The sequence below is a fragment of the Balaenoptera musculus genome, chromosome 6 (genome assembly GCF_009873245.2).
Source record: "Balaenoptera musculus isolate JJ_BM4_2016_0621 chromosome 6, mBalMus1.pri.v3, whole genome shotgun sequence".
Classification (NCBI taxonomy): Eukaryota; Metazoa; Chordata; class Mammalia; order Artiodactyla; family Balaenopteridae; genus Balaenoptera; species Balaenoptera musculus.
In genome coordinates this window covers 26,797,383-26,853,764 of record NC_045790.1, presented here as the reverse complement: position 1 = coordinate 26,853,764, position 56,382 = coordinate 26,797,383, and the positions used below count along the sequence as shown (strand labels likewise).

General features: G+C 52.5%; 2 protein-coding genes and 1 long non-coding RNA gene across 20 annotated transcripts; 2 read left to right on the top strand and 1 right to left on the bottom strand.

Annotated features, from left to right (window-relative positions):
• The first annotated feature begins 7,035 nt into the window (after positions 1-7,035).
• On the top strand, positions 7,036-9,657 carry LOC118897029. The gene is made up of 2 exons (XR_005020327.1): positions 7,036-8,309; positions 9,198-9,657. It is a non-coding gene; the product is annotated as an uncharacterized LOC118897029 (long non-coding RNA).
• Positions 9,658-16,578: 6,921 nt separating this feature from the next.
• Positions 16,579-49,133, top strand: NINJ1 (ninjurin 1). Of its 7 annotated transcripts, none has more exons than XM_036854489.1 (5): positions 16,581-16,759; positions 24,397-24,411; positions 24,627-24,852; positions 25,677-25,835; positions 27,000-27,591. In XM_036854489.1, exons 1-5 carry the CDS (start codon positions 16,685-16,687, stop codon positions 27,032-27,034), a joined length of 510 nt encoding a protein of 169 aa, XP_036710384.1. In that variant the 5' UTR covers positions 16,581-16,684; the 3' UTR covers positions 27,035-27,591. The 7 variants fall into 7 exon arrangements, with proteins under 7 accessions (XP_036710388.1, XP_036710384.1, XP_036710389.1 ...); XM_036854491.1 differs by having other exon boundaries at positions 16,582-16,759; positions 25,673-25,835; XM_036854493.1 differs by lacking the exons at positions 25,677-25,835; positions 27,000-27,591 and adding an exon at positions 46,234-49,133 and having other exon boundaries at positions 16,579-16,759.
• On the bottom strand, positions 35,468-50,157 carry CARD19 (caspase recruitment domain family member 19). 12 transcript variants are annotated; one of them, XM_036854482.1, is made up of 6 exons: positions 49,682-50,033; positions 39,234-39,376; positions 37,599-37,752; positions 36,343-36,402; positions 36,024-36,095; positions 35,468-35,733 (listed from the first exon to the last, which is right to left on the bottom strand). In XM_036854482.1, the coding sequence occupies exons 1-6, from the start codon at positions 49,686-49,688 to the stop codon at positions 35,618-35,620; spliced, it is 552 nt and encodes a 183-aa protein (XP_036710377.1). In that variant the 5' UTR covers positions 49,689-50,033; the 3' UTR covers positions 35,468-35,617. The 12 variants fall into 12 exon arrangements, 11 of the variants coding, with proteins under 11 accessions (XP_036710377.1, XP_036710375.1, XP_036710380.1 ...); XR_005020207.1 differs by lacking the exon at positions 36,343-36,402 and having other exon boundaries at positions 36,024-36,300; positions 37,595-37,752; positions 49,682-49,837; XM_036854480.1 differs by having other exon boundaries at positions 36,024-36,402; positions 49,682-50,054.
• Between the last annotated feature and the right edge of the window lie 6,225 nt (positions 50,158-56,382).

Sequence of the window (56,382 nt, the reverse complement as noted above, 5' to 3'; positions counted from 1 at the left end):
AGGAGAAGCCCGCGCACCACAACGAAGAGTAGCCCCTGCTCACCACAACTAGAGAAAGCCCGTGGGCAGCAACGACAACCCAACACAGCCAAAAATAAAATCAATAAATTTATCAAAAAAAAAAATAACATTCTAACTTAAAAAAAAAAAAGAATTAGGTGTGTGTAGCAGAGATGGCTAAGTGCACTCCACTATCCTTTCTCTTTCTCTATCATAGAAACTTTAGTTGGGAACATGGATGGATACCTGGAACAGGAAGTACATCTCCCTGATTCCCTTCCATCTAGGTATAGCCACGTGGCTAAGTTCTGACCATAGATGTGAGTGGAAGTATCCAGAAACTTCTAAGAAGTGTCTTAGAGAGTTCCCTGGTGGTCCAGTGGTTAGGCCTCGGCATTTTCACTGCCATGGCCCTGGGTTCAGTCCCTGGTCAGGGAACTAAGATCCTGCAAGACGCACAGCGTGGCCAAAAAAAAAAAAAAAGGAAGTGTCTTAGAGTGTAGGATGCACACTTCTTTCTCTCTTCCTCCTTCCTGCTGGATAGATGCAAGCATGATGGCTGGAATTCAAGCAGCTATTTGGGCCACAAGGTGGAGACTACGTATTGAGAACAGCAGAACAGGAAGTTAGGAGGAACCTGGGTTTCTGACAGCATGGAACTGCCACACCAGGCTCATCCTGCTTGCCTTGGGACATCCTTTACATAAGAAAGATCATCTTTCTTGCTTAAGCAGCTGGTATGTTGGGGTTTGTGTTACTCATAGTCACACTTGCCCCGAGTGACACAGCATATAAAGTAACTGGCACAGCATCTGGCCCATCACAAGAATCCCAGCTGAGGATCCTACCCAGTCACACATGTATGACGGGAGTGGAGTAGAAATGAACCCAGGCCTGTGAGCCTGGGAGGGAAGCTGACACAAAGACCGTGAAATTCCACTGCCCCACCCCAGCCCTGGCCCAGCTATTGGTCATTGGTCCTTGGTCTCTGAAGGCCAACACCTAACAAAATGACATGTGTTATGCCACACATTTTTCTGACTGTATGTTTTGCCAATTCAATTAGATTTTCCTCTGGTTGATATTGGAGTGAGTCTTCATTTCCTGACCATCTGCTGTTCGGGTGGCAGGAAAGTCCTCTGAGTGCTAGAGGAGAAGCCCAGATTGAACGTGCTCCATGGACGCCCCAGGAGCAGAGGGACTGATGGCGGTGTTCCCGGGGAGCTCCCGACAGCTGCGCCACACACAGGGAAGCTCAGGGGCTGCCAGCCCCCGGTCTGAGCCTGCGTCCAGAGTTCTTCCCGCTCCAGACGCTCGTAATATTATTCAGTTTAAAAAGGAAGGAAATTCTGATACATGATGCAGCATGGTTGAACCTTGAGGACATTATGCTAAGTGAAATAAGCCAGTCATAAAAAGGACAGATACTGTACAATTCCATGTGTATGAAGCATCTACAGTCATCAAATTATAAAATCAAAAAGTAGAATGTGGGGTGCCAGGGGCTGGGGGAAAGGGAATGGAGAGTTAGTGTTTAATGGGGAAAGTTTCTGTTTGGAATGATGAAAAAGCTCTAGAGATCTTTTGTACAGCAATGTGAATACACTTAACACTACTGAACTGCACACTTAGAAATGATTAAGTGGTAAAAAAAATATTACCTACCTATATCTATATTGATCTCTTGTATCTCATTGGTCACAGACCTTCTTGGAGAGTATCCCTGTGACTGTGTCAATCTGTGTCCAGTCAGAGGGTAGGGACCACACAGTGACCCGAACAGGATGTCTAATAGGCCCAGTTAGTAAGCACTGATGAGACATAAAAGAAAGCTCCAGAGAACCCAGGGCTGAGGGAGGGCACTCGCGGAGGTCAGCTTGGAAGGAGCTAGGCCTCAATGGAGAAGGCATGCCTGAGCCCACTAGATGTCAGGGAAATCTGCTGGTTTGTGTGGGCCAGGGTGGTCTTCAGCCACCATGGCGCAGGCACTGTGCCTGGTGGCCAGGTACCTAGCAAGCTCAGGGCATCAGGATGCAGGTGGGGGCTGAGAGCGGGAAAGCTGAATCTAGAGGCCTTGGAAAGGTAATCACCAGGGTGGGGCTGCAAGGTCACAAGGGAATGTCATTTGGGGTGCATGGCTGGGCACCAAATGTCCTGACCCCCACACCTCAGACCCCCAGGCATCAGAGCCTCCTCCCCCTTCCACCCCTCCAGTGCCCTGAACTGGAGGAGCCTGACATTTTGCTCACCAGGAAGGAGAAACGTCCAAGGGTATTTGGAGCTCAGAGGCAATGAACTGGTACACTGACCTTGGGAGAATAAGAGGCCTCCAGTACAGGATGCCAAAAAAAATAACTGGTAAAATAATATAAAATTATTATTTTATCTGAATTTATCTGCATAAAATCTAATAAACTGGACTACATAAAATTGAAAACTTCTGCTTATCGAGGAATGGGCTGCTGATACACAAATAGCACTGGTGAACCTCAGAAATATTTTGTGAGTGAAAGAAGCCAGACATATAATAAATGAATCCGTTTATTTGTGGTTCCAGAACAGGCAAAGTGAATTAGAACAGTGGTGGCTTCTGTAGTGGGGGGAGAGGGCTTGACTGCACAGGGGCCAGAGGAAACTTTCTTGGGGACAGCAATGTTCTAAGACTTGATATTCGTGATGGTCCATCTAAACAGTTCTCAAAACACATCAGTCTGGACCTCCAAGATGAGTGCTTTTTCGGTGTATGTGAGTTATAATTCACTGCTAACATCTAAAGCATATCTCACCCTGTCTAGCCCTGGCTGGAGAGGTAGCTCGAACACGGGCTCTCCCTGCAAAGTTCAGAGAAGTAAGACCAAGGCCTGAGGCTGCACGGCCAGAGGGCAGAGGCCAGCCTTGAGACGAGAGTGTCCCTCGGGTTCCCTCTGCCCTCACCAGTCCACACCCTGGTGACTAACTTCTGCATCCAGGAGCCACCCGCACACCTCTGGCCACCCCAGCTGACACAGGGCGTTCCCTAAGGAGTGTGTGATGGACAGTGCACTCAGTGGATGGTGGGCTGGGAGCAGAGGCCACCTTTGGTGGGGGGCAGGGGGGCGTCCCTTGGTATCACTGGGGGGCTATGGGCATCATGGAGGTCATGAACATCACAGGGGCCATGAGCATCACTGGGGACATGTACATCACAGGGAGTCACGGGCATAATGGGGACCATGGGCACCATGGGGCCTGTGGGGGTCATGGATATCATAGGAGCCATAGGCATTTGGGACAATGGGCATCATGTGGGCCATAGATATTATGGGAGCTATGGGCACCAAGGGGGCCAAGGACATCATGGGGTGTCATGGACATAATGGGAGGACATGGGCATCACAGGGGCTGTGGGCATCATGGAGGACACGGACATCATAGGGGAATATGAGCATCATGGGGGCCATCAGCCTCTGGGGCCAGTGAGGTGGGAGATGTCCCCAGCCTTAGGCTGGGCTCTCGCTTTGGCCTGAGTGGGTGGTGCCCAGGAGCCCAGGGTTATCCCCACCCCATCTCTGGGGATGCAGAACCAGGACCCTGGTACTCTCTGAAGCATCCCTGATCCTACCTGGCCTGTGCCTTCTCCTGCATCCACTCCTGGGGAAGCTTAGGGAATGCTGGGAAGCTGTCACCTGAGAGGGGACAGTGAAGCCAATAGACGTGCCTTTGACTAGGGATCAAAAAGACCAGCAATACTTTTTAAGTTGTTTCTTTTAACTCTTTTGTCTGGTTATAAAATAATGTAGGAAGTATACACACAGAACTGTAACTGACAGAGGCAAGTCCTCTAAAAAAAAAGGCATTTTTGTCATGCCATTTTTGTTATGGATGAAGAAAGAAGCCAGCGGGCTTACAAGGTGTCACATGCCCACTGGAGAAAGCTTGGTAAGTCAGCAAAGGTGATTAGGAGGAAGACCTCATCCCACCACCCAGGGAGAACCATGGTTAACATTTCAGTGGGTTTTTTCTAAGGAAGTGTGTTTGTATCATTGAAATCATTTAATTTGGCAACCTCTCCCCATAACAGTGTAGTGTCAGCCATAACAAGCTGCACTGTAAGCATCTCTTGTAATGGTCACATGATATTCTATCACGGAGGGGCCACAAATCATCCTTTCCCTGGCATGCATTTAAGTTGCCTACAATTTTTCATTTCTTCATATAATGCTATGGTGAATTATTCATAATGCTTTTATCATATTAAACAACGTCTCTTTAGAATAGATTCCCAGCAGCAAAATTATTTGGGTCAGAGGATATAAATATTCTAAAGGCCCTTGATATATATTGCCAAATTGTTGTGTGGAAGAGTCAGTCACTGTGTTTGCAGATGCTTCTCATGTAGCAACTGTGGAAATTTGTGTACGTTCAGGGTTTGTTGTTTATTGTGAATCATGGTTTCAACATATAGGTCTTTAGCTCTGAGGCTATTTTTTAAAATATGTGGTAGCCATTTATATTTCTTTTGATTCACTGGCAGAGACAATGCTCAGAGTTTGTCAAATTATTTTCTTGGTCCCATACATCTGGGTGTGATCACATGACTAATTCTCATGTGTGAGAGGAAGTGACCTGCTACTAGATTGAAATATGCTGGGTCCCTGGGCACCACTTGGTTGAAAAGCAGGAGAGCCCCCTTACCCACATCAGGTGTGTGAGAGTGAGAAATAAACCACTCTGTATTAGCCACCAAAATGCTGGGGTTTATCTGATACCACAGCAGAGTTTGGCCTCTCGACCAAAATACTCACACTATTAGTTATCTATCACTTTAAAACAAATAAGTGGCTTTAAAAAATAATCATTTAGTGTCTCTAATAGTTTCTGTGGGTCAAAAATTCAGAAGTGTCTCTGCACAGTGGCTCTGGCTCAGGGCCTCTTATGAGGCTGCAGTCAGATGTCAGCTGGGGCTATAGTCTCACCTGAAGATTTGAGTGGAGCTGGGGATGTACTTCCAAGGTGATTCACTCCCTCATGGCCAGCTGGTACCGGTGGCCATTGCTTGGAGGCTTCAGCTCCTCCCCACACTGGGCTCTCCTCAGTGCTGCTTGAGCATCCTCACAATATGGCAGCTGGCTCCCACAGAGAGAGTGATCCAGGAGAGGAAGACAGAAGCCACAGTGCCTTCTATGACCAAGCCATAGAAGTCACACACCATCACCTCTGCTGTAATTTACTGGCCATATACACTAGCTCTGATTTACTGTAAGAAGAGACTACAGAAGGGTGTGAAAATGAAAGCAAGGATTATTGTGGCCATCTTTTTTTTTTTTAATTTTTGGCTGCATTGGGTCTTCATTTTTGCACACTGGCTTTCTCTAGTTGCGGGGAGAGGGGGCTACTCTTCGTTGCGGTGCACGGGCTTCTCATTGTGGGGGCTTCTCTTATTTGTGGAGCACAGGCTCTAGGAGCGTGGGCTTCAGTAGTTGTGGCTCGTAAGCTCTAGAGTGCAGGCTCAGTAGTTGTGGCACACGGGCTTAGTTGCTCTGCAGCATGTGGGATCTTCCTGGACCAGGGCTCGAACACATGCCCCTTGCATTGGCAGGCAGATTCTTAACCACTGTGCTACCAGAGAAGTCCCTTGTGCGCATCTTGAGGCCAGCTATCTCACTCCCTAAATCTGCTTTAGAAATTTATTCTTTAAAAAAGTCATGGGTATGTGCAAAGATTTAGGTACCAGGAGAGGATGATCATTGCAGTATTGATTTTAGAAGCAGAAGAAAAAGGTGGGGGGGGACATAAATTCCATAAAGTTGAATAAGGCATAATATGACATTAAAATAGAATTGTATGCAGTCATATGTTGCAGAAGAATTTTTATGACACGGAAAGTTGTGTTTGTAACATAATTAAGCAACAAAATAACATAAGTAGAATGATTCTGTTGTGTAAAGAACATGTCTTTATAAAAAAGCATAGAAAAGGTATGAAAGGCTATACGTCTGGGGTAATTTGGGTTATAAATGGGCATGTATCCACACACCTCCCCTTCCAATGTGAGTGGAGGACACTTTCCCACCATGTTGATCTTGGGCTTGGCCAAATGGCTTGCTCTGGCAGCAGCATCAGTAGCCGATTCCAATCCTAAACCTTCAGAGGACTTCCATGCTCTTCTTGCCAATCTGGGAGCTCCGGACTCCCAACAGGAGAGGAGCATGCCGAGAAGCATGTCCCAGGAGAATGCGAGACATGCGGAGCACACCTGGACCACACCTGAAGCTGAGGCTGAGCCCCATCCAACCCACAGGTGCAAAAGCAAGACGTACACCCTCACCCTCCTGCACCTCCTAGTGTTCACGATGGCTGTGACTGATGATACAACATCAAACTAGGAAAAGCTGTTATTCCTGCATGATAGAATCATTTTCCTTTTTTTCTCTTACCTTCATTGTCTAAATTTTCTGAAATGAACATAATATTATATTATTATATTAACTAATTATATATTTTATTCAATATATTCATTATTTATATAATACATTATATTTTATTATTTAATTATATTATATTATTTATATAAATTTTTATTGTTTATTTAAATGTTTTTATTATTTTATATAAAGAATGTGTGCATGTGTGTGTATGTGTAAAACAAGGTTTTGGGAAGTTTAAAAAGAAAACCTTGCCCTTAAGGCCACCCTGTCTCTCTGTTCCCTGCCTCCTGCAAATGCACCGTAACTAGTGATAATCACAATGCACATTTTGATATCCTGTCTTTTCTCTGAAGTTACATTGTAAACACTCTTTTTGTTACTATATGTCCTTCATGAGTAACATTTACAGTGATGACAGAATATCCCACCAAGTGAATATAACAGCATTCTCATGTGTTTTACCTGCTGGAAATTTAAGTTACAGGCATAACTTGTTTTACAGTGCTTTGCTTTATTGCACTTTGTAGATACTGCATTTTTCACAAATTGAAGGTTTGTGGCAACCCCGCATCAGATGATAGTTAGCATTTTTTAGCAATAAAGTATTTTAAAATTAAGGTATGCACATTGTTTTTTTAGACATAATGCTATTGCACACTTAATAGACTACAGTATAGTATAAACATAGCTTTAATTTGCTCTGGGGAACCAAAAAATTTGTGTGACTCACTCATTGAATTGTTCATTTTATTGCAGTGGTCTGGAACCAAAGCTGCAATATCTCCAAGGAGGTCTGTATTTCGGAATTGTCGTTTAGTGAATGTGTGACCATGAATATATTCATGCATGTGCATTGTGTTTTTCCCTTTGCTTCCCAAAGATAAAATCACAGACTTGAGACACACAGGAGGGGATGAATATTTTACTCCCTCTTGATATGTATTTAAAAGTTTGCCTTCCAGAAGGAATCAGCCAATGTACCTCTCCACCAGCTGTACTTACATGTGTGCCGGCCTGTAGAAGACACCACAGATTACCCACTGCATGTCCCTCAGGAAATGAGACCTGATTTGATTCTGGAGTGTGGGGGGCAATTTGCCCATCCCACCCTGTATCTATGGGTAGCTAATGAGATGTAAGCAGAATTACTGAGTGAGTCATCTGGAAAGCTCCTTAAGAGGGGATAACTGGAAATGAGCCCTTTTTGCCCCCATGCCTGCTTTCTGTTGTGATGGTTGGATCTCCAGCAGCCATCTTGGGCCATGAGGCTATTTTGAGGATGGAAGCTCCACACTATGCAAGGCAGAAAAGAAAGATCCCCCCCACTCCCTCCTGCTGAGCTGACATTGCCCTGTTGCATATCCCAGCTGCTCTGTGGGTTTTGTGAAACTGTGTGTGAAGTCTCTATCTCATTGTATTATATGCAGGCAAGACTGAACTCTCCTACAGATGTCTGGAGTAAGCTATGGTGTAGTGTTTTTTTTGGCACATAATAAGCATGTTACAGCAGAAAAAATAATAATAATAATAATACTGTGGAGGAGCCATGCCAGCCTTAGATTTCCTGTCTCCAGGCTTGTTTCAATGTGAGAGTAAAATAAATCCAGTATTAGTTAAGTCTTTGAATTTTAGACCTCTATTACTAGTAACTGAGCTACTTCTTAACCTCTCCAGAACATTACTAGCATTGGCTTTAGCACATTACATTTTTTTTAATTATGTATAGGTGTCAAATAAGACTTAATTGTTGCTTAATTGTACATTTTTGGAGGAACATTACAGGCAGAAGGAGTACCACAAGCAAAGCTGTGCAAATTGGGAATGACAGCCATTTTCAAAAACACAACAGTCACTTCCTGGGGCATAACACCGTCTGATACCATCTTACTGAGAGGGTGTCAGGTAAGACATAAATGCACGTCACTCCCATCATGGAGAACCATTGAGGCAGAGCATCCCTATGGAAACTCAACCTGTGTTTTCATGTCTCTAGTCTCTCTCTCTCTCCTCTCTTGCTCCCTCTACCCCTTTTTCCCTCTCTCTCTAACAGTTTTAGCAGGAGAGGGATCAGCGAGTCCCCTGCCCAGGACAGGGTGAGTAACTCACATAAAAAGGGACAGGTTGCACAGCTTGGAGAAAGAGCTGGAAAACTGACACCCTCAGAGCAGGAGAGCCCAGCCCTGCTGGCACTCTGTGAAAGGCTACTTCTCTCCTCCCTGCATTCAGATGGAGACACACCATCCAGCCCAATAAATGCCCCTTTGTGCTGGATGGGTTTCCATCAACTTATGAGATGTCTTTAATGAGAGCTGGTTGTACTCTGCCCAGCCTCTGCCCAGCAACAGGCCTGCCAGCCTGGACACCATAAGAGCCAGCAACAGGAGATGGACGTTTTGGGGAGACTCCCCGGAGTTTTTAGCATCTGCATAGTGCAGACAACATCCACGGGCTGGACAGGCAGCTGGCCCCATGGAGAGGCCAGTGGGTCACATGCAGGGCCTGGCTCTTGGACCTGCCTTGAATATGCAGCTGGAGGCCCCAGTGGTCTGGTGGTTCGGCCCCCAAGCAGTTGTGGCCCCAGAACCAGGCCCTGGGGTCAGCCAGCTCCCATCCCACTCCATGTCAGACCAGGAGGACACACCTGCTTCCTACCTGCTCCTAAAGGGACAAGGGTCCTTTCCTTGGGCAGGCCAATTCACCCCTCAAACCTCCACACCCTCTCCCTTAGATGGGAGGTAGCAGTTGTGTAATTGAAATGGAATATCTCAGCTTCCAAATTCTTCTGATCAGCCTTAGCTGAAAGCAAGGAAAGAACCAGGGGTTAGCCAACCAAACAGGATTCAAGAGAAACTTGAAAGAAGAGGCTGTGGGGACCAACATTTTCAGACCGAGAAGCACAGCCCAGGCATTACAGCAGGCGAGCAGCGGCCAGAGGGTAAAAGGCAAGTTAAAGTAAAACCATCTTGCTCCCTCACCTCGTTGCCCTACAGTTGTTCTTAGCAAACAAGGTCCTCTGGGAACTCCTGCTTTTTGATGACATAGGCTTTACCAGGATGAAGGTAGCCTTGCTATCTGTTGGACCAAATCTGCTCATCAACTGTGAGAAATGACCGATGACAGGACATCACCTGGTCATCGGGAACCCAGCCAGCATGAAAACTGTGTCGGCTGACCCTGGAACCTATACAGGATCCCTCTTTAGGACTCTTTTCTTCACGGATTTATGCAAGTAAAATAACTAAAAATGGTGCCTTTGCAGTATAGTCATTTCTAACATGCTACACTGAGCAGTCAATTTTTCCACAGCAGAAGACACATGCCCTGTGCTGAGGGGCAATTAGTGAGTGCATCTGTGCAAAGGTGCCATGGCAGGTGCTGAGAAGTGGGGTCTCTTCCCCTCTGCACCCCTCAGTCAAATCCACTTGACTCAAATTCCCACCTTGGGGCTCAGAGTGGGGTCCCCAAAGCAGCCACACCAGCCTCCCTGGGACCTGGGTAGAAATGCAGGGGGTGAGCAGCAAGTAATGTCTCTCAGCAGTTCTGACGCTGGCCTAACCAGGATCAGAACAAGGACACCCCTTTGGATGGCACTGCATGACATCCGGCAGGCACAGGGGCCAACCACTGTCCCCTCCCCACCTCAGAGCATGAGAGATCTACGCCTGTGCTCAAACCCCCACCCTGTTGTGGCTCCTAGGGCATTTGCAGGGGTCTCCCTCAGGAAAGTGAAGCCATGGGTCAGCCTGAGATCTGAGGTGGGCCACGCTTCTCCAGGGTAGAGAGGAAAGGGCCTGAGATGGCTGAGTGCTCCTGCGGGACTCACCCCAGCCTCACGGTAGCTCCCAACACCCATCTGGGGTAGGTGGGGTGGACTCAGGGGACCTGGGTTAAAATCTCAGCTCTTAGAGCCTCAGTTTCCCCACATGCAGAATGGGTTCATAGTGAGATAGTGCACACCAAAGCCCCAGACCAGGGTCCCTTAGCAACGCCTGCTAGTTCTATCCTTGGCTTCTCAGTGGCAGTGTCTCCACTTGTCCACAACCTGTGGGAAGCTGCGGGTGCTAAAGGAGACAGCCCCCAGCCTGAGCCTCCAGAGCCTCAGTGGGGCTGGGGGTCGTGAAATGTGGTGGGAAAAACCTGGGGATGCAGAAAGCATGTCCTCAGGGGCATCTGGAGGTTTCCTGGAGGAGGCAGTCCCCAGACTTGGATAATGAGGAGACTGACCCTGGGCCAGGAAAGGCAGGAAGGCGGGGGGCTTCAGGCTGGGTATGTGCGGGCCCCACCAGCCCCTCAGCAACTTTTCTCTGAACACCTGTGTGGAGCTTTCAGACCCAGTTTACTATGGAGGAGCCATCGCCTGTCCACAGGACCTCCTCATGGCCTGAGTTTGGGCCTTCTGCCCAGCTGGCTCCCTGGACAGGCCAAGACTAGCAATCAACCTTCGGGAAAGGGAGGGGGGTACTTAGACTAGACCTGACCTGCCAGCAGACACCTCTTTGCCAAACCACAAGCCACCTACCCCAGCAGAGCTCCAGACACCTGTCCTCACTCCCATGTTCACCTGTGGCCCAGTGGTTTCGTGGTCTGAGTCAGCGGTCAATGTCAGAGCCAAGAACATGGCGCTCCATCATTAGTGGTTTGCAAAGCATGGGCTTGGCCGAGCCGGCTAGGCTGAGGAACTCCTGGAGACTGGACAAAGCCCACATGGCCAGGGCATGCCCCGGGCAGCCACCAGGTGTGGACTGAGGGTCAGCAGTACCCGGGGTTTTGCGTCTGTGGTTGCGAGGGAGGGGGCAGTCAACACACAAACAGCAAGCATGGTGCTTTCAGGAGCTGACCCAGTGCACGGGGTAAGGGAGGCCAGGGGCTACTGCAGACAGGTGGTCTACAATCAGAGGTTATGAAGAAGCAGGCCACATGGAGACCTGGGGGTAGGATCTTCAGGTAGGGAATATGGGGAGTGCAAAAGCCCTGAAGTAGAGATGAGTCCAAGGAACAAACAGAAGGGCAATGGGGAGGGTGAGGAGAGGGGAGGATGTAGGGGTTTCAGTTGTACAGGTTCCAGGAGTGAGGATTTTCATCAGAAGACTTCAGAGGGACTTAAGCTGGTCAGTGATATAATCTGATTTACTTTTTCAAAATAGGATCGTGGGGAGGGATGAGTGTTTTAATCTGTTATATGTCCTGTGTTTAAAGAAAAAAAAACCTATTTATCAATGAAAAATATAACATATAAAAACTAGGACTGAGATCAGATGTATCAGGAAAAAAACAAAATTACAGTACCCTAAAACAAGACAGTGGTTTTTTTTTTTTTCACATTTAAGAAGTATTGAGGTGGGCAGCCTAGGGAAGGCCTGTGATCCAAGCACTGGGGACACAGGCTCCTTCTGTCTTTGGTTCTGCTGTGTGAGACTCCCATGCCCAAAGTCTCATGTTCCAATATAGCTGCTGGAGCTCCAGCCATTACAGCCACATTCCAGCCAATGAGAAGGCAGAAGTAATAAAGAATGGCATACGTCCTCTGTTTAAGGTCTCTTCCCTAATGTTGCACAACCCTTCCATTGCCAGAATGTAGCCACACGGCCACACTTCGATGCAGGAGAGGCTAAGAAATGCAGGAGAGACCCCTATTCTGGGAAGCCATTTGCTGAGCTAAAAATCAGGAGCCTGTGACTAAGAGAGAAGGGAAGAACCAATAGTAGGGATGACCACTGTTCCTGCCACCTTTGCCCTGCTCCTGGGGACAAGGACTTTGCTGGGCATAGACACCCATAGACGGCAAGTGGAGTCAGCCCCTCGGGGACTGGGGAGAGACCAATGCACAGACAGGCAGGACGGATGGGTGGATCAGGGCTCCACAGAGGAAGCTGCATCTCACTGTTCTCTCTCCACAGTACTGGGTGGGCACCTCCAAGCCAGCTGACCTGCCTCTCACTAGCTCTGTCGATAGCTACATGACAGTCCAGAACATGATGAGCATAACTCAGCGACAACCTCATGGGGGGAACTCACTTTGTTTTGGGGTTGAGGGCCTTACTGTGTGACCTTGGGCATGTCACGTCTCACTAGAGGATCAAGTGAGGTGGTGCATATGCCTGCCTGGGTGCCCATCTCATGCTACCTAGTCCATTACCATGCTTGACCCAGGCATGTCTGCATGACCTTGGCCAGTGCCTCCCCACCCCAGTCTTTAAAATGGGGGTGATGACACAGAACCTCCTCACAGGCCTGGCCTCCTTCCTCTGTCCTTCTGGAAATGGGGTGGCAGCCCTGCCCTGCCTCCCGGCTCTGTGCACTGAACTAGTGGGATCAGTGGTGCCTGGAAGTGCCTGACAGAAATGCAGAATCCTAGGCCCACCCCACTGCCATGAGATGGTTCCCCTCAGGTGGGTGGCGGGGAGGCGGGCCACCAGCTCCCAGGGAGTGCCCATTGCCCCAGGCTGTCCTCCTCCTCCCGCACTCCCTGGTGGTGAGCATGTGTAGGCCAGCCTGGGCCCTGGCAGAGGCAGGAGCTGTAGCTGCAAAGCCAGCCTCCCAGGGTAGGGTTGAGCACAGGCCTGCTTCACTCAGCCTGGGGCACCTCAGACATGCCACACCATGTTTCCAACCTTGGTCTCTCTCTCTCTGTAAAATGGAAATGCCATCTCTGCCTCCTTGCCTCTCAGGAATGGAAAAGGGCCAGGGATTCAGCCACTTTCGAAGGTTCCCATTCATGAGGTCTATCTGAATGCACATCTTCCCAGATCCCAGGTGACACAGTCATGATCTCCCCACAGTAATTCGGGGGCACAGGCAATGTTCATCCCCCTCCTGGTGGTGTGTTGGGTGAAGTGGGACCCAGGCCCTTCTAGCCATGAGACCCCCCATCCCTCCTGATGAGTGAAGCCGGTCAGGCATCCTCATCTCTGTATCACCCAGAGCATGAAGCCACCGCCCTAAGAGCCACCAGACTCTGGTGATGTGGCCCTTGGCTATCACTGGCCAGCAGGATTTCAGCACCTGCTCAAGGCAGCAGCATGAGGAGGGGGCTTAGGTCAAGGCCACCATCACCCTCAATGCCGGGAGCTGGTCTGGGCTTCACCTGGGCTGGGTCAATTCATCTTCACAGCATCCCCATTTTACAGACAGTAAATGCATCCCCAGTCACACAGCTCGGAAGGGGCGGGTGAACTCAGCATCATGCTGCATGTGTGTGTCTGCACATGTATGTTGGCTGCACATACAGCCCCTCTATCACATGTGTCTCTCTGCTGGAGCATAGCTGCTGGCCCTGTCCCTCCCCAGCCCACCCCCTCTCCTGGGACATTACCCAATTGTCACTTCCCCTTGGACCCAAGCCTCATGGTCAGCATCTGGGAACCGGCCTTGGACAGTCATACTGGTCTCTCCAGCATTAGAATTTGAAACCAGGTAGATGTGAGGACACACGGTAGGCACTGCCCCTTTCAGTCTGTCCTGGGAACAATCTGGTAAACAGACACAGCATAGGCAAATGAAAATGACAAAGCAGACAGGGGAAGTCCCTCCCCGAGGACAGGCACGCCTGGAGAATGAAACCCTGCCCAGGGCTGACCAAGCCCCCCACAGGTCTACCCTGGGAAGGTGAAGTGCCTGCCTGAGTCCCTGGTGGTCAGTACAGAGCAGTTACAAACCCAGGTTTAAATGCCCAATTATTCCACCACGATCTTCCCTCGCTTCCGCCTTTTGGACAGAGGGAATAATGAACCTCAGCACAGAGCTGCCATGTGGCCCACATGAGAGACCCCTATGACACCCACCGAAACCCTCTCACTCAGCAAACAGGCAGGAACAAAGCCCTCTCCTCCCGCCTCTCTTCATCTGCCCCACCCCCGCACCTGGGGCCTCCCCTGCAACCTCAGAGCCCTCTCTCCTGGCTGCCTTCTCCCTGGCCCCTCCAGGAGCCAGCACTGCCCCTAGGGCAGAGAGGCTAGTGCTTTTGTATGAATAATACCAACTTAAAATATCTGGATTTCCAGCTGCTCATGAATAGTTAGCTGTGGGTTAGGTGAGAATAACAGTAACTGCTACTTGTAATGGCCACCATGCCCAGGCCTGATCAGACCCCCAGGCACTGCTGTGTCCCCACTCATGGTGTCTTTGTGAACTAGGACTGAGGCAGTAGCCACCTCTGTGAGCCTCAGTTTCCTTAGCTATGAAGTGGGCCAACAGCAGTTCCTCCTTCATGAGACGGCTGTGTGTGGGCAGAACTGATGTCCCATTGGGATGCATTGGGCCCTCAGCAGTGCTGCGACTGGGCAGGCCCTGCCCACACCTGCACAAAAGGGATACCTGTCGGTCTGAACTGTGGGCTGCAGGACTTCAGGGCTAAGGTCAGGACAAGCTCCCAGGGCAGCCCATATAGACCCTAGATACTAGGCCCCCACCATGGGCAGAGCACTGAGGAATCAAATCCAAACAAACACCTCACTGAACGGAGAAGGAAACCAGCCACATCATACAGCGGGCGAGCGCCCAGCTGGGTTCAGCCAGTACTGTGGGCACCCCAGGGCCCCCAGTCTGTCCTCTACCACAAACGGTTTGGACATGCCAGCAGGTCAGGAGGAGGACCTGGAGCAGGGTTTAGCGGAAGATGCCTTTTTCTGATAAATCTCCAGGGTGACTTGCATTTTCCATGCCTTCTATTTCACTTTCAAAACTCCCTCTAGCAGCGGGGGTGAGGCTCTGGGCAGGGGGAAACAAGGAGGGTCCAGTGTGGAGGGCAATCACAGGTGAGGCAGGCACTAGGTTACAACGCCCATGGGTGCCCACCTGCTGGCTGGGTAGACTAGCCGGGAGAGCATCCAGTCCACGCTTACAGGACTGCACAGTCTCCCCAGTTCTGAGCGTGGCCCTCCTGGGTCTCTTCCCAGCTGTGCCTCAGTTTCCTCCCATCATGTGAGGGGGTAACACCTGCTTCCCAGGGCTGTAAGACAAAAAGTGATGCACCTGGCCCCACACAGGGCTGTCCCATGACACCTCCCACCTGCCCCAGAAGTCCTGTTCCAGCCCACAGCACCTAGAACAGGGCATGGCATACAGCAGGCACTCTGTGGTTACAGGATGAATGAATGAGCCTCCAGCTCCAGACCAATGTAACTCACTATCTCCTGACCTTGGGCACTGCTGCTTACCCTCTCTGGTCTTTGGTTTATGTGGAGGGGGAAGGTCATGCCCACATGGCCTTGGTCTCCCTCGCAGGCAGGGAAGCTGATGCACAGAGGTCAAGCCACCTGCCTGAGCCACTCTGCTGAAGACATCAGCAGACACCGTGAGAGAGGGCAGAAAAGGGGCAGGGGTGGGGAGGGGGAGGGCGGCGCGACTGAGAGGAGTGAAAAGCAGGTGGGCCTGAGAGCCGGGTCAGGGTCAGGACAGGAGAACACAGAGGCCTGTACTTTCGCATACCTGCCCGGGGAGATAATGCCTGGCCCCTTCGCACACGCCTGGCTTCTGGGAGAGGCCCGCGTCCTGGCTGACAGAGCCAAGGGCTGGAGGAACCAACACGCTCAAGCCACCCCCAACGGCTGGCACAGGCACAGACAGGGTGCCACCCCAAACAAGGGGGCCCTGCCTGAGGACACAGAGGCTGTTTCATGAGGGGCAACGGCGGGCACTGGCACAAAGCGGGCCCAACCTGTGGTGATCCGCTCTCTGCCTCCCCCCTCCCTCCCCTCGTGAGTGCGTAGGAGGCCTTCATGCCCCCATTTCCTAGACGAGAAGGCCGAGGCTCAGAGGGTGTGAGACCCACACGACTCGTTGACTCAGGTTCCGGGTGCGGGGCGGACGATGTGTTGGCGAGACCTGCAGTGGGGCCCCCGGGGTGAGCCTCACCCCGTTAAAAAAAAAAAAAAAAAAAAAAAAACCCACACCCGCGGGAGCGCCCAATCGCCTTCACAGCTCGTTCGGCAGTTAGCGAAGCGGCCGGGGAAAGGCCGGTTCTTGTCCTCGTTTTATGGATTAAAAGAGTCCACGACAGGAGCACAGAGGGCGACGTGCTTTACCCACGAACACGCGAGGTCCGGGGCCTAAGAGTGCCGAAACGCAGCGCGGGGTCCTGCGGCCCTTAACGCCCACGCGGCGAAGGAGAGCGGTAGTCTAAGTCTAGCCAGCCGGGCCTCCAGACCCGGCCTGGGGGCGGAGTCTGAGGGCTGTGGCGTGCACTGGGCGGGCCGGGGGGGCGGGCGCGCAGCAGGGTCTCAGCGGCTGAGGCGCCGGCCTCCCTGAGGCCCGGAGCAAGGCTGCCCCAGCGCCGCACCATGGACTCGCGACCCGAGGAGTATGAGCTCAATGGCGACGTGCTCCCGGGCTCGCCTGGCTCCCCGGACGCCTCGGTAAGCACCCCTAGCCCCGTGCCGCTGTGCGACCTTGGCCGATGCCCGCCCTCTCTGAGCCCGGCGCCAGCGGCTCCCAGGGACCTATGGGCGCCGACCAGCTGCGCGCCGCGGCCTTAGGGTGGCGGTGGTCGCCACGCGCCGTGCGTTCCGCCCCCTACCCGCGCGGTCGGGGGCCCCAGCGGTGGCCCTGGGGCTCCAGCCACCCCGGAAGGTGAGCGGGGGCGTGGGCTGTTGGCAGAATGCCGGACGTGGCCCGGGGCAGGTAGCGCCCACACCGAGCTGCACAGCCGAGGGGCCTGGGCGCCACCTTCCTCCCTCCCCCCGCCACTTCCCGCGGGCCCCTGCCTTCCCGGCTCCCACACCACACTCCAACTTTGCCTCTCCTCCGGTTCGATGCGCTCCCGGACTGGGCGGAGTGGATCTCGGCTTCTGGGCCCCAGGCCAGCAGCGGGCAGACAGTTACGTCACCCACGGTGTCCACGGAGACCGCACAATCTTGTGCGTGCCCTGATGGGGAACTTGGGGCCCATGTGGCCCCCTCTCCTCTCTCCACCCGCATGAGAGGCTCTATTCAGAGCCTGCCCTGCTGGCCTGGAAGCGCTGTGGGCATGGGGCAGGCCCTGGCAGTGGTCCCATATTACAGCTGGTACCCTCCCTCCCTGGGGTCCTGTCCCACTGGCAGGGCCAGAGTAGCGGTTCCTAACTGGCTTTGCCTTGGACTAGCACTCCCCCAGGGCCTCTGTTCGTGGCGCAGTCCTGAGCACTGCCCTCCCAACTTGTTGACTTAGGACATTCTTTCAGCTTCTGACCCCCTGGGGATGGGGGTAGGGACGGTGGCCGTGAGCGCCTGACTGGGGCAGAGACCGGCCCTGCTCAGGTGTGGGTGACCAGTCCTAGGCGATGTTGTGGTAACAGGGCACGTTTAGGGGTGGGGGGAGAGCATGTGGGGCAAGCAAGGCCTTGCACTGGGGAGCGGGCCCTCAGCAGGCAGGACGGGCGTGTTCAGGCATCACTGCGTTCGTTGGCTTTGGGACCAGTTGCCGTTGCTGCAGCCCTGTACCACTCGGTCTGAGAGCCGAGACCCGTCCAGATGGAGAAGCCACGGCCAAAGTGCTGAACTCCCTGGGGTTGGTTCTGAAGGCAGGTGGGAGTGGGGCCAGGAAGGCTTCCTGACCGGTGGGGACATTGGCACTGAGCCCTGGAGGACTGGAATGGGGTACGGGTATGCCTGGGAAGGGCATCCCAGGCAGGGAGAACAGTGGGAGAAAGGCCCAGGGGCTGGGCCACCAAGTATCAATACATTGGAGCTGGGGAGCTGGAGGTGGTATGGGAGGTCAGACCTTGCCAGCTATGGAGGCCCATGGAGGGGCTGGAAGCTCATGTGGGAGTGAACACATTCTTCCAGGGTGGCTCCAGTCACAGGCAGCGAGGCTCTGGGAGAGATGGTCAGTACTGAAGGCTGCTCTGCTCACCCTGCCTGGGGCCCAGGCCCACCCAACACTGCCCTCCAGCCTCCGCCTTCCCCTTCCCACCCTCAGGACCTGCCTCACTGTGTTCTTGAGCACATCACTCTGTGTCTCAGTTTCTCATTTGTGAAATGGGGTGAGAGTAGTGCCTCCCTCAGAGGGTTATGGTGAGGATTAAATGGGTTAGTGCGTGTGAAGTACTGTAGGAAACTGGGCACACAGCATTGTTAACATTCCTGCCTGCCACATGAGACCATCTCCCAAAGATGAAGCCCAGGCAGGGTTTGGAAGGGGCAGCACCTTCCCTCAGGTGCAATCCCTGTGGACAGGCATGGCCCTCCCCCTGCACCTCACCTGGCTTTTCCACAGCCTTTTCTCCCTGCAGTCCCTGCCTGAATCTGAGCCCCAAGCTCCTGCTTGAGGAGGGGTAGAAAGGCTTGCTGGGAGGAGGGGCAAACCCCAGGATCTTCAGATGTGTCCCCACTTAAGCAAGAGCCCCAGACAGCAGGGTGTGTGGGCTGGGTCACCACTATGTCCTTGGCTGCAAGAGGACTGAGTGGGAGGCCCAGGCCCAGAGCCCCCATCGGTCTCGAGACGCCCTGCCATGTGGCCTTGGGCAAGTGCAGACCCTCTCTGAACCTCAGTTTCCTCCTCTGTGAAGTGGGCAGGATCACTCACCTCCCAGGGTGGCTGGGCTCAGGGAAGAGTTGTATGTGTAATCCATGGGCAGATGAGCCCTGTCGGGCCAGGGTGGTGGGGGAGCTCTGCAGATGTCCCCCTCCACGTGCCCCATATCCCCATGGCCTCCATGCAAGGCCGGTCTGCTCAGGTGCCCCGCAGGAGTGAGTTGGAGTCTTCACTAAGTCAGCTCACTTTTGGCTGGCAGCAGAAGGAGTAGTAAACAGCAATTTTATTGTGAAAATAAATGTGGCCCTTGACTGTGTCATGCCCAGGGATTTATCTCAGGGGGCAGCTGCGTTGGACCCTGCAGCAGACTCTGGGACCACAGCCAGCTGAGGACACAGCAGGGAGGTGGCAGGACAGGGTGCAGTGAGGCTCCTGGGGCCACAGTTGGGCTTGGAAGCCAAGTCCTGGGAGGGAGGGGTGCGTGCACAGCCTCAGCTGCTGGGGGAAGTTTGCTCCTTTTCTCTTAAACTTTTTTTTTGGCCATGCTGCACGACATATGGGATCTTAGTTCCCCGACCAAGGATCGAACCCATGCCCCCTGCATTGGAAGCGTGGAGTTTTAACCACTGGACCGCCAGGGAAGTCCCAAGTTTGCTCTTTTTCTCATTTCTGCTCTCCTGGCAGATCCCGAGGCTGGTGGGGTCTTGGCCATGTTCCAAAAGGCAGCCCTGACGTGGCTGCGGGGTTACTGCTGGCCATTGCTGAGTCCACAGGAAGCGGGACTGCCCAGCCCAGCCCAGCTGCAGCAGGGAAACCCCCCCCCGCCCCCCGCCCTAGGAAACTTCCTGCCATGAACTCAGACATGGAGCAAGAGACATCTCGGGGCTGGCTGGGTGCTGACGGTATGGGGACAGTGCAGGAGTAAGCCAGTGTGACCTGAAGCAGGTGCCTTCATGCTGAGTCCAGGCAGTGGCCACAATAACAGCTTATGCCCCGCACTAGTGGGTCAGACAAGGGACACCCCAGGCCCCAACAGATCCTACTCAGTCAGTTCTCAGGTCCCAACCAGAGGCAAGGACACCAGAGCCCGCACATCCACTGTTGCCCACTGAGCCCAAGGGGAGGGGCCTTATGCAGGAGTGGCTGCGATAGCCCAGCATCTGGAGCTGGACCTCCAGTGCACCCTGGGTCTCACTCAGCTCATGCATTTTCTGGGACTAGTACTTTCTCTTCCTTGTTATGGATTTTTTAAATGGAATTAATTACAAATTGGTACAGTTCGTTTGGGAGGTAACCTTTCAAAGTGGTGAGGCCTGGGTGGCGAGGAAGAGGAACATCCAGTCCTGCCCTGCACCAGCTGTGCTCTGACCAGCCACTGGGCCTCTGAGCCCTTCATTCACTCCCCCTTATGTGCCCATTTTATAGATGAGGAAACCGAGGCACAGACCAGTCATTCTGTTGGTCCGTGGTGTGGCAGGATATGGGGATGATAAAAGATAGGTGCTGATGGAAGGCCTGCACCCCAGCTCCTCCCAGGGTAGCTGATGAGCCTCATAGATTTGTTGGGAGCTTGGTTCTACAGATGTGAAATTGGGCTCTGGGAGCGTGGGCAGGAATTCCCATGTGGGCTCCTTGTTCCATACTTGTACATGGGGTTTGGAGTCAGTGGCAGAATTGGGGCAGGCAGGATTGGAGGAAGTCCATAACCAAAACCCTGAGGGGTCCTGCAGGGGTTCAGTGGGCCACGGCCCTGGCCTGCCCTTGTCTCCCAGGGGAGCAGAGAGTATACAGGCAGGAGGCTGGGGGTGGGCCAGACCTCCTGGGCCCAGCTGGAGGCCATGGGCAGCCCATCCAAGCCCAGGGTGGACTGGAGGATGCATTGTGCTGAAACTGGGTTCTCTGAGTACCACAGATCTGCTTTGAATCCCGCTTCTGTCCCAACTCCCCTCCCTGTCCAAGCTGAGGTTGCCCAGCAGTGTGACCCTGGGCCAGGTGGCCTGGGTCCCTGCGAGCTGCCTACCAGTGGCTGGGATGAGACCCTCTGTCCACAGAAAGTGGGCTCAAGGAGCCAGCCCTGTGGGCACCACTGCCAAAGCCAGCTCCCTCCCCACAGGCTCCTTCCTGGCTTTGAGGGGAAAAAGTCTGGCAGCCCCGAGCTTACTCAGCTTCTGGGATGCCTTTGAGGTTTCAGGGAAGTCCTCTTGGCCCTAGGGACACGTTAAACTGGGTATTTGTTCCCTGCACTGCCCAGGTCGTGGGCAGGGGTCTCGGTGAGAGGGTCCCAGCATGGCTCCTGGCAGCTGGGTGGGCAGGTGGCCTGTCCAGGCCCATAGAGCTCCACACCTGTGAGAGGTGGGCTCTGACCGCCCCCTCCAGCCCCAGTGACCTTCTCAAGATAGCAGCCTCCCTGGGATTCACCTGTGCAGCAGTCACCTCTAGGGCCCAGAGCTCCCTCCACAGCTCAAAAGCCCCTCCGCAGAAGGCCTAGGACACCAAGGTCAGGCATGGGAGAAGGGGATCAGCCCTGCAGCCTCCTCCCCACCCAAGCCCCTACCGCACAAACCTCCTGGGCCCCCTGACCAGGGTGGACGTGAAGCTGTGCCATGTCCTGGGTGGCCCTAAGCTCTGAGGTGGATAGGCTGGTTCAAATTCTGATCTGCCCCTCCCTCACAGTGGCCCTGGGTGAGCCCCCCTGAGCCTTAGTCTCCCACTCTGTAGAATGGGAGAACAGTGCTCTTTCTCAGTGTTAGTGGGGGCACTTGGTGGGTTGTAGAGCTTCCCAGACTGTGGCCTGGGGTGTACAAATGGGGAAGCTAAAGCCCAGTGAGGGGGAGCATGTTGTCAAGGCTACACTGCCAGGCTATAGTGAGCTGGGGCTTGACCAGAGCTCCCCCCACCAGCCCCCTGGCCTGCAGCCTCTGGCCAGCGCTCCTTATCACTGCACAGGTTGAACAGGAAGCAGATGGCCATATGGGCAGGAAGTGCCCTGTATCAGGAGGGGCACATGGCCTGGGGCCCTTGCTTGCTAACTGGGGCCCTGAGACAGTGGCCAGACCCCCCAGAACCTCCCGGCATGTTTGCTCCGTGGCCCTGTTGCACACATGGGAGACTGAACCCCAGAGGGGGCTGGCTATCCTGAGGTCACTCAGCTAGAGCCAGGGGCTGGGGACTTCTGAGCACTCAGGCTCACAGGTGACCCAGACCCCAGACCCCCACTGCAGGGCCCAAGGGGACTGTGGTGTCAGCTCTCAGGGCTTCTGAGCCCTGGGACCTGGGTTCAAATCCCAGTGCAACCCTCACTTGCCATTGGCTTTGGGCAGGGTTCCTCCCCATATAGCCTCAGTTTACCCTTGGTAAGTGGAGTGTGAGGACAGGGGGGAACTCCCTGGAGGAAAGCACCTAGCTAAAGGGTGAGTAAGATGATGGACTGTGCCCTGGGCACCCAAGGTGGAGAACAGCGGGGCACAGGCGCCCTGTTCTGGGGGCACTGCTGCTGATGGTGTCATTCTGTATTTGAATGTGCACGTGGCTGCATGGGCATAAAATATTTAAACAGTTCAAGAGAGCTCAGAATAAAAAAGAATTCTCCCTCCTCCTCAGAAGCCTCCACAGTTAGCCTGGATGTGTACATATGTGTGTGTATGTGTGTTTGTTAATGCATATATACCTATGTATTGTATATGTGTGTGTACATGTATGTATACATGTGTGTGCATGTGTGCTCATATGTTTGTGCATGTGTACTGTGTATACATGTTTGTGTATGCTTACACACATATATGTATTGTGCTTGAGATGTGTATTAGGTACTTACGTGTGTGTGGAAGACATTTTGGCACTTCTGGTTTATGAAACATAGGGGCACATGGCCAGCGGGCCAGTGTCTCCAGGATGCCCGCACCCAGAGGAGCACACACATGGCGAAGCATGGCCAGCTGGGCCGCTTTGCAAGAGCAGAGCTGGGAGACAGCCTGGTGCTTTTGAGGGGGGGTGGGGCACAGACCCTGGGGAGGAGTGGTGTGCCTTGGGTGTTCTTGGTCTGGGGGTGTGGCCCACCCAGATGTGAGTGCAGCTGTAGGCCTGGCATGGAGAGGCAAAGGGGAGACTTGAAGAAAGAAAGAGGAGACCCCAGGCTGCACATGGAATTTCCCAAAGAGTAGGCCAGGGCCCTGGGTCCAGCGGAGGAGGCTTTCCCTGGGGGCTCTTGGGTCTAGCATTTTAAACCAAGTGGATTTGCTACTTAAGAACAACTGACACTGAGGGAAAGCAGGACATAGCAGAGCCACCTACTTTCCCGTCCTCCCTCCTGGGCATGTTATTCTAGATTAAATTTAAAAGACATAATGTAAAAATGAAGACCCCGCCCTTCTGTAGTTCTGTAATTTCCATGGTGAAATATCTCCAGCTGCAGAAAGTAGAGGCTTGCCCTCCCCAGAACCCCCACCTCCCATCCCTGCATCTTTCATGACTCTAGAAACAAGATCTGAATGGCCCCAGGAGGCCTAGTGGCTCAGGGGTTCCTGTGGACAAGTGGCCAGGGCTGAGGGGTACAGGTTTGTCCTGGGAGGTTGGGGAGGGGCCTGGCCAGGGGCAGCTTGAGGAGGGCAGATGGGCTGGATACAAAGAGGAGGCCTGGCAGCTTAGAGCTGGCTTCAAGTGAAACAGCCGCCCCAAGAGGTAAACTCCAGTCCTGGGAGGGGTCTTTGTGGCCTGGACTCCAGCCTCGGAGGCAGGCCTTCTCCTGCCTAACTACCCTCCCCACTCCTGCCCCAGGAGAGAAAAGCCTATCCAACAGGGGGAGTCAGCTCTGGGTGGGGCCTTGGGGCGTGGAGGGCACTTGGGAGTGACAGGGGCCCTGGCCTTGAGGACTGGGGATGTTCTCAGGCAGAAGTGAGGGAAGAGGTATCAGAACTTGTGTTCCTGTTTTATCAACGTGAACATGAAGGCAGAATGAGCCCTGGAGATCGACTGTGCAGCATGTCGTGACCAGTACAGCACTCTAAGGGTGATATTAGTATTATCACAAATGCTAATAATAAAGGGTCAGGAGAAGACTCTGGATGTGTGGTGGCCTGGATGTGGTGATGGTGTCACGGTACACATTTAGCTCCGAACTCTTCAAGTTGTTCACATTTATTATGTACAGCTTTTTATGTGTCAATCACACCTCAGTAAAGTGGTTTAAAAATTTTTTTTAATAAAAATTAAGGAAGAAGCTAAGCTCAGTTGCATTGTAGAATGCAGAGGCATCTATTGAGCACCTGCTCTGTGACTGCACAGCTGGGAGATGGCCTGGGTGGATCGGCCATCCCAGGAAGACTTGTTTCAGGTCTGGGCGAGTATGCAGGAATCTGGGATCCAGCTGCCGTCACGTCATTTCCCGCCCTGGCACCAATCACCTCCTGGAGAGGAGGGCAGGCAGGGGCATGCAGGGAAGGCTACCAGACGGCCCCGCCCATGGCAGGCAGACAATTGGCGGCATTTTCCCATCTAAAACCAGAGTGTGTGCTAAGGTTGTGTTTTGTTTCCTTTCTCTTCCAGGACTTGATTCGTAGGGTGGGTCTTGCAGGGGCTGCACAGCCTTCTCTGGGCCTCTTGTTCTGTTAATAAGCACTTCCCTTTCGAACCCTCATCTGGGCCCTCACCTGCTGATCCGATCAACCCCCACATCCCTGGGAAGGAGACCAGGCTCAAAGGGGGGGACACCAGGGTGGGCCCAGGCCTGCAGCCCCCTGCCGCAGAGCCCGGGCTGACCACCCCCCTCCCTGCAGCCACCCCGCTGGGGCAGGAACCGGCCCATCAACATGAACCATTATGCCAATAAGAAGAGTGCGGCAGAGAGCATGCTGGACATCGCACTGCTGTTGGCCAATGCCTCCCAGCTGAAGGCTGTCATCGAGCACGGCCCTGGCTTCGCCTTCTTCATCCCCCTGGTGGTCCTCATCTCCGTCTCCCTCATGCTGCAGATTGGTGTGGGCGTGCTGCTCATCTTCCTTGGTGCGTGCCTGGGCAGGGGGCCCCAGCAGTGGGAGGGCCCTGGGGTACCCCTGCCCCACGGTCAGCTGATTCTGCCTGCACACACCCTGGGATGCGTCACTTACCCCACTGAGTGTTTTCCAGGCCCTCACAGAGCGGCACGGGAGCCCCAGCCCTTCTCACTAGGCACGTGGTCCAAAATGTAGCTCCCATCGTGGCCCCCAGAGGGACCCCCATGTCTCCATCTTTCCACTCACCCAAGCTGAGGACACAGGAAAATGTCATAACCATACTAAGAGTTGATATGTACTGGGCACCTACTGTGTACCCTCTAGACCTTATGGCGGTCTGTAGGGACTAGGTGGTAGTCCTGCCCCCAAGGTGAGGGTCAGGGCTAGGAGCAGCGAGAGCTTTGGGCTCCCCCTAACCTCTGCCTGGCTGTGTGACCCAGGCAGGTTACATGACCTCTTGGGCCTCTGTTTCCTTGCCTAGAAAGTGGACATAAGGACAGCCTTGGGTAGGTGTGAGGATGGCTAGATTATCATGCACCAGCACTCAGAAAGGTGCTTGCCTGTGCATGTTCAGCACATTGTGCCTTAAAATCCAAGCCTGGGCCTTGGGCCTCCATGCCTTCCACTTCGTGACCAGGCACCAGGCCCCTCTGAGCTTCTGTTCACTGAACAAGGGGGGATGCAGTGGTCAGGCCACAGATACCAGACTGCCCAGGCCAGAGCCCATTGTCTGTAATGTATTAAGGCAGCCATGTCTCTCTCTGGGGGACAGAAGAGGGCCCCTTGGTGTCGCACAGCCCTGGGCAGTGTCTGCTCCCTCTCGCCCACAGTCAGGTATGACCTCAACAACCCTGCCAAGCATGCCAAGCTGGACTTCCTCAACAATCTGGCCACAGGCCTGGTCTTCATCATCGTCGTGGTCAACATCTTCATCACTGCCTTTGGCGTCCAGAAGCCCACAATGGACATGGCACCCCGGCAGTAGGGGCTCAGGTGAGCTGTCAGGGCCGGCCCCGGCAGGGTCTACTCCACCACGAGCCCACCCGCTCACCCCACTGGGCCACTGACCCAGCGTGGGGGACTCAGGGTCTTGCATGCAGAGCCCCTGTGACTGCATCTGCCCTCACCTGGGCCTTGCAGGGTGGGCGCCCCTGGCCGTTTGCACCCCCACACCACACTCAGCCCACTGTCCTCGCTCGGAGAGACCCAGCGCCTGCCCAGGGTCACCCCACTTGGGAGCAGGAGCCACAAGGAAGTCGAGTGACCCTCATAACACACTCAGCAAGCCCCTACTATAGGATGGTTCGTGGGGGCTCAGACACAGGCAACCCTGATCGTCATGAGGGCAGATGCAGAAGGTCAGCAGGTCTGGCGTGTGTCATGTGTCCAGAGTCTGGAGCCCTGGCCAGGGCTGCACAACACAGGTCCACCCACCCTTGGGTCCAGCAGTCCTCGGGCCTGCCCCAGAGGAGAGGTGGGTGCCACAAACAGACAACTGTCCATCCACTAGCACAGAAGAGTGGACAGGAGACTGTCCCTACACAGCAAGCACCTATGTGTCAGGGGCATACTGGAAAACCTTACAGATTGACCAAGTGGACAGTGAGGTAGGATGCTGAGAGCAGGGCCTTTGTGTGGCCCCATTGTGAGCATCTGCCTCCACTTGCCCATGCCATTGCTATTGGCCCCACCTGGCATCCGATTCACTGCCCAGCTGCTGGCACCAGTTTGTTGTTAAGTCTGTCCCCCATGGAGCCCTCTGGATGCCAGCCTGCTCCCTCACTCATTGCATGACGACTGGGCCACTTATTAATCACCTGCTTGTGTGCCCCAGACACAGTCCTGACTCTCCCCAAGCATCAGCCTAGCAAGGAGACCTTGTGGGCCCCACGGCACCTGTCCACCCGCCGGCCCCTGCTCTCAGAGGCCCCCTATCAGAGTGTGCTGGGACCAGGCTTTTAAATCCTGACAGTGACCCAGGAGGGGAAACTGTGGCTCTCCCAGGTCAGAATTGGGCTGTCTGATTACGGAGTCGGAGTGACCCCAACATTTGTGGGCTGGTTGCCAGACACAACACTGAGGCAGGGTCACCAGAACAGAACTGGAGGCCCCTCTGGCCTTGGCGACCCTCATGCCTCTCCTCTCCCTTCTTTGCAGATGCCCCCGGATCGTGCCTGGCCGCAGCTGCCTAGACCCAGGAGGCGCCTTGCCCTTGAGGCCCACCCTCCTGTGCGCACATTCCCCCAAACCGCCATAGCCCAGGCTGGCCCCACTGGACTGCATCCAAACAAGCCACACACGGTCAGGCCACTCTGGCCAGCACAGGGCCTGCTCCATCCTCAGCTGCTCCTCCTCCTGGAGCATGGCGCGGTGAGGCCCAGAAGACAGAACTGTAGAGTCCTCAGCAAGGGTCGTCGCTGCCGTGGACATGCAGCAGGCCCAAGGATGGGGGGGCAAGAGGCTGGCGCCGTCTCAGGACATTTCCAGAGGGATGAGGAGATGCCTGTCCTCTGCCGGTGCAGCAGTGTCCTGGCCTTGTGTGCTGCCCACCCTGAGTGACCCATGACCTCTGCACTTCCTGACCCAGGACTGTAGACCACCAGTGACCCTGTGGGACCCCCACCGTGGCCACTGACTCAGGCCTCACACCCTCCACCAGCAGTGACTCGGCAGGGCCCTAGCCCCTCCTTGGCGGTCTGAGCCCCCACTTTTCTAAGTACAAGTAACCAGTAAAGCTGATGCTCCTCCTCGTGTGGCTCCCAGTGCCATCCTCCCCTCCCCCAGGCCTGGGTGCTGCACCCTGTCCCTCAGAGCACCAGCCTGTGCAGGCCTCCTCTCTCTCTCCCCACAAGCCTGTGACCTTTGTGGGGAGCAGCCTCTGTTGGCATCTGCAGACATCACCCCCATGTGTCCTCGGGGCACTCAGCCTGGTGACCCCTTACTAGACCCTCATGGGAAGTTCCAGCACTCCCACGTTTCCTGCAGTTTGCATGCCCACACAGGTCCCTTCTGTACCCACTGTACTGGCTCACCTTGTGGTAGTGCTGGGCACTGCTGGTCAATCAGGCCGAGGGGACCGAGGACAGTGGGGCTGGTGCTGAGCAAGCCTCGACCCTGCAGAGGCACCAACAAGGGCCAGGTGCTGTCTCGGGGGGCCATGGGGCCACATCTCACCTGGCTGGGCCCTCCAGCTCCCTCAGTCCACCCTGTGGCCTCTAGGGCCTGAGCCCTCACTCTCTGCCCCCTTGTCACCTCCTTTCTGACTCCTGCTGGCCCCACCCCCTCATCTCCTTGAGGCAGCAATGCCCTTACTTGGTCCTCTCCAGGTGGGATACCTGAGAATCCCCTCCAAGCAACTGGAGCCCCAGGTGGGGATGCAGCCCCTAGGAGCTCCCAAGGCCCCTCCCCCATCACTTCTGTTGCCCTCTCTACTCTGAGCCTGGGGCAGCTCCAACACCTTGTTCCCTTAAGACATTCAGGTGACCCCACAGACTCTTCTGTGGGGCTGAAAATTCAACTCTGCACAAAGTGATTGATAAACAGGAGTGCTTATGGGTGAGATGATCTAATCCTGGGCTTTACTTTAAAATAAATAATCCAGGAAAAAACATAGGGAAATGGATGAAATAAGATTGAAAGTGCTAGTGGCTGCAGAGCTGGGGCCACGGGGCCAGCTCTCTGCTCTTCTGAGTGTCTGAATGTCCCATAAAGAAGGTTTTTAAAGGTGATCCACACATGGGATGAGGTCCATGAAGAAGCAAGACCAGCAGGTAGGCAGTGGGTGGACACATGTTCCCAGAGGATCCAATGAACCTGGGGCCACCCCAGCCAGAGGGGTCAGATGCAGAGCTGTGCAGGTGGCTGGGCCCTGGGAGCAAGTGGTACAGAGGACCACCCCTCCTGCCGCTCACTATGAGCACATCTTACCTTGGCTGTCTTGTTATTGCCAGGAAGCAGCAGAGGTCAGGCTCCCGGCTGTGAACCTCCCCTGCCACCTGGCCCTCATGGTGGGTCCAGAATGGTGTCCGGGCCCATGCCCCCAGGTCCAGCCCTGCCCAGGGCCCAGCACAAGTGGATGCTGCCCAGCCCTACATGCCCGGTGTAGCCTGAAGCAGTCTGTGGCCTGTGGTGTGGGCTGGCTGGCTGCCATACCAGACGGACGCCAGCCTGTGTGGACCATGGACGTGGCCAACAGATGGCCTAGTTCCTCCTTTGGCCAGGACAGGAAGCTGGCCCAGATGTGGCCAGAGGTTAAGCCCCAGATGGCTGGACTGGGTCCCTGGTCACCAGGCCAGGCTGGCCTCCACGGGTGCTAGGGGCATTGGGGACAGGGCATGACAGAGGGTGGGTCTGTGCATCCCAGCCCCCTACAGCCCCTGCCCCAGCTGCTCCCACAACAGGTACACATGACAGCCCCCCACCTGCCCACCCACCAGCACCCAGGCTCATGTCTCTACAGTTCCGGCCCCCTGACCCTCACTCCAGATGTATTCCTGTCTCAGGTCCATGGCATGTGCTGCTGCCCTCTAGGGTCAGGGCTGTGCCCTGAGGTCTTCCCCACTGGCCCTCCTGACCACCACTGCTGGTCACTGTCATGGTGGGCCATTTGGGTTTACTCTGCCTTTGGTGCCATTGGCTAGCGTCACTGCCCACAGTGTCCCCCTGGGGCCCATATCTGAGCCCTGACTACCCTTGCACCGTCTGGCCCAAGACCAGGGCTGCTCCCTGAGAAGGAGGGTCCTGCCCACCAACTCCCTGAAGGCTGAGGGAGCTCTGCCTGAGCTGGGGGAGGAGGTGGACCCCTACTCATACTTGCACTTCTATTTGGTCTGACCTGGCTCTCCCACCGGTTGCAACCACCCACAGCCTATGTCCCCAGCACTGTGTCTGACATACAGTAGGTACTTAGTAAATATCTGCCATAGATTCACTCCTCCTCGAGTTCCGAGCCTTGTGCATGTGTCACAGTGGCCAAGGGATGGACAGAAAACCGAGGCCCAGAGAGCGAGTCAGGGCCAAGCCAGACCCAGGGGGGTGTGACAACCCTCAGGGAGTCCTCCTAGACCCTAGCACATCCACTGCTTGTTAACTACCCCCTCTGCCCTACCATGCAGCTGCCCCACCCGGGGACACTTCTCTGCCCTCCCTGGGGATGGCAGAGACCCTTAAGGAGTAAGAAACAAGGAAACATATGTGCCAAGTTGGAGGACTCCACAGAGGGACACACAGGGAAGTCGAGAGCTGGGGAGCTCTCAAGACCGATGCTCTAGGACCCAGGACCGGGAGGGAGCCCCAGGAAAAGACAGGCTGTGGTGCACGAGCCCTGAGGCCACGTGAGCTGGGGCTGGCTTTGAAGGAGTGTGGGGTGGTCAGTGCAGGGGAGGGGGCAGGCAGTCATGCAGAGCTTGTTGAGCAAGCTCTGGGGGGACTGTGTGCTTAACCTTCCTACTGTAAAAGATAGAGAGATGATGGCTGATGGATGGATGACGAAAAGATGATAGATTGATGGACAGATGGATAGATGATAGATGATAGATAGATAGACAGATGATAGATAGATAGATGATGGATAGATAGATGATAGATGATAGATAGATAGATAGATGATAGATAGATAGATGATAGATAGATGATAGATAGAGAGATAGATAGATGATATAGATAGATGATAGATAGATAGATAGATGATAAATAGACAGATAGATGATAGATAGGGGTAGGGATAGATGAGTCATCCCCAGGTCACCCCTGGCAGAGTCACCAGATGAGGAAGTAGCTCTGTGCCAGTGGAAGCCCAAACAGGACCCCTCTGTCCCTCCGGGAACCCTTGTTCTTGTCTCCTCATTTCTCATGTCCCCTGCATGTGTCTGAGGACACCACAGTTTATTCCCGCCTGGCTCAAACCCTGGGAGTATTCTAGGTCCGTTTCACTCTACACGTTCTCCTTCCCTGACTCTCCATCCCCACTGTCCACCCTTCAAGGCCATGGCCCACTTGACCTGGGTGGGGGGAGGACAGGGTGAGTCAGGAGGCTCTGAGGAAGGTAGGCCAGGATGGGATGGGGGCCAGTGGACCAAGAAGGTGGACTTTTGCTGCAGGATTGGGTCATTCCTCCTTCCCACACCTGCCACACCCACCTACCCATTTCCCTCCCCCCTTAGGTGCCTTCTCTCCCACCTGCCTTTAATTGAACTTAATTCCTCTTTTCTCACCACATTATTTATAAAAATCAAGGAGCTGAATGTTTTAACATTTTTCTTCCTTTTCTCTCAAGTATTTATTTCAGGGGAAACTAAGCTAAGCTGCTGGATCTGTGTGTGGCCCAGGGAAGATGCCCCATGGCAGCAATGCCCCCCAGGCCCTGCCCCAGCCCTTGGTGTCCTCAGAGGGGAGATGGGGCTCCAGTCCTGCCTCTAGGTGGAATAAGAATTGAGGTCCCAGCTGCCACATGGCCAGCGATGAGGAAGGGCCCCTGCTCCGTGCTCCCAAACCCCCATCCAGTCTACAAGACTGGGGTCCCAGAGCCCATACAGCAGGGACCTGACCCAGGGCTTGGTCAGGCCTGGGGTTTATGCAGAGGTTTTGGGGGCACAGGGTGAGCAGTATCTTCTCTGAGATAGTCCACAAAGCACTGACCTGGCGAGAACTGGATGTAACAACCCCGGATTCCAACAGTGTCAGCACCCCCACCTGGACCCTGTGCCCTCCCCCCAGAGGGAAACCCTGCATTGTGCAAATTGCAGTTGCATTTCTGGTTCCACAAACACCGTCCTGTGACCTCATCCGGCCTGAACCACATCACTGCTGGCAAGAGTATCTAGGGCCCTAACTCCCTCCATCACAGGACCGCTACTCTTCACACACACGCCTTCTTCTTCACAGACACACTTCTCCCAAATGCGCGCATCACTTCCGTCCCTCCCATCCTCCTCACACCCTCCCTCATTCCTCTCCCTACACATGGGAGTTCTTCCCCACCCCAGGCAGACTGGAGATGGGAGTCATCCCAGCACTGTGGTAGCCAGGATGAGGAACTACTCTTTTCTTACTAGAGTTTTGGGGGGACTTTCCTGGTGGAGATGGCATTTTACCAAAGACCCAGGTTGAGTAGATGGGGGGTGGAGGGCGGATGGTTAGTAAAGAGTGTTCCAGCCGAGGGAATAGCATGTGCAAAGGTGCAGAGGCATGGATCATGGGCAGTTCCAGATGTTGAGGTATGGAGGTGGGGACAGGGGACAGAGGGTCAGGGGGCCAGCAGGGGAGACGGTGGCCCATGGTGTCTTTCACACCCTGATGAACTTAATTCATTCCAGGTCATGGTCACTGACTGACAAGGTGGTTGGCAGGGCATGGCCTCATGCAGGGAGGTACTGTGCCTAGACATGGATGCCCCACTGTTCTACCCCCCTCAGTCCCAGCCCAGGAGTGGAGGCATTGCATGGCAGCAACCAGCCAGGGGCAGGCAGATGGGAGAGGGGCCTGGCTGCTGGTCTGGGCTGTTGTTGCAGACTTCAGCTGCAGGCATGGAGTCCAGGCACAGTCGGGGAAGGGGCCGTTGAGGCAGGGATCCACGGAAGGGTCCAAGAACAGCCTGAGCTCGGGGGCTGCTTTGGACCTCCAGGGCAAGGCCTTGGTAGGTCATGGATGGAAGGAGAAAGTCAGCAGTCTCAAGAAGTAGCCCAGCTCGAGCCAAGGGAATAGGTGTCCTGGACTATCACAGCTCACCAGACGGGTCCCGAGACCTGGGACAGGCACTCACTGCCCCTCGCTCAGGGGATGGAACCCTGCCACAGGGCCTCACAGGTCTCAGGGGGTGGACAGTACCCAGGCCTTCCCTGCCACAGGCCTGCGGGGCCACAGTGGTCTCATTTACTTTTGCCCAGATGTCTCTATCACCTACAGTCAGGCGTCTGTCACCTTCACCCAGTAGTGCCCTTTACCTAGTTGTGTCTGTCACTTTCACCGGGCATGTGTCACTTTTACCCAAGCGTGTCTGTCAGAGAGCAGGACAAGCATCAAAAATACCCCAGGCATCTGCCCAGGAAGCAATTACCCTCGGAATCAGAATCTCGCTCGCTCACAGTGGGTGGAGGGGCTGCAGACTGGACAGGACATGCTGGGCTGGGCCTCAGGAGTCTGCTGACCTCAAGAACCCCTGCCACCTTCTGAGCTCAGAGTCCAGAGCAGGTGCAGGGACTAGTCCCCTGGTCTGGCTGGCCAACCGGGAAGGTGGCCTCCAGTCAGTCTCTGCTGCAATAAGAGCCAGTTTACATGGGGATCTGTCTGCAAGAGATCTGGAGTACGGCGGTGCACGTTCACAGCCCTGAGGATGGAAGGGAGTGGGCACGTTCACAGCATCCCTAACCCTGGACTCTGAACAAGATCAAGAGGAAACTTCACAGCCATTGGGGGATCCGTTCAGCCCATTCAGCTCAGGGTGGCACCTGTGTCCTCCCCGCTGACCACTGGCAACTGCACTCCTTTCACCCAATGGGAGTCTGTCCCAGAGAGAACATGCATTAGCTGTGCCTTCCAGCAAAGTGGTAAATTCATGAAGCAATTTCCAGAGAACAGTACTTGGAGCAGTGCTATCCAGCTCAGGATAACCATGCTCAAGGAGGGGTCCCAAGGTTGTGTCCCTTTTTACAGATGGGTAAACTAAGGCTCAGAATTTGGAGACACACACCCACAGCCTGCAGTGCAGAGGTGGAGGAGCGAGTGGGAAGCTGCACTGTCCCGGGCTTCAGGGTAGAAAGGAGAGCTCTTATGCCTGGCTCTCCCTTGCCCTGGCCCTCACTTTAATGGCTGGGCATGCAAATGAGTGAACTAGCCCACAAGCTGGCTGAATGAATCAGCCAGAGACCATGTCCTGAAGCTGATTCCTCTGCCTCCCATCTTGTCTCCTTCCCACATGCTCTGAGAGACTAAAACCTGGGAGTGGAACCCTTCCTGGGGGCCCAATGGTAGCGTCATTCCTGGAGTCAGGCTGTGGGTTCCTCCAGAAACCCCCTATGGAAAATGCAAGCTCATGATGATTCTTGGGTTGACAAACATACTTCTGTTTCCCCAAAGAGGCTGGAGAGGGAGGAGCTGACGGGATGGGGGCAATGGGGAGAGGAACCCATCAGGGGCCAGGCCCAGGCCCCGGCAGCCCATGGCTAGTGCGGTGCACGTGTGTATCTGAGCATTGTGCACGTGTACATGTGCACACTTTTCGTGTATGTGTGTATGCCTGTGTGTGCACGTGCATGCGCGTGGGGAGGGCACTCTTGGCAGCTGTGTGGTCCTGGGCTCTGAGCTTCAGCTTCCTCATCAGTAATGAGGGTGGTGACAGGGGTCCACATAAAAGACAGGTGCCAGACAACCACAGCCTGCAGGAGGGTAGTAGGCACTGGGGACTTGGCTCACAGGGCCCCCAGAGCCAAAGGCAGAGCACCCTCTTGGACATGTACACTCACCCTCTTGTGTCCACGAGGGACATTTCCATGACAAGATCCTAAGCCTGAGGCCGGCAGGTGAGACAGATAGGTACAAACACCCTGGTCAAGGGGACAGGCCCACGTCCCCAAGACAAATACAGGGGCTCAGCTCTGAGGAGGACCAGGTGCTGGGTATGGCCAAACCCCAGGCTATTGGGGGAAGGTGTGAGGAGCCAGAGCCCAAGACTTCAGATGGCACAATTACATTTTTCATCTCTAAAAGTTCTAGAAGTTTTTGTGGACTCTTTTTTTTCAGTCTCAACCTCCTCTCCACCTGGGATCAGGGACAAGACTTTGTACTTATTTCTAGGCTCTGACCACATCTGTGTCAACTGAACCCTCCCCAGACCCGCCCAGCGCAGGTCATCGCCTCCCAGGGGGGAGGGGCTCCATTTCCAGGATAGTAGTCTGAGGGGCCTCGAGGGCCCAGGATCTGGGTGTTGGCTCTGGTGACTGGACAGAGACAAGGGGGGTGATGGGGGAGGGGGTATCTCCCTGGGACATGTCACAGGAAGGGAATGAAGACGGCGGTGGAGCCTCTCATGCACTGGGTCCCCCTTCCTGGCTGAGTGACCTCTCCGTTCAGTCTTAGATTCTTCATCAGGAGAGCAGGGGCAGCAGCCCACCTCCTGGGGCTGCTAAGAGGAATCACACTAACACATGCTGGTACGAGGTATCATGAGGCATTTGGCTGGCGCCCCTCCATGGCCCAGGGCTCGGGTAACAGAGCAGCCCAGCGGGCCCTGTCCATCCTCGCCACCTGGGGCTGAGGGCTAGGGAAGGAGGGAAGATGGGCAGGGACAGGTGTGGGGACCAACAACACCCAGGCAGGGGATGGCAGGAGGGGTTCGAGGTAGGGAGTTCTGGAGAGAAGCAGTGGAAGGCGGCCAGGGAGGGAGGGAAGGGAACACGTGGCGGGGGATATCTGGACGTGGGCACTGGGGGACACAGCAGGGGTCATCTGGGGCAGGTAGCCCACATGGAGGGGTGAGGCCCAGGCCCACAGGGGTCTGAGAAGGTGGCCTGAGCAGGACCTGGGTCTTGGGTTGGACTCGGGAAGCCAAGAGCCCACAGGGTCAGCCCCAGCTAGACATGCTGTCATGTCTTGTGTTGGTATCATCTAGAAAACACTCCTGAGAGAAGGGATAAGACTCAAACATTTAATATTGTTGAGCACCTCTGTACAGTGAAGGTAAAGTGCTTGTTACATAAGTTATAAACAGTGAAACGTAAACACTTAGAAAAGCAAGCCAGCCCCAGGGCAGCAAGCAGCCAGGCAGGCGGGGCTGGGATTGGTCAGAGCCCCCCCAGGTCATCTGTGAGGAAGGTCAGCAGGAAGCGGCTGACGTGCCTGTCGACGATGACAGGGGAGAAGCCCAGGACACGCCGGGCCCCTGGCAGCACCTTGGGGTCTGGAAGACAAGGGGGTCTCAGAACCCATCGAGAAGGCGCCTTCTCTCAGCCTCATGGCATCGCTAGCCCCACACCTGAGTGATGTGGGGTCCCCATGCCGAGTGGGCCTGCTTGCCACTGGCTCCCCACACAGGACCTTGACAAGGTCAGCATGGCAGGAAAGGAACCGCAGGGCTGCCACGCTGGGCCACAAGTAGGGGGCCTCAGGTGTAGGCCTCCGTCCATCCGGCAGGGCTCTGCCCCATGGTCTGGAGAGGACTGGGCTGAGGCTTGGCCAGGCAGCACCCACCTGGGGGGCAGCAGTAGACGAGGAGTGCCAGCCCTGCGGCCAGGCCGAGACAGGTCAGGAAGGCCACGGGTCCTGGGGAGAAATGCACGTGAGCAGCTCCCCAAGCCCAGGAGGGCGGGGAGGGGTCCAGAGGCCTCGAGGGACAGGCTCACACCCTGTGCTGTGGTCAGCTGGGCAGGGACGTCCCCAGTAAGCACCCTGAGGGGGTCTGTCCAACAGGAAGCCAGAAACAGAACCCGACTTGGAATGGAGAAGCCCCCGAGGCAGAGATGGAGCCCTGGGTGGGGGAACAGAGAGAAGGGACATGGGAGGCGGTTACCCCTGTCACTGAGCTCACGGCCTGCGGTGCCCGAGTCTAGCTCTGTGCAATCTGAGTTCTCTGGAAACAAAATCACAGGGTGCAGTTAGTCGTGGGTGGGCCAGAGGGTAAGGTGGTTGCCCCGCCCTCGGGAAACCAAGGGGGCTGTCGAGCCCCCTCCCCCAGACCACCCAGGCTTCTCAGGTTGTACCGGCGCTAAGCCCTCCAGGCTGTGTTTGGGGGAAGTCAGCGCCAGGGAGGGAACCCTGCACAGTTTTGTGTCTTCTCCTTTTGTCCACTTCATGAGAACTTGAGGACCATGGAGTAGGGGGTTCACTGTTCCGTGGCAACCAGAAGGCACCAAACACAGCGCAAACACCTGCCTGTCCAAAGTCTGATGATGTTGATGTGAGGGCAGGGCGCTCTTTCTCTTTCCCCAGACCCCACTGGGGCTCCCCCTAACCAGCCAGCTGCCAGACAGCCCTGAGGGCACCCTGGTAGGTACTTGACTCCAGGCAGGGCTGTGTGGTCCTGACAGCTGTGGTGACAGGATCATCCCATGCTGGAGCTCAGGGCTCAGTCCTGCCAGCCTGTCCTTGGGGCCAAAGACACTGGCCCCAGGTCCAGCTGAGTGGCCTGAGATGAGCCACCTCTTCCCTCCCGGCCTGCATCCTCTCATCCGAGGACTGAGGGACAGTAGCCACTCCTCCTGGGGACCTGGGTGCAGAGGCCTCAGGACTGAGCTGCCATCCCCGCTTGTACCTTCCCTGCACCCAACCTGGCAGCTCAGAGGATCCCTCGGGGCTCACAAGCCTCCCGGGCCCACAGGCCAGACCCTCTAAACCAAAACACATGGTCTTGGACCAGCCATCTGTGTTAGAAACTGTTCTACAGAAACAGCCATGCCATGAGGATCTACCTGGGCGAAAGTGGACGCAACCTGCGTCGTGGGGGTTGGGGGGGTCAGCTCACTCAAGGCTGGTACAGCCTTCAGCTGCGAGCTATTTCTGATCAGAAGTGTAAGGGTTCCCAGATTCATTAGATTACAGAGGGAAGGGCAGAGCTGCATGCAAGAGACGCTACCTTTTGTGTAAAAATTGGCACAAGAAAAAGGGAGACAGAGGGACAGAGAGACAGAGAGAGGGAGACGTGGAGACAGAAATATCTATATTGTCTGAAATACTCTGAGGGTCACACAAGATGCAACCAGAGGGCAGTCTCTGGTGAAGGGCTGAACAAGAAGATGCCGAGGCCTGGGGACTGGGACACGCACTTACGCAGGGTGTGCCGGCTGGGCAGGCAGCTGTGCAGGGGCTGGGCGTGGATGTACAGAGCCCGGTAGAACTCCTGGCAGTCCCGCTCACCGCTCCGCTGCAGGTGGCCCAAGAGGTCGCAGAGACGTACTCGCAGAGATACCTTGGGGTTCCGGAACTGGAGGAGGAAGGGGCACAAGACAGGTCAGGCTGGAGGACTCTGGGCTCAGCACCCAGCCCCAGCTTCCTCAATGGCTGTGATATCATCTAGGTGCTTGGAACACCCACGGGGAGGTAGCAATTGCTACCACAGCCTCATGCACTCCCATGTGGCACCCAAGACTGTGCTGCATGGCCACTAAGCCTTGCACTCCCACTGGAGGCCAGGACAGGTCAGCAAGAAAGATGGCGGTGACATTATTCCAAGTGTGGAAATTTAGTGGCTTGCTGACTTGGTTTTCCCATTTGTAAAAAGGGAATAATAAACCCACATGGTAGGGTCATTACAGGGAATCTCTGAGGTAATGATAATTTCTAGTGGTTTACACTCTACAGGAATGTGATTCAAGTTTTAAAAAATAAATCAAGGATTAAGGAGAAAAAAAAGGTGGCTTTTTTGATGTGGTTGACTGAAAAATATGTGGTTGTAAAGGTCAATGGACAGGGTACTTGGCATTGACCCCCAGAACCTGGAGGCTATGGCTCGGTGCTGCCACCTGGTGGTGGTGTACCATGCTACAAGGAACTAGAATCAAACCACAAAGGTACAGAAGCTGCAAAGCAAAGGCAGATGTGCAGCAGAAGCCATGGGTACCTATGAGGAAAGGAACTGTAGTTTTGTGTGTGGAGTTTCCTTTTTCTCATGTAAACATCTGAGCTTTTCAAACTGTTTTTTACAATGAATGTGTATTCAACTTTTAATTACTAGATATAAATTTGAGCCCCTACTTTTTAACTCACTGTACTACTTCTGTAACTTAAGAAGCATCTGGGCCAGTAGCAGGGTCTGTGTTGATTCTAGTTCTGTTGAGGATCAATCTCACCTGTCCCTAGGAGAGACCACCAACCCTCCAAATAGCCCTGCACGTGGCACTGTTACCCTGTGCCAAGGCAGGAAGCTCAGCTCCAAGAGGAGAAGGACTCGCTCAGTCACCCAGATGGGAGGCAGGTCCTGCACCCCAAAGCCCGGGCTGGTCTCTAGCACCCACCCCAGCCCCACGGGGGAGCCAGAGAAGTGGGTGGGGCGAGCAAGGAGCACCCACTCTCACCCAGTGTCCCTGAATAGGATGGGCCAGATTACACCCAAAACGTTTGCCCACTTTGAACTTTTGGAAGATGCAGAGTAAAGAGCCCTATGGCACTGGGTAGGGCCTATCTGGTATCCCTGATCCCCTCCCACCCCAGCACTCCCCCTGTTCCCCCTTCCAGGTTTGTCTCATGTTGTGGCATGTTATCACATGTCTCCTGTGATCCTCCCAGCATTTCTGGAAGGGGCCAGAAGGCCTGATGGCACATAAAGAGACTAAGGCTCAAAGAGCTGATGTTCTGGGCCCAAGGTCACCCTAAGGAGACAGGTTTTCACCACCAAGCTGTCCTGCCCCCCGCTTCTCCCAGCCCAGAGAGGAAGGGATGGGAAAGCAGCCTCAGGTTCCTTGGCACCTTTTCCGCATCCTTGTTGCTGAGGATCTGGGGGTAGTAGCGGTTCAGCTGGAGGATAATCCTGTCCACCTGCTGCTCACTCAGGCGCCCAAGGCCTGTGAGGAAAGGCATGTCCTGGACCAGGCGGTCACAGTAGGTCTGCTCTGAAACAGAAGCAGAGAACACAGAGGGAATGAGCCAGCTCAGCCCAAAAAGGGGGTGGCGAGACCCACACACCATGATGCAGCCATGGCAGGGACCCTTCGCAGCAAGGTCCCCATGCCGGCCGAGAGGTGTACCAGCTGTAAGCACCTGGACAACTGCTGACATCCCAGCTCATGCACAGCCCAGAGTTCCCCCATGTCATGCCAACATCGTTGCCAGAAAGTGGGGTGGGTGAGTGCAGTGATAAAGGTTCATAGTGCTCAAAAGCAGAGCAGAGCCTCTGGCTCCTATCTTTTATGCCTGAGAGCTTATCGCAAAAAAACTCAGAAGGGCGAAGAACCTGCTGTCTGTTGGGCTCCCTCAGTGCCCTCTGGAAATAGCCAGGCCCGAGGAAGAGCACAGGCAGCCTGGAGAAGGCCCAATCTTGAAGCTCCTACAGTCGCTGTTGTCATGGGGACAGGAGACACAAAGACAGGAGCACAGGGTTTGGAATGGCCTGTGCTGGCATGGCCACCAGACACAGTGTCTGCAAGGCCTTGAGAAGCTGCCACCAACAGCAGACCAGCATGCTTGCTGCCCAGGAGGCTGGGGAATGCCTTTTCTTTTGTTTTTTTCTTTCAGAATCACCATTAAAGCATCACTGTTGCACTATCTTTCCCATTAAGAATGTCCCTTAGAATGACAAGTCTTTAAAGGCAAGGGGTGGGGAGAGGTCGGTGGGCAGTTGACAAAGAAATCTCTGAATCTCTGAGGGAGGGTCCCAAGTTCCTGCAGCACCAGCTGCCTGAACAAGTGCACCACCATACCTACCTGTGGCACCTTGTCCTGTTTCCTGGTGGACCCAGGGGATGGGGGGGCAGGCAGAGCTGTATAGGAGGAGAGTTTCTGTATGTGACTGAAGTTAAGTTGGTATCAATTCAAATTAGATAGTTGTAACTTTAGGGTATTATGTATAATCCTCATGGTAACCACAAGGAAAATGTCCATAGAATATACACAAAAGGAAACCAAAACGTGTTACTACAGAAAATCAACACAAAAGAAGGAAGGGAAGAAATGAAGGAAAAAAAGCTACGAAGACAGACAGAAAACAAACAGCAAAAAGGCAGAAACAAGTTATCCCTTATCAGTAATTACTTCAAATGTAAATGGATTAAACTCTGTAATCAAAAGACATAGATTAGCGAAGTGGATTTGTAGTATCGTGATTTATAATAAGAAATACATATTTGGTCTTTGTCCCAATTCCTGGCACACAGTTTCTAAAACCCAAGGAATTTCCTAAGTGATGAGAGCTGTGAAGGTGAAAGGATATCTTTTGTTACTCATAACAATCCCTTTCCAACCTCATCTGACTTTGTATTAATGAGGTGATTTTGGGAAAGCCCCTAAATAACCACAGGGTGGGAGCTGATTGCCAGTGGAACCAACCACGTAATTCGAGGGGTGGCACTTTCAGTCCTCCCCATCTCACTTCCCCTTGCAATGTCTGGAGAGGGGAGAGGGGCTGGAGGTTCAATCAATCACCAGTAGCCAGTGATTTAATCAGTCATGCCTACCTAAGGAAGCCTGCATAAAACCCCCCAAAAATGGGGTTTGGAGCACTCTAAGTTACTGAATATGTGGAGGTGCTGAGAGGGTGGCCTGCCTGGGAGGAGCATGGAGCTTCCATGCTTTGCTTCTCACATGCTTTGCCCTATGCATCTTTTCCATCCGGATGCTCATTTATATCCTTGAAATATCCTTTGTAACAAACTGGCAATAGTGTTTTCCTGAGTTCTGTGAACTATTCTAGCAAATAGGGTCACAAGGAGAGGGTCATGGGAACTCTGATTTACAGCCAGTCAGTTAGAAGCACAGGGGACCACCTGGCCTCGTGATCGGCATCTCAAGTGGGGGCAATCTCGTGGAACTGAGCCTAAAGTTAACCTATGGGATCTGACGCTATCTCTGGATAGATGGTGTCAGAATTGATTTAAATTATAGGACTCCCAGTTGGTGTCCACCAAAGTCGTGATTGGCATCTCAAGTGGGGGCAATCTCGTGGGACTGAGCCTAAAGTTAACCTATGGGATCTGACACTATCTCTGGATAGATGGTGTCAGAACTGAATTAAATTATAGGACTCCCAGTTGGTGTCCACCGGAGAACTGGAAAATTGCTTGGTAGGGGAAAAAACCCACACATTCCATAACCAGAAGTGTCAGAATTATTGAGAAACATAAGCGTTGTATGTAAGAGTAGAAGAGAAAATGAATTTTTTCCTCTCAGGATTTAAAAAACATGATTTAACTATATACCGTCTTCAAAAGACTCACTTTAGGTCTAAAGACAGAAAAAGGTTGAAGGTGAAAGAATGGAACAAGATATTCCATACAAATAGTAACCAAAAGAGAATTTACATTGCTATACTAATATCAGAAAAAAATAGGCTTTAAGGCAAAAGCTGTTATGAGACAAAGAAGTACATTATATATTAATAAAGTGATCAATCACCAAGAAGTTAGAACATATATGCACCAACTATCAGAGCCCCAAAATATTTAAAGCAAACATTGGCAGAATTGAAGGGAGAAATAGAAAGCTTTATGATAATAGCTGGAGACTTCAACAGACCACTTTCAATAATAGAATAACCAGACAGAAGATCAATAAGGCAATAGAGGATGTGAACAGCCCCATAAACTAATGATACCTAACAGACATAGACACAACACTCCACCCAACAATAGCAGAATATACACTCTTCTCAAGTGCACAGGGAACATTATCCAAAATAGACCACAAAACACAGTTAACCATAAAATGTGTCTTAATACATTTTAAAGGACTGACATAATAAAAGGATCTTTTCTGATCACATGGAATAAAGCTAGAAATCAATAACAGTAGGAAAAGTGGAAAATTCACAATTATGTGGACATTAAACAACAAATGCATCAAAGAGGAAATCACAAGAGAAATCAGAAAATACCTTGAGAAAAATGAAAATAAAAATACAGCATACTAAAATTTAAGGGATGCAGTGAAAGCAGTACTGAGAGGAAAATTTACAGCTGTAAATGCACATACTAAAATAGAAGATCTCAAATCAATAACCTAATGTTACATCTTAAGGAACTAGAAAAGGAAAAGCAAACTAAACCCAAAGTTTGTAGAAGGATGGAAATGATAAAGATTAGAGTGAAGATAAATGAAATAGAAAAACAATAGAAAAATAGAAAAACAAAACCAAAAGTTGGTTCCAGAAAGATCAACAAAATTGGCAAACCTTTAGCTAGATTAACAAAGAAAAAAGAGAGGAGATTCAAATTACTAATATCAGAAATATTACTATGAATTTTACAGAAATAAAAAGGATTATAAAAGAATACTGTGGACATTTATACCAACAAATTGGACAACCTAGATAAAATGGACAAATTCCTAAAAACACACAATCTACCAAAGCTGAATCATGAAGAAACAGAAAATCTGAAAGGACCTATTACTAATAAGGAGATTCAATCAGTAGTTAAAATGGTCTCAACAAATAAAAGCCCAGAATCAGATGGCTTCACTGATGAATTCTACCAAACATTTAAAGAACTAATACCAATCCTTCTCAAACTCTAAAAATAAAGTTACCATATGATCCTGCAATCCTACTCCTTAGCATGTATCTGGAGAAAACTCTAGTTTGCAACCCAATGTTCATAGCAGCACTATTTACAAAAGCCAAGACATGGAAGCAACCTAAATGTCCACTGACAGATGAATGAATAAAGAAGATGTAGTATATATATATATACACAATACAATATTACTCAACCATAAAAAAGAATGAAATAATGACATTTGCAGCAATATGGTTGGACCTAGAAATTATCATATTAAGTGAAGTAAGTCAGACAGAGAAAGACAAATATCATACAGTATCAGTTACATGTGGAATCTAAAAAAATGACACAAATGAGCTTATTTACAACACAGAAATAGACTCACAGACATAGAAAACTTATGGTTACCAAAGGGGATGGGGGGGATAAATTAGGAGTCTGGGATTAACATATACACACTACCATGTATAAAACAGATAAACAACAAGGACCCACTGCATAGCACAGGAAACTATACTCAGTATCGTGTAATAACGAATAACATAAAAGAATCTGAAAAAACTATATATATATGTATGTACATATGTATAACTAAATCACTTTGCTGTACACTTGAAACTAACACACACTGCAAATTAACTATATGTCGATTAAAAAACTTAAAAAAAGGAATAAAATACTTAGAAATAAATTTAACCAAGGATGTGGAAGACTTGGACACTGGATCTACAAAACATTGCTGAAAGAAATTTTAAAAGACACACATAAATGGAAAGACATCCCATGTTCATGGGCTGGAAGACTTAATATTGTGAGTATGACAATACTACCCAAAGTGATCTAGGAATTCAATGTAATCCCTATCCAAACCCCAATAAATGTTTTTTGTTTTTCATCCTAAAATTCATATGGAATCTCAAAGGACTTTTATGGCCAAAACAATCCTGAAAAGGAAAGAAGGTGGATGACTCATACTTCCTGATTTCAAAATTTACCATAAAGCTACAAGAATCAAAACTGTGGTACCGACATAAGGACAGACATATAGACCAATGTAATAGACTAGAAAGTCCAGAAATAAACACTATTTTGAGTGGGGGAAAAAAAAAGACTGAAGACAACCCACAGAATGGGACAAGTATTTGCAAAGCATATATCTGATTAGGTATTAATATATAGAGAGAGAGAATATAAAAAGAACTCCTACAATGCAACAACAACAAAAAAATCCTATAGGGCTTCCCTGGTGGTGCAGTGGTTAGGAATCTGCCTGCTAATGCAGGGGACACGGGTTCGAGCCCTGGTCTGGGAAGATCCCACATGCCGCGGAGCAACTAGGCCCGTGAGCAACAACTACTGAGCCTGTGCGTCTGGAGCCTGTGCTCTGCAACAAGAGAGGCCACGATAGTGAGAGGCCCGCACACCGCGATGAAGAGTGGCCCCCGCTTGCCGCAACTAGAGAAAGCCCTCGCACAGAAATGAAGATCCAACACAGCCAAAAATAAATAAGTAAATAAAGAAAGAAAGAAAAGAAAAGAAAAAGAATATAAAAAAAAATCCTATAAAGTAACCAATACAAAAATGAGCAAAAGACTTGCATAGGTATTTCTCCAAAGAAGATGTACAAATGACTACTAAGCATATGAAAAGATGCTCAACATCACTAGTCATTAGGGAAATGCAAATCAAACTACAATGAGATAACCACTTCATACACATTAAGGTAAAATAAATACATGGAGAGAGAGTGCATATGAATATGAGGATGAGGAGAAACTGGAACGCTCATGCATTACTGGTGGGCATGTAAAATGGTGTGGCCACTATGGAAAACAGTATGGCTATTCCTCAAAAAGTTAAACAAATACTTCAGCAATTTCATTCCTGGGTACACACTCAAAAGAACTGAAAGCAGAGACCCAAACAGGTATGTGCACACCAAGTTCAGAGTAGCATTATTCACAAAAGCCAAAAGGTAAAAACAACCCAAGTGTCCACGGACAGATGAATAGAGAGACAAAATGTGGTATACATACAATGGAATATTATACAACCATAAAAAGGAATGGAATTTTAAAACATGTATTTGACAACATGGATGACTGTGAAAACGTTATGCTAAGTGAAATAAGTCAGACACAAAAGGACAAACGTTGTATGATTCCACTTACATGAACTATCTAGAATAAGCAAATTCTAAAGACAGAAAGTAGAATAGTGATTACCAGGAGCTGGGGGTAGGGGAGAAAGGGGAGTTATTGTTTAATGGGCACAGAGTTTCTCTTTGGGATGACGAAAAGTTCTGGAAATGCATAGTGGTGACAGCTTCACAACATCGTGGATGTATTTAATGCCACTGAAATGGTTAAAATGGTAAATTTTATGTTCTGTATATTTTACCACATACATACATATAAAGGTGAATGGATAATATATTAAACTGTGGTTCAGTTTAGTAAGTTACAATGGAATATAATTCAGTGATAAAAAGACCTATGAAGTCACAAAAAGACCTATGAAGTCACAAAAAGACATGGAGGAAACTTAAATGCATTTTGCTAAAGGTTAAAGAAGCCAATTTGAAAAGGCTATATACTATATGATCCCAAGTATATGATATTCCAGAAAATGCAAAACTATGGAGAACAGTAAAAAGATCAGTGGTTGCCAAGGGTTAGGGAAGAGGGAGGGATAAATATGTAGAGCACAGATTTTTAGCCAGGTAAAACTACTTGTATGATACTGTAATCGTGGACACAGGACATTACGAATTTTTCAAAACTCATGCAATACACAACACAAGGACTTTAGTTAGTAATACCTAAAGTTATTAATATTCTATCAACATTGGTTCATTAAGTGCAACAAACATACCACACAAATGCAAGATGTTAATAATACAGGAAACGGGGTGTGGGGACCCTCTGTGCTATCTGCTCAATTTTCTATAAACTAAAAATGTTCTAAAAATAAAATCTATTAATTAAAAAGAAATCCTCTTTGGAAATTCCGTAGCTGAATTTTAAAGAAAAAAAATGAGAGTCACAGAAAGCAGATGAATTCTTGGATTGGGTGGGGTTCCCTGGAAAGGAGCATGAAGGAACTTTCTGGAGTGATAGAAATGTTCTGTCTTGATTAGGCCTGGGCTAGTTGTTCCATGGGTGTATTCATTAGTCAAAACTTATAGAATTATTCACTAAAAATGAGTGTATTTGTAAGTAAATACTACCTCAATAACGTTGATTTTTTTAAAATAGGGTCATTGAGGTGGAACAAGTGGGGCCTCCTCCCTGATTTCTTCCATGAGGCCAACTCAACAGACTGTCTTTCTCATCTCTCTCTCCTGATGCTACCTCCTCCTGGATGGTCTTTTCTCCCCCAGAATATGAATTTCTAACTTCTGATCCTCCGAGCCTCTGAAAGTCAACCTTGAAAATGGACTTGTCAGCAGCTCCAACTTGGTGAAGAAGCCATGGACAGGAATGCAGAGAGACCTGCCACCACCACACGGCAGGACCCTCCTGGCCACCTGGCTTCAGCATCTACAACCTCTCGGATTAAAGAGTTAATATTGGCCATAGTTCATGGAGTGTGCCCCATGCTTGGGCATTCTGTGGGCTCTAGGCATACAGATAATCATCATTCTTCCATCAGCTCTGCTACACAAGCATGACTACCACCCCCATTTTCAGAAGAAGAAACTGAAGCACAACGAGTAGACTTATCTAAGACCTGCCTGAGACCTCAACCAGCTAGGGAGTGATGTATCGAGGTCAGGACCCAGGCACAGTATTGGGGCCAACTCTTGACATCTAAAATTTCTGCCTCTCTAATCAACCTACTAATTAACTATGCAATTAGCTGCATCATGTCTGTTCCTGGCCAAGCCATAGGCTGTCCTGCCCAGCACTGCCAGTGTGTGCACCTGTGCATAGAGCCAGCACACACTAAGCACTAGGGAAGTTTGGGAATGAATGGACGTAGGTCCAAGGCTCAAGGGCGAGGGCTGTCAGTGGATGGTGGCCAGCATCTTGCAGTGGCTCCTCCTATCCTGCAGGCTGCTAGCCAGGTGGTGCCTCCATTGCCTGCAGCTGCCAGTCACCTGGCACGATGGCATAGCCTGGGGGCCAAAGCTCTCGGCTCTGCTGTGCGCTGTGCTTCCTGTGGTCTTTGTGAGCTGTGCACACAAACCACACCCAAGCAGCCATTCAGAGGCATGAGAAAGCACAAGAAAGGAAACCACTTTGGTCCCAAGTGCTGATAAACAGTCCCAGACAGTTTTTACAGGACAAAGGAAGAGGAATGTTCTGGCATAAAATTCACCAGACCTTCACCAGCAACCTCTGCTAAGCCCTACCTCCCCCATCATCTTGCCCTCCTGGCAGCACCACAACCATAGACACCCCCCCCCCCACAACCTGTTAGCCTGGCTTGGCAATCGAGGCCCTGTGGGAGCTGGCCTCACTTGCCCTCACCGGGCCTCCCAGGCCCCTGAGCCATCCCTGCACAGCAACCCCCAACTGCAGTGTACTGCCCAGGATTCCCGCCCTTGGCACAAGAATACCTGTCCCTGTGGTTTCCGCCTGGCTAACTCATGCTCACTGCCCTCCCGCCAAGAGACCTTCCTGAGCTCCCCTGCCGCCCCACCCCAAACAAAGTCCAGATGCTTGGACCTCAACCTCCCCTCCCAAATTGAATCTCCCAGAATCCCCTCCTGTCCCAGTGCCCAACCTGGCCTCAGGCATGGAGTTGAGATGGCGCACTCCCCAGCACACCACAAGGCAGGGACTGGTTCTGCAGCAACAGCAATTGCTGCAGTGACACTCGGCCAGTGCTGGCCCTGAGCAGACGCATCAGGCCCCACACACTCACTCTGCAACCCTTTGTAGAGGCCCCAGAAACAACACGAGGCAGGTTCCTGTTGGTGCATGGAGACAGTGAGCCAGGAACTTGAGGCCCGCAGCCTTGCAAGCCTGCCCATTTGACCCTCCCAGGCCTGTGCTCTCTGGGCCCCAGTTCCCCATACCAAAAATGAAGGGCTCTGAGGGAAGGGGTCTCTAGAGGCCCAGGACACAGAGATGGCAGGGAGAAAGGGGATTGGTGGGCCTGGGCAGGGTCTAGTCCTGGCTCTGCCACTGACTGCCCCAGCGGTCTGGGGCACCTGCCCAACCTGACACTTTATTTCCTCATCCACACATAGAGATATTCCACTTTTCCCCATAGAGCAGTTCTGAATGGGAAGCACCTGATACAAGACCATGTGCACAGTAGGTACAATAGACCCTGGAACAATGCGGCGGTTGGGGGCGCAGATCCCTGAGCAGTCGAAAATCCACACATTACTTTACAGTCAGCCCTCCATATCCATAATTTTGCATCCAAGGATTCAGCCAACCTGGGGTCATGTAGTACTATAGTATGTATCGAAAAAAAATCCACATATAAATGGACCCTCACATTTGAAACCTCAGCTCAAAGGGTCAACTGTACTCAGAAACAGCAGCCACAGATAAAAGAATTCAGAGAGATGACAGGGGAATGCACAGCAGCTGGGGTCTCTTCTGGCTAAGGCTGGGACACTGGTGTCCTGGAAATCACCAGGTTCCTGCCCATGAAATCCTACTTGTGTGCAGGACTCAGGCTGGGACTCCAGTGAGTGCTGGGGAGAGAACAGGGGCTTCTGGGGCCTCCCTGACCCCGTGGGCCACCCCTAGGTAACTTCTACCTCATGAAGCAACCTGACCATGCTGTCATGGGCTCTGTCACCAGCCTGTCTCTGTCATGGAGCTTCTCCTACAGGGAAAGGTCCATAGAGAAGGGTCACCCTGCTCAGTTAGGGTCAGGAAGGTGGTGGGCGGGTCCCCATTCGAGAGGCCCTTGGCGGATGGCTGGGCTGGAGAACCCATCCTGGGAAAAGAAGGAGGGACTGGGGCAGTTCAGTATGGGGCACAAAGCCTTCGGGGACCGAGTCTGTGTCCACAATTCCCCTGGGCCTGTCGCTGGGCAAGGGGTGCAGCATGGGAGGCACCACAGAGTCCCACGGGTACCACGCACTGCCCAGGTATGCACCACCTGTTGGGCATTCTCCTCAGGTGGCTGTGAGGATGGAGTGTCTATATTCCCTGATAGAAGCACAGTAGAATCATTTTTACTTTCACCTCCCACTGTCAGGCCTCAACCCCCTCCCCCCCCCACTGCCCATGCAGCATCTCCCCACCTACAGACGTGCACTGGTCCCTGCCCTCCCGGAACCACCCACGACGTGGCCCCCACCCACTAGAACCTTCCATGGCCTGACCTGGCCTCACCCCACAGAACCATTCCAGGCCTAGCCTCTGTCCCCCAGAACCCTCTAGGGCCTCACCTGGCCTCGCCCTCCAGAACCCTCCAAGGCGGGGCCCCCAACGCTCAGAAGCCTCCAGGGCATGACGTGGCCTTGCCCAACAGAACTCTCCAGGGCGTGTCCATGGCCCCCGCCCCCAAGAACCCTCCAGGACCCGGCGTGGCCCCGCCCCCCAACAACCCGGCCCCGGGCCGCGAGCTGCTCTGCCGTCGCCTAGTCGACAGGACACTCAGTCACGGCCAAGGTCACTCGCCGCCGCGAGGAGCGGCCCCCGGTGTGGCATCGGGACACCCGGACCCTATGGGCCACCGTGGCCGCGCGCCCGTCCCTGTATGGCAGGCACGACCCCGGACCGCGCTCACCTGTCATGGCGCCGGCACGCCGTGCACCCAGCTGGCCCGGCCAGTCCCCCTGCCGCCGTCAACCCCCTGGCTGGCCGTGCGCTGCCCGTCGACCCCTGTGACGGTCGCCCGCTCTTTCCCTGTGAGCCCCGCCCCCGGCATCGTCGCGGCTAAGCCCTAACCCCGCCCTCACTGAGCCCGCCCCTTCCCGATAGGCCCAGTCTGTAGCGTCCGCTGCGTAGCCTCGAGGGCTCTAAATCCCCATCCCTCACTCGAGCCCCGCTTCCGAACGCGTGGGCTACGAAAGCTGCCGAGCCCTTAGCCCCTCCCCTCACTGGGCCCGCGCGGGGCATCGGCTCTGTCACCGCGAGAGCTCTAAACCCCGCCCGCATTGAGCCCCACCCTCACGGACGTTAGCTCTGTCGCTGCCACAGCCCTTGAGCCCCGCCCCTTGCTGAGCCCGGTCCTCATCAGTTACTGGGCCTCTAGAAGCCTTAAGCCTTGAGCCTCGCTCCCGCCCGCAAGGGGTACCCTCAGCTCCGCCTCTCACTGAGTTCCGCCCCCGCTGTCCTGGGCTACGTCACCACCAGATCCCTGAGCCCCGCCCTTTTCCACGCGGCCCCGCCCCCGCCTGCGTCGATGGCGTCGCCGTGATCACTCTAAATGCCGCCCCCATTCTAGCCCCGCCCCCTCCGGCGCCAGCTAAGTCGCGGCGCAGCTCTGTGTCCCGCCCCTCACCCGAGCCTCACCTCCATCGCTGGCATAACCTCCATTATAGCCTATGTTCTCCTCCTTGGCCTTTCCCTGCTTTGGACCTGCTCAGTCTTGGCCTCCCGGGGCGGCCAGGGTCCGTGCCCGTGCGCAGACCCCCCCCCACCCCATGAAGGAACTGGAGGATGGGTGCAGCTGTCGGATGGAAACCCCAAAACTCTTGGGCCGAGTCGTGGTGGTCACCACACGGGAACCATCCCCGCTCCGAACACTGAGAGTGAGTCTGGCCCGGCTTACTGGAAAAGCCCAGCCGGGTCCTACCCCAGTCCGTGGGACAACACGGGCAGTGCCTGCCTGCGGCAGGAGGGCTGTATAGCATGACCTGGGGGTGCACTAGGGGAAGTCCAAGCCTGCTCTAGGTCCCACGGCCGTCCTCCTGGAGGGGGCCTCCTGCCCACCAGTGGAACTGGTCTGACCCCCCCTCCCCCATTACTCTGCATCCCTCATGCTGGGTCATGACTCTGCAGACAAAAAGTGTTGCCTGTGACATCCCAGTAAACATAAATGTTATCCACTATTAAGCCATTAGGCACTGCAGCAACCCCCCCTTGAGGGGAATTCAGGATGGAGAAAAACAGGATACAGGCCCCAGATAGTTGAGATGCATATCTAAGGAATAATTTCAATAAGCCCAGATTCTTGTATCTTCCCAAACAGAAAAGCACTAAGATCATTAGCTTGACATGTCTGTTTTTGTGATTAGTAATCTTTTGATGTTCGACTACATGGGTTTTTTGGGGTTTCTTTGTGTTTTTTTTCTTAAGCAAAAACTCTTGTGTACCCTGGCTCCTCCTTAACTCTTTGAAACTGTCAACTGAAAAAAATGCACAACCTAAAAGTTGAGAATTATGTTTTATTTGGTAGACTTTCTGAGGACTTAAAGCCTGGGAGGTAGCCTCTCAGATAGCTCTGAGGGACTGCTCCAAAGAGGTGAGGGAGGAGCCAGGATATATAGGAGTTTTGCAACAAGGACCAGGTAGTTGGAACATCAAAAGATTACTGTGTAAGACTTCCCTGGTCGCGCTGTGGTTAAGAATCCTCCTGCCAATGCAGGGACACAGGTTCGAGCCCTGGTCCGGGAAGATCCCACATGCCGCGGAGCAACTAAGCCCGTGCACCACAACTACTGAGCCTGCTTTCTAGAGTCCGTGAGCCACAACTACTGAGCCCGCACGCCACAACTACTGAAGCCCCAGCACCTAGAGCCTCTGCTCGGCAGCAAGAAGCCAGTGCAGTGAGAAGCCTGTGGACCGCAATGAATAGACCCCGCTCACAGCAACTAGGGAAAACCCGTGCGCAACAGCCCAAAAATAAATAAATAAATAAAATTTATGTTAAAAAAAAAAAAAAAAAGATTACTGTTTGTTAAAGAAAACCAGGTATCTCAGGTTGATGAATTTAGTGCTTTTCTCTATATGGGAAGATGCAAGAGTCTGGGCTCATCGAAATCATCCCTTTGATATGCACCTTACCTATCTATGGCCAGTATCCTTTTCTTTCCCATCCTGAGTCCCCTGATGGTGCACCGCTGGGGTTGGCTGCAGTGGCTGAGGGCTTGGGGGGTAAGGGGCAGCCTGTTTGTCTGCATCCTGAGTTCCCTCAGCGCTCTCCATAGGAGGCAGTGGTAGTGGCTGATGACTGCAACATCCTTTTATGTTTACTGATATAGCAGGCAACATTTTTCATTCACAGAACAGTTCCTCAGAGCTACCTGAGAGGCTGTCTCCAGGGCTATAGTCCTCACTAAGGTCCCTGAATAAAACATAACTGGCAACTTTCAGGCTGTGTGTTTTTTAAAAGTCAGCGGCTCCTAGCATTTACTTCTCTCTGTTCCTTTCACTTTCTAGGAGTAATGTCAGTGGCATAAGTGTGAGATCTAGATGGACAGGGGACACAGTGAGGAAGGGGAGCTCCTAGGCCTGACTCTTTCCAAGGGTGGCCAGCATTCCATGCCACTCCCACCAAGGGACAGATAGGGAAACTGGCTCAGAGCAGCAGATTTCTGGACCTTGCCCCTGTTCAGCAATGACAGGGCCTCCAAAGTGCAGGATTTGCTAGAGGGACCCCACTCCCTGGCAGACAGGCCCTGTGCCCCTCGGGATGTGCATGCCAGGCAAGCTAGGGCACGGGATCCCCACCGTGTGAGTGGCAGGCAGACGCTCAAAGGGTCAATGGGTGGGCCCTGGGCACTCTCCTCCCCAGATGGGGTGGGGGGTGTGTGCAGTGTCTCCCTCCTTGCGCACTGCCCCACTGCCACTGCACGATTCGGATCGAAAGTGAGCACTCAGGAAGTTGGGCCATCTAGGGTGGGAGGGCGGGCCTCCTGGGGACCCTCCCCAATCTGCTGAACACTGGGTCTCACATGCAGAGGGAAACAGATGGCCCTGTGTGGACTTACTGGTGCGAACTGACGTTGCTCCCCACCTGTCCCTGAACATCCGGGATGCACTGACCCTGACCCTCACCCCCACCCCCACTGCTTTCACTTCTGACTTTTGCTTCCATAGAATTTTGTAATCCTGGCATGCTTTATGTGATCAGAAAGTAAATACAAGTTTAAGTCAGGTATGGAGAGCTCGTCCCACATGGTGTCTGCACTTGCCACTTGCCTGATCTCCTCAGGGCTGCCCTCCCCTCCAACATGTAGGCAAAGTCAAAAAGCAAACAAGAAACTGGGACATGTTAGCAACTCATCTCCCTAATTAATAAAGAGCTCCTAGAAATCAGAAAGAAAGAAGTCAACATTCCTATATTCAGAAAAAGAGGAAATGCCTAAGGAGCTGCTCAATTTCATTCATAATAAGAACATCGTGTTCCATGGTTACAACTGGCACAAATCCAAGATCCTGATCAGACCTCTGTGGACCAGGCCATGGGAACACCTCACCACAGGGCACCACCACAGGCTCCCCATCCTGTCCCCCCAGGCACTTCCGGCTACCCATCTCCCTACTAGAGTGTCAGTTCCTAAAGGCAGGGCCATGTCTACTTTGGTCACAGTGCCAGACTTACAGCAGGTGCTCTGTAAATGCACTTAGAGCCTAACTAGATGAGCTGAATAAAGCGGCAAGCACAGGCCAGAGGTAGGAGGAACGCAGTGTGTCTGTGGGCTGAGAAGCAGCCTGCCTGGGTAGAGCTGACCATGCGAAGGGTTGGGGTGGGTGATGAGGGGCCTGAACACTGAGGAGGTGCAAGGGCATTCTCCTCCCACATTCTCATATGGCCAAGGGCCACAATTCATTCATTCAATCATTAATTTACTTAATAAATATCTCCTAAACACCCACCATGAGCCCAACCAAGAGGTAGATTGTCACTGGGAGAGCAGAGGAGCCCTGATCCCATGGAGCTTCCATCAATAGCAGCAAAACACATCTGAGTGCAGGTGCTGAGTGTTGTGAAGAGCAGGAGGCTAGAGGCTGCCTGGGGAGGCTGCCAGCCTCCAAGATGGCCCCTCACATTTTTACTGAACTCAGGTTTGGCTGCTCACTGCTCAAAAGTCAATAATTGAGGACCAAGTGTCGATAGAAAGAAAAGGTGCTTTATTCTGAAAAGCCAGCAATCTGGGGAGAAGGTGAACTCTTGTCTGGAGACCAAGTCCAAAGATTCTGCTCAGCCATGACAACTTTTAAAGGGAAAAAGGGGAAACGACCTCAGTTAATCATTAATGTAAGAGGTCAGATTCATCGTCATTTTTCCATTGCGTGCAGACCTGCTGACTTCTCCTGATCTTCCTTTGGATGCTGTCTTGCTCACATGGTCCCCCTAGAATTGGATGTTCTCTCTCTTTTTTTTTTTTTTTTTTTTTTATTTTTTTTATTTATTTATTTTTGGCTGTGTTGGGTCTTCGGTTCGTGCGAGGGCTTTCTCCAGTTGCGGCAAGCGGGGGCCACTCTTCATCGCGGTGCGGGGACCGCTCTTCATCGCGGTGCGCGGGCCTCTCACCATCGCGGCCCCTCCCGTTGCGGGGCACAGGCTCCAGACGCGCAGGCTCAGCAGCCGTGGCTCACGGGCCCAGCCACTCCGCGGCACGTGGGATCTTCCCAGACCAGGGCTCGAACCCGTGTCCCCTGCATTAGCAGGCAGACTCCCAACCACTGCGCCACCAGGGAAGCCCTGGATGTTCTCTTGCCCATGTGGTCTGCCTTGCAGATGTAGCAAGGGTAAGATAGAGATAGTCAGTCATTCTTTAACTACGTAATTCTTCATTCTTACTCCTTTTAATCCAGGAACGAACACATTAGGCTAGGCATTGTGTACATCCAGTAAAGCAAAAATCAGGAGCTGGGTTAAATGTTGCCTAGTGATCTCATCTTTCTGATTAAGGTCTGAAGAAAACAGGGATGAAGAAATGGAAAAGGGGCAAAAGAGCTGCTTGCAACATACTGCGTCACACCCCTGTGCAGTCTCCTCCACAGAAAATCAGGCTAGTCTTTGGTGAAATGTGGCAGAGGTGATGATGTGTGACTTCTTTGGCTGGGTCGTAAAGGGGATTGTGGTTCCTGCCTTTCTCTCCTGGATCACTCTCTCTGGGGGAGCCAGCTGCCATGTCATGAGGATGCCCAAGCAGTGCTGAGGAGTATAGGGAAGAGCTGGACCCCCAGCCAACAGCCAGCATCAACTTGCCATGAGGGAGCCCCTGGCTCCAGTCAAGCCTTCAGGAGAAGGCCTGGCCAACATCTGACAGCAGCCTCAGGAGAGATCCAGAGACACAGCCACCCTGCCAAGCCTCACCTGAAACTGTGAGAGATAATAAATGATGATTATTGTCTGGAGCAGAAGGGCGAGGTCAGGTGGTGACAGGCAGGTCACACAGGGTAATACAGGCCAGGCAGCTGGGAGCTGACAATATGAGGGTTATGAGCTGGGGAGGCGGGTGGGGGAATGGAGATCTGCTCTGATTTATATGTTCTAAAAATAACCCCCTGTACACACAAAAGTATTGAAAGCAGGGTCTCAAAGAGATGTTTGCACACCCCTGTTCAAAGCAGCATTATTCACTGTAGCCAAAAGGTGGAAGCAACCCAAGTGTCCATCAAGGGATAGATAGATAACCAAATGTGGCATATACATAAAATGGAATACTATCCAGCCTTAAAAAGGAAGGAAATTCTGACACATGCTACAACATGGATGAACCTTAAATACATTATCCTAAGTGTGATATTACAATTTATAATGAGAAATATATATTTGGTCTTCATTCCGGTTTCTAGCACAGTTTCTAAAACCCTCAAAATTTCCTAAGTGGTAAGGTAGCCAAAATTCAGTCTCTGTACCCTGGTACCGAATTGAATCGCAGAAACAGAGTTTTGGGTGAAGTAGAAAAGAATAGCTTGTTGGTGAGAATGTAAATTGATACAGCCACTATGGAGAACAGTTCCTTAAAAAACTAAAAATAGAACTACCATACAACCCAGCAATCCCACTACTGGGCATATACCATGAGAAAACCATAATTCAAAAAGAGTCATGTACCACAATATTCATTGCAGCACTATTTACAATAGCCAGGACATGGAAGCAACCTAAGTGTCCATCGACAGATGAATGAATAAAGAAGATGTGGCACATATATACAATGCAATATTACTCAGCCATAAAAAGAAATGAAATTGAGTTATTTGTAGTGAGGTAGATGCACCTAGAGTCTGTCATACAGAGTGAAGTAAGTCAAAAAGAGAAAAACAAATACTGTATGCTAACACATATATATGGAATCTAAAAAAAAAAAAGGTTCTGAAGAACCTAGGGGCAGGACAGGAATAAAGACGCAGACGTAGAGAATGGACTTGAAGACACGGGGAGGGGGAAGGGTAAGCTGGGACGAAGTGAGAGAGTGGCATGGACATATATACGCTACCAAATATAAAATAGCTAGTGGGAAGCAGCCGCATAGCAAAGGGAGATCAGCTCGGTGCTTTGTGACCACCTAGAGGGGTGGGATAGGG

Excerpts from the sequence above, each read along its gene's own strand:
- NINJ1 (XM_036854489.1), top strand. The coding sequence starts at position 16,685 with ATGGACTCGCGACCCGAGGAGTATGAGCTCAATGGCGACGTGCTCCCG. Across the intron at positions 24,853-25,676 it reads CGTGCTGCTCATCTTCCTTG|GTATGACCTCAACAACCCTG; the intron begins GTGCGTGCCTGG and ends GCCCACAGTCAG. Across the intron at positions 25,836-26,999 it reads CCCCGGCAGTAGGGGCTCAG|ATGCCCCCGGATCGTGCCTG; the intron begins GTGAGCTGTCAG and ends CCTTCTTTGCAG.
- CARD19 (XM_036854476.1), bottom strand. Across the intron at positions 37,753-39,233 it reads GCAACAAGGATGCGGAAAAG|TTCCGGAACCCCAAGGTATC; the intron begins GTGCCAAGGAAC and ends TTCCTCCTCCAG. Across the intron at positions 36,403-37,598 it reads GCCCAGCCGGCACACCCTGC|AGAACTCAGATTGCACAGAG; the intron begins GTAAGTGCGTGT and ends TTTTGTTTCCAG.